The sequence below is a fragment of the Henckelia pumila genome, chromosome 3, assembly GCF_033568475.1.
Source record: "Henckelia pumila isolate YLH828 chromosome 3, ASM3356847v2, whole genome shotgun sequence".
Lineage (NCBI taxonomy): Eukaryota > Viridiplantae > Streptophyta > Magnoliopsida > Lamiales > Gesneriaceae > Henckelia > Henckelia pumila.
Window position 1 is genome coordinate 151867483 of NC_133122.1, and position 72089 is coordinate 151939571.

The 72089-nt window shown below is 32.5% G+C and overlaps 7 protein-coding genes across 10 annotated transcripts; 3 read left to right on the top strand and 4 right to left on the bottom strand.

The window, feature by feature from the left end:
• Positions 1-3552: 3552 nt before the first annotated feature.
• LOC140892307 (protein PLANT CADMIUM RESISTANCE 10) lies at positions 3553-7332 on the top strand. Its single transcript, XM_073301155.1, has 4 exons — positions 3553-3608; positions 4487-4738; positions 5445-5671; positions 6986-7332. The coding sequence occupies exons 2-4, from the start codon at positions 4543-4545 to the stop codon at positions 7145-7147; spliced, it is 585 nt and encodes a 194-aa protein (XP_073157256.1). The 5' UTR covers positions 3553-3608; positions 4487-4542; the 3' UTR covers positions 7148-7332.
• A 1261-nt stretch (positions 7333-8593) lies between these two features.
• Positions 8594-10406, top strand: LOC140893388 (heavy metal-associated isoprenylated plant protein 45). 4 transcript variants are annotated; one of them, XM_073302450.1, is made up of 4 exons: positions 8594-8651; positions 9197-9272; positions 9854-10203; positions 10287-10406. In XM_073302450.1, exons 1-3 carry the CDS (start codon positions 8601-8603, stop codon positions 10171-10173), a joined length of 447 nt encoding a protein of 148 aa, XP_073158551.1. In that variant the 5' UTR covers positions 8594-8600; the 3' UTR covers positions 10174-10203; positions 10287-10406. The 4 variants fall into 4 exon arrangements, 3 of the variants coding, with proteins under 3 accessions (XP_073158551.1, XP_073158552.1, XP_073158553.1); XM_073302452.1 differs by having other exon boundaries at positions 8609-8651; positions 9197-9303; XM_073302451.1 differs by lacking the exon at positions 10287-10406 and having other exon boundaries at positions 9854-10230.
• A 2672-nt stretch (positions 10407-13078) lies between these two features.
• LOC140893351 (WUSCHEL-related homeobox 11-like) lies at positions 13079-15059 on the bottom strand. Its single transcript, XM_073302408.1, has 3 exons — positions 14452-15059; positions 13878-14053; positions 13079-13179 (listed from the first exon to the last, which is right to left on the bottom strand). The coding sequence occupies exons 1-3, from the start codon at positions 14978-14980 to the stop codon at positions 13162-13164; spliced, it is 723 nt and encodes a 240-aa protein (XP_073158509.1). The 5' UTR covers positions 14981-15059; the 3' UTR covers positions 13079-13161.
• A 7512-nt stretch (positions 15060-22571) lies between these two features.
• On the top strand, positions 22572-24565 carry LOC140889749 (serine/threonine-protein phosphatase 7 long form homolog). Its single transcript, XM_073297475.1, has 4 exons — positions 22572-23206; positions 23276-23388; positions 23469-23556; positions 23645-24565. The coding sequence occupies exons 1-4, from the start codon at positions 22631-22633 to the stop codon at positions 24563-24565; spliced, it is 1698 nt and encodes a 565-aa protein (XP_073153576.1). The 5' UTR covers positions 22572-22630.
• A 209-nt stretch (positions 24566-24774) lies between these two features.
• LOC140892267 (uncharacterized) lies at positions 24775-27608 on the bottom strand. The gene is made up of 2 exons (XM_073301106.1): positions 24949-27608; positions 24775-24869 (listed from the first exon to the last, which is right to left on the bottom strand). Exons 1-2 carry the CDS (start codon positions 27537-27539, stop codon positions 24857-24859), a joined length of 2604 nt encoding a protein of 867 aa, XP_073157207.1. The 5' UTR covers positions 27540-27608; the 3' UTR covers positions 24775-24856.
• Positions 27609-38620: 11012 nt separating this feature from the next.
• LOC140889750 (uncharacterized) lies at positions 38621-39340 on the bottom strand. The gene is made up of 2 exons (XM_073297476.1): positions 38975-39340; positions 38621-38857 (listed from the first exon to the last, which is right to left on the bottom strand). The coding sequence occupies exons 1-2, from the start codon at positions 39338-39340 to the stop codon at positions 38621-38623; spliced, it is 603 nt and encodes a 200-aa protein (XP_073153577.1).
• A 5843-nt stretch (positions 39341-45183) lies between these two features.
• Positions 45184-45657, bottom strand: LOC140893637 (stigma-specific STIG1-like protein 1). Its single transcript, XM_073302724.1, has one exon. The coding sequence runs from the start codon at positions 45655-45657 to the stop codon at positions 45184-45186; it is 474 nt and encodes a 157-aa protein (XP_073158825.1).
• Between the last annotated feature and the right edge of the window lie 26432 nt (positions 45658-72089).

Consider the following 72089-nt stretch of genomic DNA (forward strand, 5'->3'; position numbering starts at 1 on the left):
AGAGTTCTTTTATGGTGCCCAACACTATATGTCCACCTCATGCCCACCATGTACAATAGATGAGTTGACCGGTACAATAGATGAGTTGACTTGTACATGGTGGGCATGAAGTGGGCATATAGTGTTGGACATCATAAAAAAAAATATATATATATATATACATAAATTGACTTACAGAATGGAAACAAAATACCTAATTAAAATTACCATGAAATTCAAAATAGACAAACAATAAAATATTTATAAAACCAAAATACCTAGAATTGTCGAAACTAAAAAAAAATACTTACAAATGCTACTAAAAGTTGGGATTTTTCAATTTTTATCTAGAATTTACTATTTGTAAACTTTTTATTCTAATTTAAGATTTGGGATTTTAGAATAATTAAAGAAGAAGAATGTTTAATTATTCTGTTTATTTTATATAAAAAATTTACAAATGTAACATTTTTTATAGAAAAATTGAGGGGCAGTTGTCTTCAACCTAAACCCCACCCCCAACTAATCGTACTCCAATTTTTCATAGTTTTAATTAATTTTCTATAAGAATGTTGATTTTATTTCAAGATGTATGATTACTATATTAGTATTTTGAGGTAAAAAATAATAACTTAAATAACAATTTCATTTTTCTAAGAAAATAATCTATCATAATCATATCTAAAAAGTGTTAGATATATCTATACTTCTATATCATCATCATGTTATAAAGTTTGAGACATCGAGAATAACTAGCTTTCGTGTTAAAAATATCATTTTCTCAAATTACGTACAAATGTTCCGTTTGGACAAGTGTTTGTAAAACGTTTTTATAAAAAAATATTGTTTAATTTTTTTTTATAAAATATTTAAAAGTTGTTTTAAAAATAAATATGTGTTTGAGCAACTATTTTATAAAAAAACCTTTTAATATTTCAAAAGTAATGTGTTTATCTTTTTACCTTACATAGATTCATTCTAAAAATATTTAAATACATATCTCAAGTGTTCTTTAAAAATTATATTTCGTTAACACTTTTTAAAAAATATTTTTCAAAAACATTTTACAAAAATCTTATGTAAACGCATACGTTAAGTTTTTTTTTCAATTTATAAAATACTAAAAACGTTTTTAAAATATGTCCAAATAGAAGCAAAATATTCTATTTTTGTTTCATGAAAAAAATGACATTAAACCTATTTTTAGTAAATTTATGATCTTATATTTATCTATCATATCCTAACAAAATCTTTCTAATTTTGATCTATCTTTTGAAGTTAAAGAATAATATAATTACATAAAAAATTAATATAAAAAATATTTTAAAAATTTTAATTTTTAACATAATCTCTAGAATCTAGAAAAAATTTATTTAACATAAAAAAATTATAATATGTGTACACGCACGCGTAGACAGTGAAGAGACATTATCAATTTATTGATTGTGTCGATGTTACCCCATTGCTCAATGGGATATTCAACGACCCAAATTTAATGCAAGCGAGATGTTCACATGAACATCTCACTTGCATAAAATGTGAACATCTCGCTTGCATAAAAAAACGAGTCGTTGGATCTGACATGTACTCACATACCAACGGAAATGTCGATGCCACCCATGTGGATAGTACCCATGGGTGGCGTGTCATTTTTTGATTGGTCAAATTTGTGGGCCCCATATATGGGCCCCACATCAGTGGCCAATCAAAAGATGACACGCCACCCATGGGCATCGACATCTCCCATACGAACATCGACATTACCCAATTTAACATATATGTTTGAAATTATTAAGGGGTGTATTGGTTGCAGAGATTTACTGACTTTTTTTAAATGACAGACTTTTGTGGAGTTGATAGATTTCTGCAGACTTTTATAGAATTTCACAGACTTTTAATGACTTTCACAGAATCTTGCAGATTTGTTTTTCATGACTTTTATTGACATTTGTAAACTTTTTTCATGACTTTTATTAACATTTGTAAATTTTTTTGTAGAACCATATGTGTTTTGTAATTCATGATTTTGATTTATTTATTGAAATTATTAATCGAGTATCAATAATTTATATTTATCTTTCTTTAAAATAATTCTATTTCTTTAAAATATTTTTATCTATCATATAAATAATTTTTACTTATCAATTTGGTTTACAAAAATCAATAAGTAGTATTAAACTTATTGCAATTAAAAAATTAATATGAATCTATAAAATTTTAAAATATTTAGTTTTATATAGTATTCTTATTTATATAATATATATATACACACACACATTCATGTTAATAAATTTTTAAAACACGTCAATATATCAAGTCAATATATATAAATCATATACATATACATATTATTATTTTTATTATTATATATGTATATACATATTTTCAAATTTTATAAATTTTGAGTTATAATAAAAATTAAGCTACAAACTAAAAAAATATAAAAAATAATTAAAACATAAAATTTTATATAATTAATTATAAAAAATAATTGTTGTTATTTTCAATTTATGATTAATAAAATATTATAAGTTTTTTGTCGTGTAGTATAATAAGTTTTTATTTAAAAATTTAATCAATATGATTTTAATTCTCGTGAGATTTTGGTAATTAAAATTCAAAAAATTATGAATGATAAAATTTTTATTTTATTTTATTTTATTTTATTTTAAAGGGGTGTATTGGTTCTTAGAAATAGAAAAAATATGTTAATATTTATGTGGCTAGTGTATAAACTATTTTAAAAGAAATGAAAAAAAGTGTGAAAATGTTCATCCAAATCTTTAGGTTCAACCAAAGACAATTATGGACATTTTATTGTTGTACCTTTGGCTTTAATTATTGTACTTAATAGAATTCCATGGAGTTTTTAAAAGTTCATTGACATTTTGAATACCTCTAAACTTTTGTAGAATTTTTAAAAGTCAAGTTTGAATACCACATAACTTTTTAAAATTCTACAAATGTTCATCTTGAATACCACTAAACTTTTATAGAGTATATAAAAGTCTAGATTGAATACCTCTAGACTTTTACAGTGTGTTTGGATGTCTAAAAAATGGAATTTGGAATTGGATTTGGATTTGGAATTGGATTTGGATTTTAAAATCCATGGAATTGAAATTCCATTTTGTGTTTGGCAAAAAGTTAAAATATATTTTGGAATTTGATATTATAAATTTTGGATAAATGATATTTTATAAAAAATTATAAAAAAAACTTAAAATATATAAGTAAAGTATATGAATTTATTATTAAAAATAATTTTATTGCTTTATAAACTCAAATCCCGTGAAATCCCGTGAAATCTGACCAATTTTGTCAAGATTTCACATAACTAATTGAAATCCCATCAAATCCCATCAAATACCAATCCCGTTTTGAAATCCCAAGTTGCCAAACAGTGATACGGTATTTCCAATTCTAAATCCCACCAAATCTCGTCCAATTCCCGTAATCAAAACAGAGTATTAAACTTCAGAAAAGTCATTAAAAATATAGGACGAATACACGCCCTAAATAAAACGCTGCGATTTTGTTTTATAAATGAACACTTTTTGCTCTGCCTTAATGTAATTTACTCCCCAAATTGGAAAGCCTGCACTTGTTTATGCGGTTCTCTATCTCAGGTCGGTGCCCGTTCTCGATTCCATTGATTTTCTTTGATGATTGAAAAAAACTGGATTGAGATTCAATCCTCAATTGTTTCATGTAACATATTTTTCTACTTTTTTCTGAGTCATTTTAGGTCAAAGTTTGATATTTTGTTTTTTGGGTAATTAGGGAAACTATATCTGTTTCTTAAATCTTTAACTCCGACAATGTCGTTCCTTTATTTGTATTTGTTTGTCGTGAAGTAGTACTATGATTATAACCCGAAATTGACGCCGCTGTTTTAAATGCTAAATATTGTGAGAAACATCGTATGGCAAGGTGAGCTTTTCCTGACAATGATCTGTCATGTGTTTTGAGAATCTGATGCAACACTCTTTCTGTAAGAATATGCACAGAAACACGGTGTGTATTTCTCAACATGCAATTGCGAATTACGGGCTTGGGCAGCATTTAAAAGCTTGTTAAAATTTAGACATGATTTGAAACCATTCAAGAGTACTTGCAAGTGACTGATTCGTCCAAAACAATGTTTAGAGCTTACCGGTGAAGATTATCGTCGAATTCTCGCTCCTTTTTTGAGTTATGTGCATGCATTATTTCATTGCTCTTTCGAACTCGCTCTGATTCGAACCTTGAATCATCCACAGTGCATTGTGATTTAACTGGATGATTGAGCCAGTCATTTTCTTTAATGCCTGCAATGTCTTAACTGTTTTATTTTATAGGGGATTTTTTGGTCCCATGCAAAGGACAACTCTATATATTGATGCACACATACACGTTCAATTTTTTTGCAATTCTGGCATGATGAATGGAGGTAGTTTGGATGGCATAGGAAGTCTCAGTTGTTCTATGTGGAAATTTTGGTGAGTTCTTGTTATGCTTGCTGCAGATTACAGTTTAAGCTGTTCAACCAACTAAAGCTGTGAAGTTTGCATCCGAGAATCAATGGTGAGCCAAAACAATTATGTACCCCCACCTTATATTCCTCTGAGTCAGTCAGATGCAGAAGCAGAAGTAGAAGCAGAAGTAGAAACAGAAGTAGTAACCCATGTGAATGCAGCGCCTGCTCAACAGCACATACATAATGTGCCTGAAGTGTGGTCATCTGGAATCTGTGCTTGTTTTGATGATATGCAGAGCTGTACGCTACTTTCTGCCTTGTGATCTTGATTTATAAGAAGCAAAAAAAGGGAATGCAAGGTGCCTTGTTGAGTAGCACAAGAAATATGTGATGAGCATCCCTATTATTTTTTATTCTATCCTGCTAAAAGGCATGTCTCATAAATTACATGTTAATGCATATCTGAGCAGTATTTTAATGCTGTTTGTTTTTACTTATCTCAAATAAAAATGTTGAATGCTGACCAATACGAGTGAGATTGGAATCACTTTTTTTGAATATAGTCTATTGTGGAAGTCCTTTTGGAGGTTATGATAATTGTTTAATTGTCCACTAAATGGTAAATAATTTCAATCAAACTTTTATTTATTTGTGCGACCTATTTTGTTTTCAAAAGTTGAGAGATCTGTTTCTAGAGAAAGTAAATTGAGCTACACGAATGTTTTCACACTTGAAAAATCCTTGTTTATTGTGACAGAGATTACTCAAGGTCAAACCTGACATCAATAAGAATTGCCTTTTAGTAAGACCGCAATACGTTTCACCATCAACAAAAGGGAACTCATGAACTGAATTATAATTGGACTTGAATTGTGTTGGATCACGACAGGATTATCTTTCCAAAATAGTTTATGGTGTTCTGGTGTTTTCCTGGAGCTAATATGACTCTGTATATCTCACCCTGATTTATATTATTTCCTAACTAACTCCAGCCTTTACTTCTCAGGTTGTGTTGGCTTATTTTGCCCCTGCTATCTTTTTGCCAAAAATGCTGAGTTTTTGGGGTCTGGAACTCTAATGGGATCTTGTGCAACTCATTTTATTTTGTGGTCTCTTGTTAATTCCTTTTGCTGTGTGTTGACTGATGGCATTATATGGGGGTTACCTGGATGCTTTGTCGCATGCTATGCGTGTGGCTACCGAAGGGCATTAAGGTCAAAGTACAACTTGCAGGTATATGTTTGCATTCATGCTTTCATGTTGACATTTTCATCGTTCATGAAATCCAGAGAATGAAAACAAGAAAATTTACATTTTTACGACGTATGCATATCTCCTTTATGAATTGTGGCCAACTTTTCTACCATGGATGTTCAAAGATGGTTGACTTGGTCTTGTGCTTTTGGTTGTTTAATGTGGTTCTGATAGTTGAAGGGTTGGCCATAGTGACTTTGACAATCCGTGTTCATAATTCAAAGAGTTGCACTAGTTCCAAGAAAGACTTGGCTACTGAACTCATATTCGGTTCAATGACTTTGAATATGGTCAATGTGGTCTGGTCAGTGATCCATATGTGGTCTGGTCACTGATCCATCAATTGCCTTTGCTTTGGTGACTGAATAGTTAGAATTTTGTCTTTTGTAGACTGTGCACCTGCTGGATTTATGTGGGTGTTATGCAATGAATAGGGTTTGAACACTCCAAAAGGTTAATGCATTAGTTGGGATGTCATCCCCTGGGACTCATTCAACTAGACTTGGCTATTGATGTCCTCGAAAGTAGATGCTTGTTTGAGTAGGAAATATCAGCATTGTCTACACCTGGGATTTTGAACGTTGATCTCATAGTTTCTGTTTTGCTCTTATCTTTTCTAATAAAAGTGTCCATTCTCTCGTCCAACATGCAACATGCAACTAAAACTGTGTGGCATAGATCGCGGAAAGGAAATTTATCTGGTGATTTTATTCACTTCGCAACCAGTTTTTAGAGGGAAATGGTTTTGATTAATCAAATTTGATATCAGTAGGGAGTGCTTGTATTTTTCATGAGCAATGAGCATTTTTTTCTTAATACATGAACGGTGTCGGCATGCCTTCTTTATCCTCGTCTTTTTATACTGGATTGTGCTTTTGTTCTGATTGTGTCTTTCTTCCATTGTATCTGACATTATCTCATTCCTAGGCTTGGAAAATATGCTTGTCGATAAGCTTAAGATGTTCATTATTAACTTCTCATGTGTCCAAACTCCAGGAAGGAGATAATATACATTGATAAAGCATATTATATATATAGCTTTAGTTGCTAATGTATGAAATATTGTCTTTAGAATTCTTGCTTTCTAGAATTACTGTCCATTGACAATAATGAGCGGTCAAGTTGTCCAGCTAAATTAATGTGTTATTTAAGTGGAAGGGTTTGCTGATGGTTATTCTCAACATTGTGTTAATAACACTGCCAAAGTAGCTTATCATCTGGTGAAATTATGGTAATCTTTCAGTCTGCAGATCAACTCACCTTTCCCTTGATTTCTTGAATTCTTTGATATAGGAAGCGCCATGCGGAGATTTCTTCACTCATTTCTTCTGCCATTTATGTGCCACATGTCAAGAATATAGAGAAATTCTGGAAAGGTCTGCAGCACCCCCGAGTCTGATGGTTGAAGTTACAGCACCTACCTTGCAGACAATGGAATCATTTCCATCGAAATAAGCTCCCATTATTCGCCTAGTATTGCTTCTATCCGACGAGGAGTTGTAGAATTAGTCAATTATATGCGTATATCATTACCTTTTTCCCCCTTGTCCCTTTTCTTTTTTTTCACTGCCATAAATCTGCAGCCTTTGTTCTTATATTTTCAGCGTGAAGGCATCTCATCACTTCCTTTTTCTTTTCTACCTCGAGTGGTTAGTTCGGCTAGTACCCGTAATCATCATATGATGTTGCTGACATGCATGACAGTCCTGTCCATGCTTACTCTGGAGTGTAAATATCAGTGGGTAAGAAATTTTTTCTCCTGGAGCAGAGCATAGATTCGCCCCATGTTGACATAACATGTTTCGAAACATGATATTTAATTTGAACTATCATCAGTTAGGAAGGTTTGAGTTGCATTGGTATCATCGACTCTAACTTTAGGTACGTTGGGGTAGAATATTGGCTTTATGGCGGGTGTGTTTGGTTGGATGACATTCACAGCATCATGGACCCTGTTTTTTTATCTTTTACTTTGATTTAGAGTATAAATTCTTTTATACCGATGTTGCTATCAATCTCGTATTAGGCCAACTTGAACGAGACACTTGATTTTCATGCTAGTAACAAAGAATGTGTTCGGAATAAAAGCAGATTCGTAAACAAGATGGAGATTTTTTTGGTTCTTAATAAACACCATGAAAAATTTGAGGGTACAAAGAAAATCTTATCTTGGTTTTATTTTCGATTTTTTTTTTCCTGGGAAAGGGTTTCAAAAACCATGTACTGTCTGATTTTGGTAATTGAATGACACTTTTTTAACTGTATATGATATAAATGTGATATCAAAATCTGGTGGAGATGCTGGGTCTCCATCATGTAGGGGAAGACAAGAATGGTGAAAGAATCAGCACCAGTTCCAAATTTCTCGAAACGCAATATCAAAAGAAATAACAATCAGCTAAGCATCTATTACCACCATGACACAAGTTTGGTATACTCCGGACAGATCGAGAAAGATGTATGATTCTCGTCGGACCGGACGATTACCAAAACAATTTGAACATAACTGGATTTTTGGTTTTGTTTATATTAATTAATCACTGGTGCATCTGTGATCATGTTAATAAAATGATATCAGATTTCAAATTCAAACCTCTAATTTATAGACTTGAGAAAGGATTTGAGAACCCGTCTATATATTATTTTGTTATAGCTTAGCTTCATGCGGGGGTCGAGCAAATTAAATGGATTTCAGGTAAAATTCCATCCGCTAATTTTAAGACAAACATGTTTAAAGAGAGAGTAGATAAAGATGGGAAAAAAAAATATATCAAGAGATGTATAAATTCCATCAACTTGCAATAATATTCTCTCGATTTGTGGTATAGTACTTCTTGTTGATATCATGAACATGTTTATCAACTATATATTGCAACCTTAATTTACGTACAAATTATAAACTGTGACAATGTTCGGTGGTTGTTTCAAGCTGCAAGCTCCTATATCTAATGCTATTTCTGTAAGTGATCCCTGCTAACTTTGTTATCACCAAACACCTACAGCCACACACACACACACGCACACACACTATATATGGATCTGATGGCCACGAGTATGACCTATGTTAGTACGTTGAGCTGGCGTCCATCTACTGGATGTACGGTTTTCTCACGTTCAATAAGTGGATGTTAGCTCAACGATGCTCGTATAGATGTTACTGTGGGTGTCATATGATATATTTTTATATTATATGTATCTATCTATATATATATATATATATATATATATTTATATTTATATTCAATTTTACTAATTATTGTATTCACTTAAAGAAAATTAGCTATAGAACTCAAAAAAATTAGAGAGCTGGAAAACTACAATAATATTTACATATATATATATATATTTATATTTATATTCAATTTTACTAATTATTGTATTCACTTAAAGAAAATTAGCTATAGAACTCAAAAAAATTAGAGAGCTGGAAAACTACAATAATATTTACATATATATATATATATATGAATAATTATTTGTAAGTATAACTCTTTGAATGTATAGATTGTGGAGCTTTTGGTTCATATGGATTGCGAAGGTTGCGAGAAAAGGATACGAAGAGCTATCTCTAAATTGGATGGCAAGGGTTTTGCCTCTACATCACCGTTCGGGTTTAAACCCAATTTTTGTCAAAAATTATTTATTAATTCCTTCTCATTTAATATATATATATATTTATTTTTAAATTTCCATGATTTCCTGTTAATTTTATATAAACAATAATATATATAATCATCTTCAGGTTCATGCTTACACGTATATATTAATCAATGTATACAAATATATATATAATTAAAATTTTTATAATTATAATATCATCGGAAGAACTCACATGGTAAAAAAAATCTCGAATATTCGAATTGCTTTCTTTCTTTTCTTTTTTTTTTTCGTCAGAATTTGTAAACCCTAATGATGCTTCGGCAAACTAACCGTAGAAATAGTAGCACATATCTCATTGAGACGGCGTATCATATATCTTATATGTGACACATATAATCTCGGTTTCATACTTATAATAAAAAATAATATTTTTAACATAAAAAGTAATATTTTTCATGAGTCGTTTGGTAAAAAAAATTCGTTTCACAAAATTGTTCCCTCGGACCGTCTTATGAAAATTTCTGTTAATCGTGAAAACAATATATATATTATATAATGCAGGTGTCGATAGCTTAGAGATAGACATGGACATGCAAAAAGTAACAGTGACGGGATACGTTGACAAGAGAAGAGTCCTAAAACTTGTTAGAAGAACCGGAAGAAAGGCCGAGTTTTGGCCATTTCCTTATGATTCTGAGTATTATCCTTATGCTGCTCAATATCTTGATGAGTCCAATTTCGTCTCCTCTTACAATTACTACACCCATGGACACAACGAGAGTGTGCACGGCTACTTCCCCGATCTCCCGTACCAAACGATCGATGACATGATCACGTATAGTTTCAATGAAGAAAATGTTCATGCATGCACGATCATGTAGGGGAGATTAATGTCCACATTAATTGCTTATGTAAGTTATGTTTTCTGCTTGTCTTCATCTAACTTGTCAAAGTTGAATCATAGTCTGATAACTTCCTTTTCGTTGGTTTTCAGTCCTATTACGCCAACTGCTGATGTTGCACCAAAAACTTGCTGACGTACGTGTTTAACACCACGCAAACACTTTGACGAAATAATAATAAAAACCAACAAAAAACAAAGTTACATGACTAAAACTCAACTTTGGCAAATTAAAAGAATAAAACAGAAAACATGACAATTTACAAGACTAAAATTATTGTTCCCTAGGTTATCTGGTGTGTATGTGAGTTGTAGCATGACTTGAGATCCTCTCTTATAAATAAAAATCTACTTTAGGAATACATTTCGTTTAGAATGAAAGTTGTAAACAAGGACGACGACCAAGGTAATAGCTAGCTAGCTGGTTTCCTATCATGATATTGTGCATGCACAATCGTCTACAATACAACATTAATTTCAATATTGTACTCTATAGGTTGTATATATTTAGCTTAAGATATTTAAAGATAAGTAATAATGATATCATATATACCGTCAAAAAAACTAATGATATCATATATACCCCAAACTCAAAATATGGAGAATAAGAAAAACAAGGCCGTTCATCAGTATTATAATAATTATTATTATTTACATGATCATCATATTCAAAATGTTACATGCATTTATTGATCTCCAGATTCTCATATATTAACATTATCATAATTACAAATAAAATACTATCTAAAAATCATTGCCACCAATGAAAACATCGATCATTGTCACTGATTAGTATACGTCATAAACTTTGTATTCCAACTTCAAGTATATTATAGGGACTTGCATGCATGTATAGGTAAAAGATATATTCCATAATGAGCTCATAGTTTTCGAATAATTAAAATTGCGCACGCAGTAGGGACCCATTAAACTATTTTCAAATTGTTATAATTAGCTAATTTATTCATGAATGTCTCGGATTCTGTATACAAAATCAATCATAATCATGTGAACCTGCCTTTGTTCTTGCAAACATGATTACAAGTTAGCAATAAATTTATGTTTATGACAATCTGAAGGGCAAATCACCCCACGACAATAAATACATATATCAAATCTGCATAAATATATAATGACAGGAAAAGGATCCAAGAATCGCCACGCGCGTGCCTATGGCTCAGTGGTTATAATGTGGTATGTATCAAGTGTCCAAAAAGGGGTCCAAGAACCATAACAGAGAATTAAGTAAGGAAATAAGAGGGAGAAGAAAATTGTCAAAATGATCATCTAAGTTGACCTATTTTGAATTTTAGTTTTATTTTTTAAAAAAAAAATTTTAATTTGTGCTTTGATCTATTAAGTAGTAAAAAATTTGGATGTTAGTTGGTTCTTTTTTTATTTTATTTATACTTTTGATCATATTAATTTTCGTAGAGTGTTGATCGAAGCGACTAATGGATTTGGTAAATTCTCTCCCACCTAGCCTCAGCTATAACATTATTGAAATGCATATATAACGTAAGAAATGAGTAGCATCAATCAATATCAATAATTGTGCACATATTAAAGTTTGGATTAAAATACTAATGAATGACCCCCATTGAGTTGGCAAAAGAAAAACCCATTTATTTTTCTTTTTTTCTAAAAAAAAAACTTGGGTTCTGCTGAAAAGCTTATGATCGAATAAACTTCATGGTTTCTTCGGGGAAAATGGGTAGTTGTGGACGTGATCATAATTGAATCATGCATAAAAATTATTAAAATGCTTTGGTGAAATTATACTTTTGGGTTCCGTGTAATTCGTACTTTTTCTATTTTTATCACGTACTCGATCGGTCAAGTTACAATCTTAATCCACCAACTTGATTTTTTTTTCTTCTAATTTTAGTTTTTTTTTTTCTAAATTGAATGTTGATTTGATGCTGTGTCTAGAGCTAATTAACATTTTCCATTGTCATTTCATCATTTTTCGATGTTACGTTAGAACAAAGTGAAAATGACTAAAAGTGAGAGCAGAAGTGAAAATTAGTGGATTAAAAATATGGATTCATTGACAACGTTTATATTATGAGATTATATTGATAAAAAATAGATAAATCAATATTAAATATGGAAAATAGGCAGAATATTTGGAATTAGTATAATATATATATATATATATATATATATATGTATGTAGGACTGCATATTAAGCTGAGCGCGTTATTGATGTTTTTTTTTTTTTTTTAAAGAAAAGAGTTGACCCCGAAGGGGACCCCATTCCACATGAGTCAGAGGCCCATTGACTCATGCGGAGGATAAATTGAGGGATGTGCACGAGCGGCAGGAACCTGAAGGAGGGAGCACATGATCCAATCCCCAGAGCATACCCCCACAATATTTCAGCAGGAAATATGCTCCACACGAGGATCAAACCCGCAACGCTGGAGAATTTCTTCCCACGTCACCTCAGGCCTTACCAACTCGCCTATGCCCTTGTGGGCGTTATTGATGTCTCTCATTGGTGTCGTGACGCATGCATTACCTAAGAATTAGTAGAATAGATAATTTCTAGCTTTGATGTACAGTAGTGCATCAATTTTTAATAAAGTATTATTATTATTTCCTAAATATTGCAACATATTAAAGTAGTAAACGAGTAAAGGGATACATAAAATACAACACATGCAACTTCTATTGAATATATATATATATATATATATATATATATATATATATATATAGTTTTGCTATGGTGAACAACCACCGTGAGCACTTCTGTGAACATCTACCCACGTGGCATTAACCTATTGGATGCCACATCAGCGGTACTCACAGAAGTGCTCACGGTGGGTGCTCACCATAACAAAACTATATATATATATATATATATAATGCATGGTAACAACAAATTAAAAATTCTCTCCACCCTTATTTCCAAGAAAAAGAAAACTAGGAACCCCCAGAAGCAGGTTTCTTGCACTTGAGATCAAGAATTTCTTGGAACCTGAAAATAAATCGAAAGTTAATTAATCCAGATTATTAAAGTATTGTAGTACATGTGGTCACAGAGCTGCCAAGTATAAAATCCACCACATTCTTGGGGAGATTCTATATATGTTATTCTTATATTTGGTGATATTATATGTACACGAAAAATTACACGTTGAGTTATACGTTGCACTTGAAATTATATAATTATTCTTAATGTATTTTGAAAAGAGTTTTTTTTAAATTATAAAGTCAAGAGATAATTGTGTAATTTCATATTTAATGTGTAACCCAATGTATGTAACTCAATGTGTATATGTACCATTTTCCTATAAGATTTCACCGATGTATATGCATGAGATTTTCAGATAATTATCTCATTTGAAAACAAAAAATATTTATGATCCTCATATATATATATATGTTTTTTGATTTTATTGAGTGAGATAATCACCCCTCAAAGTTCAATAAAAGCTAGCATGCAATTTGGAGATAGATTGATCATAGATACCATTTCCCATTTTATATATGTTTATGTTTGGTGCGTGTGAATATCACATGAATTAATACTAGCGAACACAATTTTCGAGGCAAAATTATTTTAATTTAAAAAAAAAATTAATAAATCATGAATATAATTCACCGAAAGAAAACATATTAAAAAAAAAAAAATTGCACGAATTGTGTATATTAATGAATGAATGGATATATTACCAGAAAATAGCTTTCACCATGCTGCAAGCTGTGCACCAGAAATCCATAGTCATTGACTTGCAATGGCATCCCTGACGAATGAAATAACACAAAATCTCCCCCAAACATCGCCTTAATGTCAAAAGCCCCCCTGCTCACATTTGTTGCCACCCCGTTTATAAATACCGTAATCACTCCTGAAATGTAATTAATTCGGAATATATTTAATTCAACAAAAAAAAAAACCCCGCCCCAAAAAAATCTAGAAAATCATATAAATGTATAATATATGTAAATTTATTGAACTAAAAAAAATACTCAAACAAGTCATTTATATATATATTTCAAATTGCATTTGCAATTCCGGCGTGCATATAATTGAAAGAAAGCTAGCTAGGGTTTTCATGGGATGAAAAGTTTTGATCTTCATCTTAATAATAATAATGACATGCATGAGATTTAATTTAATGTATAATTTGATCACAATTTCACTGCGAGCTAGATCGATGGTTGTGACAAGAATTTTGAAAAAGAAACATATATTTAATTTATAGGGTTTGGGACATAATTAAGAAATATATAAATATAAATGTACCTGCAGAATAATATTGGTATTGCAGATTTGAAGGATGGGAGGAGGTTTGGTCCAGTAGTGGTTGAAGTTGAAGGGCAGAAGAATAGGAGAAAAAATCATGAAAATTAATAATATTAGATGAGGAAGGGGCCTCGTCATGCACCAAGCTGCTGCAAGAGCTTGTCATATTGTCGACACAAAGATTAGAATTTGGTGCCACGGCGGCGGCTCTGTTGGGCTCTCCTTGGGCGAGGCTTGCCAGCTGGATTTGGCGGTGCCTACGGCGCAAGCGGGAGCGGCGATTCTGGAACCAGTAGAAGACATTGGCGTCGCCTACGGAGCCGAACTTCTCCAGCATCTTCCGGATCCTCACCGTCTCGTTCTTGGGTGGATTCACCATCCCGCTGTTGAATATGGATTCCAGGATCAAGATTTGTTCCGGCTTCGGCGTCCACCGCGACCGAACCGGCTCCTCATGTCTCTCATCCACGCCGACACTCGGAGGACGTGCGGCGGCAGTGCCTTGGGCTTGCGCTTGACTATAGTACATGATGGCATATATATATATATATATATTTAGTTAAAAGTACTTAAGAGGGTGGAAATGCAAGAAAACGACGACTGCTTGGGATCGGAGTAATATTCCATATTCAAGGGTTTAATTCTTGGCTAGCTAGAGTAGTATTTAAAGAGTAGATCGAGTAGGTGGGGCTATCAATATATTAATTCCTATACCATGTCGTATAATATTAATTGGAATAAATATTGGGACGACAAATATAAGAGTACTGGATGAATTAATATTCTATTTAATTTTATTTTATATATTTTTTAAACTTAGGGTCGCGTTTGTTATAATTTTGTCTTAAATTTGGGATTTTGCTATGTGTCGAATGGACTACAAAACATGAAACGTGAATTAATTAATCATTTTTTGAATAATGAGTTTAACATGCTGATCTCACTATATATATATATATATATATATATATATATATATATATATATATATATATATATTAATTAAGTCTCATTTGTGTTGGCTACTTGGCTTGTGTCTAGTAAATCCAAAACACGTAAACATAATGGTATTACTTATTAGAGTACATAAGTACATAATAGGTCGATGTAGCGGAAATTATTTTTTGGGTTAGGTAAGTCTGCGATTTTGTAATTTTATTTTATTTTATTTTTTATGTTGTTAAATTTCAGTTTTAATCAACTTTTTTTTTTGCAATTTTATATTTTAAAAGTGACGTTGACGTGATATTGATGTGTGTAAAGTCATATCATCACAATATGACAAAATTAGAACACAAAAAAATATTGTTATCCCGAAAATGTATTAATGGCTCGGATATTGTTTTCAACGCTTTAGCAACACAGCTAAAAGGAATATTGGCCTAAGTTGAAGAATTTAGAATTCAAGCCACGTGCAGAGATATAAGTTCCAAAGCTTAGAATGCTATCTTTAATTTAGTTTTTTCATAATTTTGATTGTTTTTTTTTGTATGACGTTCATGTTAATGTGTTTAATAACATATTAATGCTCACTTTGAGACAACGACATGTTCTTTGCCAAACAGATTACTTATTTAACAAAAATTCAAGACTTCAATCCAATTTTGACGACTTGAGAGGATTTTTATTGCGTCGTGTTCTTCTTATGCTGCCATTTTGGTAACCTCATGTGTTAGGAGCCGAAAACGTTGAACTCTGGTAATAATTTTCAAAAAATAAAAACAAAAAAGTGTTATTTGGTCATGTTAAAAATTATTTTGACATGCATAAATTCAACATAATCCACCCTTGAATTCTGGTCCTTGTTCGAGAAAATAAAAATATGAGTCGATATGGTATATTAAATCTGAAGGCCTCTTAATAATAATACTATTTATTCCCGTCAAAAAAAATAATAATACTATTTATAAAATTTTTTATTGGTAGGCCAACTTTACGAGCAAACTATAGCTTGAACTTCAGAAAAATGATTTCCACCAGATATCATAGTCAACCAACATTAATTAAATATTTATGAAAAAATACAAAAAATTTTGTGAGATTGTTTGGTTAATTTTATGAGATAGATGTCTTATTCAATTTGATTTATATATTACTTATATGGATCAAATTGATATGTCTAACGAATAAATATCCATAATACGGTATCACGAAAGAATTACCTTGTAAAAATATGTTACATAATCCTATAATATTTAAAGATACATGTACTAATATAAATTATAAATCATAATTATCAGTTAACACGTACTGAAGGATACATTATTCTACGTTCTGTAGCCATTATTATATGGTCCAACTTTTTTTTCCTGAGGGACATATATGGTCTAACTGAGTGACATGTTTTTTTTTTCTTGTAATATATAATGCAAAACTAGATTAATTAAAGTCATGCATAAAAAATAATTTTGAGTTCACCTTCCATGTAGAGGAAAAATAGCAAAATCAATTTCTGTAAATTAACTTTATTTGTTTTTAGTTATTTAAAATCTTTCCATCGGAATTCTGCTATGACACCAAATAGATGCAATAGCCAATATATATCCAACATACAACAGTATTGAAATTGAAAATAAATAAATAAATAAATAACTTTATTACACTAAAAATTGAAACATGACTGAATATATTAAACTATTATCAAAATGTACAGTATAACAATTTTCTCATCCATTATCTTATACTAAATTAAATATTAAAGTTAAGTCTAATACAACGAATTTTAGACTTTAGATTTCACAACTGAATTTTAACATTTATATTAAATTATCAGAAATAATTGCGGTAAAACACATCCAAACCATAATAGAGAATTTGTTTTACATGAAATCTTCCACAACCACTCCTTAATTCTTTACAGGATCTTTCGCACTTCTAATCCTCATATAAAATATTTTTAACTCTCTCTTAATCGAGAAGAAAGATAACGATTCATCTTTATCTAATTTATAGATTCAGTTCGAAGACTATAACCTTCAACATGTCTCTTCAGCGTGGCCTTAATTTCAAAGCCTTCATTCCTTTAATTAGAATCTCATCATTTTAATTAAGGGTTTTTACACGTTAAATTCTATACTTCATATAAATATCGAGTCGATTTTATAAATCATTTATTTGACTCAGTTAAATTAGATATTATATAATACAATTGATGTTTAAATAAGTACGCCCATTTTAAAATCCCAAAAATATCCTTATTTATTTTTTGTTAGCACGAAAAAATTTAAATACATGTAAAAAAAATTAATTACAAATAAAAATAAATTTGATTTTAAAATTTAATTTTTAATAAAAAAGAATTTATGAATAATCGACGGTACAATCACATCGTGTCGAAGGACAATGATATATAATTATTATATATCAAAGATCGTCTTCCACCCACCTAGCTAATGTCAAAGAAAGGAGAAGTGGGCTACGTTTTCTGGGACGAAGTGCATGCAATTATTTGAGTGTGCATTTATTTCTTCTGACGTAACTTACGGTTTCACACTTCTGTATTTATTTTTATTTTTATATATTAAACGAACGGCCACCAAATTTTGATTAATTTATGCAACCATTAATTAACGTACAATAAATAAACCAGTCACAAGTAAATTTTCTGTTCGACGGTTTCTTAAATTTATATATACGATTTAAAAAATTTATTTTTGGCATAAGGATAACTCTCCTATGAAATCATTTCACGGATATTTGTTTGTGAAATAAATTGACTCGATTCATATATAAAATGGAAAGTATATTCATATATTTGACATAAAAGTATTACTTTTTTATTTGTCGTGTTGAATTAATAGGATATCGATAACAAAATTAACATGTGAGATAGTTTCACAATAGCTTTTGTGTTAGTGTAAAAAGTGATATTTTCATAATCGATTTAAATAAAATTAAAATATATATATCACAAAATTAATTCATATGACCTTCTCATAAGTTTTTGTGAACCAATTATCGTGGCTTATATAAGAAACATGACATTAATTAATAGAATTGAATTTTATAGTTTTATATTGGCAAGTGGAACAATAATTCATGCTCAAATGGATTATTTTCTTAAATAAATATTTTTTATTAAATAATTATCCATCTTTTCAATGCCATTAATATTAGCATTAATGTTTTTTGTTGCTATTATTAATACAAAAATTTTAATTATTAATCTAAAATAATAATATTTTTCTTGTCAGAATTGTCTGTCCTTGTTTGCTTATGCTTCATTTATAAGGCATATATAATTACAAACATTTACACATGCGTTTGCCCAAATAATAAATTAAATAATTAAACTTATGTGGACATATATGTTAATTACATCAACATGCATATTGTTGCCATTAATTAGTCGTTTTGTTTTCCTATCGAGAAATTATTGTAGCATGAGCATGAGTTGTTGGTTTGAAAAGTACCCACGAATTGTAGGATATAGTTTAATTATTTATTATTTTGAAAATTTATAATTAGTTCGATTACCACATAATATTAAATTTATTTATCTTTTTACCAAAATGTGTTAGCTTGTAAGTCTAGGTCAAACTATAACCAAACTTCGTCTTTGGACACACGGGCAGAATATTTTGACGAAGGGATCGATATTTCATTTATGCTGTAAAAAGTTGCCTACATAAAGTTGTACAAGTTTGAAATGGCAAACCCAATAGTTCGTTTAAAAAAAATTATCTAGTTATGAAATTTGATATTTTAAGTTAGATATTATGATTTATCAAATCTCATGATATATTGAATTTTATAATATAATAAAAAATTGAAAAATATAATTAATGTAAATATTGTTATACGATATATTGATCATATTTTTAACATGATCTTTTATTATTTGTACTATACTATAGTATAATGTATTAGCAATGTTGAAAGTTTGATAAACCAACAATACACATCTTTTCAAATTACGAAAATATTTCATTTATTTAATAAAAAATGTCAGAAAACTTATTTCAGTAATTTGTATCTCATGTATAACTAACTTATCTTAACAAAGTATTTCTTCATAAATTTTTAAGCAATCATATTACTTATAACATAAAAAAATATTGTGAAACTAATTTTTAAATTTTAATTTTACTATAATCCCTAGATTTTCACACACATATATTATTTTGATATTTCTGAACGCCTTATCTTGTTAGAATTAATCTCATGGTGGTCGACTGGTTGCAAGGGGTTTATGTGAACAATGTGAAAACATTTAACGCAGTACGTTTATCAAACACCCGAAAAATATGTGAAAAGACGTGAGCTACATGATTGATATGACATTCCCCAAGATATTCATGTGAACCTCCAACAGATGTCTAATTCAACAAACGTCTATAATAATAATATATATATATATATAAGTTTATACAAATTATAGAAACTAGATGTCTTCTTACAAGCACACAAAATCGATTGAATATATATAAATCGATTTTGCGTGCTTGTAAGAAGAAATCTAGTTTCTATGCTTTGTATAAACGTTTAGTTCTAACACGTGATGGAAAATGTTATATCTACAATGAGAAAAACATATTATATTACCTAATATTGTATTTGAAATTACATAAAATTATCCTTGTATTTTATTTGTAAAAACTTTTAAAAAATACATTTATAATAGTTTCTTAATTTTAAATATAACACGTAACCCAATATACAAACTCTTTGTATATATATAGCATAACCTCAACTGTCTTCTTCTTGAATCTTTGATCATCAAAGTGATTTTAGCTTTTTGTCGCATGCGCCGATATCTTATATATTATATAGGAAACAAAAGTGAATATGTGCGTGCACAATACATACCCTCCAGGTCCCACGAGTTTAATATCCAGATGATAATGGATTTTAAATTATTTTTTTTATAAAATTAATAGCAAACAAAGAATATTTACGGAATTGAAGTAAAAATGACAAAATAAATACAAGTTCAACTAAACAATGGAGTGAGATAGTGAATGGATAAGGGTTGACTTGACTGTAATTCGCATGCCTGATAAAAATAATATAAATTTTATATCATCTTCAATCAATTATACGTCTACAGACTGACATATTTGTTTGAGTTACCTATTTAACTTAATTTGAGAGAGTGATATTCCAAATGAGATAAGAGTTAGGTCGATAAAATTAAATTATGAAATTATCTTTGCATCGAGAGTGATATTCCAAATGAGATAAGAGTTAGGTCGATAAAATTAAATTATGAAATTATCTTTGCATCGACATATATATCTATCAGCCCTATTGATGATTAATTACAAGGTATGAGGTGTTTTTTAATGGGTAGAATTGGTGGAGTAGGTTAGCTTTTGGATAATGATCTCAGACAAATTTGTCGCACATGATTTACTTAGTGAGTTTAGTTAGCTAATGTGGTTTACAAGTTACTACATTAGCCCGAAATCTTATCCAATATAATTGAAGAGCAGTGTTATCTTAAAAAAAAATACTTTAAGAGTGTCAAAATCGCTATTCGTCGTTGTTAAGATGCAGAGAACGATCGACGCATGATATTTAGATTATTATTATATGATTAAAAAGATATTTTTGTAATATGCAAATGCGTCAACTATTTTTTAAAAAAAATTATGGAAGAGACCTTCGATCACCAATAGGGGTGGTTTGGTGGGGTTTTTTTATTTTTAGTGTAAATTAAATAATAAATTTCAAAAATAATGTAAAATTAAAAAAATTTTACAAATACCGTAAAACTCCAAATCTGACAGCGGATATTCAGTACACGTTGGCACCATCCGCCAACATTTGGAGCGGATGCTGCGTCGTGGCGTGGGGTTGTGCCACGCACGCAGCATCCGCTGCCACTTGTAGCGGACGCTGCCACATTGGCAGCATCCGCTACAAGTGGCAGCGGATGCTGCGTGCGTGGCACAACCCCACGCCACGCAGCATCCGCTCCATTATCATGCTCAATTATTCATTTGTTTCTGCAGAAATCATCGGCTTTTCTCTCCTTATTCTCTCCTTCAATTTTTTGTTTCTTTAACATTAGATTTCTCCAGAATCGTTCCTCCAATTACAAATCCGAAAGTAGTTTCGGAATCCTTACAACGAGAGGTTTTTTTTTACACCAATTTTTTGAGTTTTTTTCGCCGTATTGAAAACATCGTCCGACCACAGGCGGAGCATTTTCACATCTTTTATCACCGCCTATCGTTGTTCAAACTAGCAAGAAGATATTTTGGTTGGTTGGAGCTCTATTTCAAAATTAAGGTAAATTCGAGATTATGATTTTTTAATTTGGGTGTTTTGGTTTAATTGAGTTACTATAATTGAAATATGTTTAATTGTTGGTCGCAGGTACTAAAAAAACCATTTGAAGGTATGAATTATTTTTCAGAATTTTTTTAAGCATTATTTTGATTTTTTGAGTTTATTTTAATAATCTGTTTTAGTATATATTTCAAATTTCTTATTTTTTTAATTAAATATATTATATTAATATAATAAAAATTAAATGTATTAATAATAAAAATAGTTATGTTACGTTAAGTGTTGTTATTATTATTATTTTAATCTTATAATATATAAATATAGAATTATATATATATATATTAAAATACTAAAAATTATATATATAAACTTTATTATTGTGGTTGTTATTATATTAGATATATATGCATGTGGTGATATTATTGTATTATTGATATACTATATAATATTACGTATGTATGTATGTATATATATATATATATATATATATAATATATATATATAATATATGTACGTATATATGTATATAATATATGTACGTATATATATATATATATATATTATTTATATATATATATATATAATTTATTGTTATCGTTATTATATTAAAAATGTGCAATATATAGACATATATTGTTATATGCATATATTAAAATTTATTATATTTTATTTTATTTTATTTTTATGTTTTGTAAACCATGTAATTTTATAATATGTGTTTATTGGTTTGCATTATATAATTGTTAGTATATTTGTCAGGATGACAACAAATCGAGGACCAATAGATTCCAGTGTGCTATATTTACAAGCCACACATATGTCGTCAGAAGTTTCCACAATAACAATTGATGACATAGTTCGAGTCAAACGATCCGATAATTTGATTTGGCAGTTATTTAATGAGCATGGTCTGCACAGTCGTGTGATTGCATATTTAAATAATATGGGGTTTTATGGTGTTTTGTTGTGTGGATCTCGGCAATATGATAATCATTTAATTACTGCTTTGGTTGAACGATGGCGACGTGAAACACATACCTTTCATTTTAGATGTGGTGAAGCAACCATCACTTTACAGGATATTTCCATTATTTGGGGTCTACCTATTGATGGTGAGCCTGTAATTGGTATAGATGTTTCACGCAAAGTTGAAGAGTGGCAGCATATATGTTTGGATTTATTGGGATTTACGCCACTGACGTCGCATTTCAAAGGTGGTCACTTATCGATGACCGCTTTATATGAGCATTGCATGGCTGCACATATCGATGATAATAGTCCAGAAATAGATGTCGTAAAATATACCCGTTGTGTAGCATTAATGATTATTGGAGGAATCATGGTTCCAGATTATCAAGGAGGATCTGTTAAATTGATTTTTTTGCAACTACTTCGGGATATTGAACGCATCAGATCTTATAGTTGGGGAAGTGCAGTTCTAGCATTCCTATATCGTGAGTTATGCAATGCAACACGGATAAGAAAAGCTATAATATCCGGGCCTCTATTTATCCTACAGGTATAAATTTTTAAGTGCATCTAATATCACATTATAATAATTTATAATTTAATTTATTACTGATGGCAGGTATGGGCATGGAGCAGGATTACATTTGTTAATCCTGATATAAATGGATTATCTCTGACTGTGCCTCAAAATGAATTCGAGGAAGATATTCCATATGCTCCTTATGGTGCACGGTAATATTTGAAAAATATTAGCTTTTTTATAAATTACAAATTCATTTTGTAATAATTTTAATAATCTTTTTTTATTGTAGGTGGTCAAATGTGTTTAGTTACACTCATTCACCAACGCACGCTGTTAGAATTATAAGGGATTGCTTCGATCGTATGACTAATGCCGAGGTGTGTTATTGGATTATTGAAATTTTTCAGCAATTATATTAATTTCTATTTATTAATTAAAAATGATTTTATTATTATTATTATGCAGTTTAATTGGATAGTTTACAACAAGAAAGATGTTGATGTTAAAGCGATCATTAGTACATACGATAATAGAATCTGGAGATGTGTTTGTCCTCTGATTTGTTTTGATATTGTGGAGATGCATCGTCCTAATCGGGTCTTGAGGCAGTTCAAAATGCGACAATCTATTCCTAGGCCTGCACTTGACAACGATAACCTACACAATGTTAATAGAACAGGTCATCGCAACACTGATTGGAGAGAGTATCATAAAGATGCAATTATTCTTTGGAATGGAAAATTGAGTAATGTTGCCCGAGGAGAACGTTACAGAAGATCTAGCGAAGTCGATGATGATTACTTTCCATGGTATGATCGCATTACTGTACGATTTATATCGCCTGCAGTAACTGGGCTTGGTTTTAGGCCATATCAACCGAATTTAGATATTGGCAGACACAGTAATATTCCACAAAATTTTAGTGTGTCATCCTCTGATTCGCAGCAGTCATCATCAGGGTTTGTTCCTCCTCGTCCATCTGGTGAGTTCTACAACGCGGGTCCATCTGGTGGGTTCTACAACGCGGGTCCATCTGGTGGGTTCGACAACGCAGGGCCATCTAGTGGGTTGTACAATACCGGACCATTCGGTGGATTTTACGGTGCAGGACCATCTGGTTCATATGTTGATGCCGGTTATCATACTCCATTTTGTGAAAATATCCAAAGTTTTACAGATCTGCTTAATACTGGTCAACGCAATATTCTGGCTCCTGAAAGAAACGTTCCATCACCTGTAATATTCCCTAGTTATTCAGATGAGCAACAAGAGAGGAGTGAAGAAATTGTTGATGCTCCTGTTGTGCGTAGAGGACAACGTAGACGTAGACCACCTGCTTGTGGTACCGGTGGTCATTTGTATAACTGCAATTGTCATGAACAATAATAATATTTTTTTTGTGTTATAGTAATTGATAATTAGTTATGCATGTGATTTTTTTTCCTTTCCGTATGATTTTTTTTTATTACACCACAATTATTTTAAATACTTTATTAAGTTGATTAAAAAAAATATGAAGAAAAATGCTATTAGTGTAATAGATCAATGCATTTAACCAATATCAAATACATATCTTATTCAATGCATACATTATATGACACAATTATAAAAACGCATATGCTACCAACAAACATTTATTTGTTATACATTTTTCGTCAAGCAATCAATTGTCCACGTTCATCTGATACTCCTGAAAAAAAAACATATACAAATTAAAATATATTACAATACATATTTTTAGGAACAAATTAAATTTTCAAAGTTTATACCTGTTAGTTCTTCGTTGTTGTCTCTCTCTCGCTATCGGCATGTCCATCTCGTTTCTTAGTCGAGTCGTTGTATCCCTACCTGCTCTTCTTCTTTCACGTCTAACTGGGTTGTGTTGCAACTCAAAGGTAGGACGATCCCAATATCTTTCATCTGCAAGAGGTTCAAATCTTCCTTCATACGTTGCGAGGTACTCCGATATATTGTACCATGACTGCACAAGTGTCGTGGGATCTAACGAGTGCCATTTAGCGGTGCAAATAGCATGAGAACACGGGATGCCGAAAATTGTCCATTTACCACATGAACAATCTGTTGTTGATATTCTCACCACTTGCATGTGTTGGCCGCGACTTGGCCTTCCTCCGGTTGCAACCTGAGCAGTTTGTGATCGTACATCATATTTAACAACACGATGTTCACTAGATTTCTTTGCCCATTCCTCATACTTTCGCCGTGCATAATCCGACCACAATTGATTTTCTTGAACCATACGTTGACCTTTTGTCACACGTTCAATGAAGTATTGGACACATCTCAGAAGGGTCAAGTGTACTATTGCAGATATAGGCAGTCTACGAGCTCCCTTTAACACACTGTTTAAGCACTCGGACATGTTGGTCGTCATCACTCCACGACGCCAACCTCCGTCATGGGCCATACTCCATTTTTCCTTTGATATTCCATCCAAATATCTGTGTGCCAAAATATTTTTGTTCTTAATTGCCTCCATTGTTGCATCAAATTTACAAATTTGATGTTGACTACCTGCTTCCCAGCACAAATCTTTCAAATGCACATCTTTGAACCTGGAATTAAAATTTGAGCACACGTGCCGCAAACAAAAACGATGCACACCTTGTGGAGGTTTGAAATAGGGTAGATCTTCAACGGCTCGCACGATTCCCTTGTGCCTATCAGATATTAGACACACACCATTTTCGCCACATACAACATGTCGTCCAACATTTTCCAAAAACCACTTCCAGGAATCAGACGTTTCTTCATCGACAATTGCAAAAGCCAATGGTAGAACTTGATTGTTAGCATCGAGAGTGACAGCGATCAACATTTTGTGTTTGTACTTTGTGTACAAATGTGTACCATCGACACTAATGATTTTTCGACAGTGTTGAAATCCATTAGTACACGGCTTGAATGCCCAAAAACAATAGTTCAATGTTTTTATTTCTTCATTGTTTCTGAGATGCTTCCAGTCGACAATTGTTCCAATATTGTATTTGCAAAGAGCACGCATATATTTTGGCAGTAATTGAACAGAGCTCTCCCAAGTTCCATAAACAATTTCCACTGCACGTTTCAGACTCCGCCACGCCTTCGTATACGAGATTTGATATCCATATTTATCTTTCACACTCTCTATTATATATTTAATCTCGTACGAAGGATCACATCGTACAATTCCCAATAGTGTATGTGCAACCATATCACTATTCAAGTTGTGATGATCTATGCCGACGTTGGTTGATATACATGTATGAGGCCCACCATATCTGGTTATTTTCCAATAACCTGTTTTCTCCTTGAAAGATGCGCGAAGACCCCAACGACATCTGACGGTGGAAGAATCATTTTTGCATTGAATTTTCCACAAAATGCGTGTGCTCTCAACAACAAGATATTCACGCCTAGAAACTCTGACCGAATAATCCTTCACAGATGCAATCAGATCTTTTTTATCCTTGAAAACCATGTTTACACATAGTTCTCCTCTCTCCTCATTATAGTATCTTGTCCGCATGTCATGAGGTACGCCAATAGAATCAGGAATCTCTTCTCCAAAATATGTATTAAAAAAAGATGGCATATCAGAAGTGGTAGAAAAGAAAGGAACATCTTGCCTCTGTAATTTCTGACGAGGTGGTGGACGAGATGATGTTCCCTCATCAGTATTTGCATGGATATTCACATGTACATCATCATTCACATCTTCAACATCGTCATCATCTTCTTCCTCAGACTCCCCGTATGACATCTCTGGCTCTGTATCGCTTATCTGGACATCTTCGTTTTCACTCCTAGGATCATCAACACGTGGCACAAAGTTTTGAATTTCTGAATTCCAATTTGCTTCACCATAATTTTGTTCCCAAATACGTGTACTTTCCGGCCAACTTGCAGGATCAGGTTCTGATGTGCCGGCGATATATTGATCCCACGATCCACTTTCAGGATAAAGATACATGTTGTCCATTCCTTCGGTGACGTGTAAAATATCCGATTCTTGGTCGACATGACCAACGTGATGGTCAATTTGGTTTGCTTCCACGTACAAATGCAATATACGTATATTGGGAGATTGCATCATAAACTCTAAAGCGTTGTCATCGACAAGATTGACTTGAATTTCATGCCAAGATGAATTTTCCATAAAAGAATATTTCGTTGACAATTTGAGGGTAAAAGTAGTTGGATCAATCCTCAATATTTGATGCACAGCTTCAACCAACTCGGACAAAGTAATGGTACGTAGAACTCGCATCGGTCTAGTATAAGGAATACTATACACAATCGATCCACTATCCACAATAATATGACCACCAAAATATAAAAATATATCAATGTTTTCCATTCTCGATATATTTTTTTGAAATAAAAATGAAAAACGGATAAAAGGAAAGAGAAAATTTTAAAGAGTTTAATATTTGTATGAGTGATATCCGAATAACATTTGTGAACATATATATAGTAATACAATTACGCGTAGAATTATTCTTTACGCGTTAAATTAATTCTTTACGCGTTATAATTAATATTTAAAAATTTATTACGCGTTGAATACGCGTTATATAATATATTTAAAAATTTATTACGCGTTAAATACGCGTTTTATTTAATTAACGGGCCAACTACGCAGTAGCGTCTGAGTTGGCAGTAGCGTCCTCCGCCACGGGGCGCGGACGCTGCTGCCAACTAGGCAGCGTCCGCGCCCTGTGGCGGAGGACGCTGCCAACTAGGCAGCATCCTCTGCCACGAGGCGCGGACGCTGCCAAATAGGCAGCGTCCGCGCCCCGTGGCGGAGGACGATGCTTACGTGGGAATGAAAGTCCGCTGTCAGATTTGGAGTTTTACAGTATTTGTAAATTTTTTTTAATTTTACATTATTTTTGAAATTTATTATTTAATTTACACTAAAAATAAAAAAAACCCGTGGTTTGGTACGGTATACCGCGATATTCAATGAATACCGCGTACCGTATCGAAAATTGTGATACTCGTACCGAAAATATCGGTATATCAAAAATCCATATCGATACCGTACCAAATTTCGATATACCGAAATTCTGTACGGTATCAGTATGATACCGTGTATATTGATTTTTTTAAACTATTTTTTTTAAAAAAAAATATCGGTATACGCTGTATCATACCGATACCGTGTATACCGACTTTTTTTGGATATATCGAAATATCGAAAATTTGAAAATCCTATACTAATGCCAATACTTATACCGTACCAAAATTTTTGTTATACCAAAATTTTCGATATATACAATTTTTTTTTAATACTATATAAACGATATGACGACATTTCGATATTTTTCCCATAATCACAGTACCAAGGCATCAGCTACAGCATCCACATGGTGTGTATAGCACACAAACCAAAAGGGTCCATCATCATCTATTGTGTGCGCTAAAGAGAGAACCAAAATGTCAGGTATGTCTCCCCGTTTTTCTAATTATTATTATTATTATTATTATTATTATCTTAAAATAATTTTACTGTATAAAATACATTAATTAACCTCTTAAAATAATTAATTTGATCATTTTACAAAATATCTCTCCTTTCATATTCAATAAATTTATTGTTCATCACTTTACACTTATTATAAGTTTATAACTATATATATATATATAACATATGTACGCATATAAATTTTCGCGTACGTAAATGACTAGTATATTATTAAATTTGTGCACATCATAAAAATTAATTTTGGTATGTCAACATTGTATTGTATCGGTTCTACGATAAGTTAGATCCTATCTATACAGGCACTGCTTTGACATAGATCTAACGGTATACATTTACCAATAAATGTGGGGTTAATTATTTTTTAGTGGACTTCACATATATTAATAAATGAGATCACTTAGATCTATGAAGGGGCTGCTTATAAGACCTCTCCCATGAGAAGGGGGCCTTAAATTATTTTTTTCTTTAATTCTTATTTTTTATTTTTTTTGTTTCCCATTTAAAACTCTAGATGGACTTCTCGATGATTTTGTTGAAAATTTAAAATTATGATCAATTTTTCGTAATTCTGCTATTCCTCCTTTTTTTGGATAATTTTTTAAAAAAAACCTTATTTCTTCTTGAAAGAGCTATAATTCTTCATTAAATGGCTCCAAGCAGATAATAGACTCTGTCGGATAATCTTAATGCGAAGTATAGAAATCGGAAAATTGTCTTAAAAAATGGACTTGGCGGTGTAGGATTTTCAAGTCTGCCTAAAACCTGTGATTCCTGGTGAATAGAAGCGCCTCTCTAATCAAGCTGATATTTTTCCTCAAATATGCAAACATTTAGAACATAAATCAGGTATATTTCAGAGAATGTTTTGTGCTAATTAAAGACAACAATATAGAAGTCATTACAAAGCCAGTATCTCGTGCACTCACCGATTGTACCATTTTGGGAAATTTTTCGGGGACGTGGCACAAGATGCCATTATCGGCAACGGGCAGTACTGTATTATTCAAAACTTCTTGCAATTGTGAGAAATAGTCCTCCTACACAAATTGATTAAGTTTGATAGACTAGGAGTTTCGATCGGTATAAGTTAGAGTGTATGTCCAAGCCGAAGTGGGTAGTTGCAAATTTTTTATAATCACCAAAATTTTCAAGTGAAAATCATTCTGGTAACAAATGAAGGGGAGACGTATAAAAGTATTACACTTTAATCAAAATTCCATAAACAAATTGTTGTGTCAAGCTTTTTACATTTTCAATACTTTGCCGATTCTTGTGTTGGTATCTATTTGGTTCAAGTTCAACGGTGATTACATGTTTATTTAATTATTTTCACGCATAAATTTTAGGAAAATAAGTTTTTTGGTCCATTAACTTGTTCATGTTTTGGTTTTGGTCCATTAACTTTTCCGATGTGGGTTTTGAAACACTAAATTTGCATTTTCAGTGTTTTTTGGTCCAACTGCATACGTGTCAATTTCTGATTTGTTCAAAATGATGACGTGGACCAATCAAAAGCTGACACGTATGCAGTTGGACAAAAAAAATACTGAAAATGCAAAGTTAGTGTACTAAACCCACATCAAAAAAGTTAATGGACCAAAACTCAAAAGGGTTAAAATTACTGGACTAAAAAACTTATTTTCCCTAAATTTTACTTTGCTAACTTGCATCACTGTCGAGTTGAGATAATTTGATTGTGTATGACTTGTTTACCCAAGCCAATCAACCAAAATTTTATCCGGTGTTCATTCACTCCCTCTCAACACTTAGTCGATCCTAACATTTAAATTATTTGGCTTTTGGAATTAATATTCAACTTTCTAAAATCTTGTAATTGTTATATTGTCTATTGAACAAAATGGTAGCTAAATTGATTACGATAATTTTTCATTCACTCCCTCTCAACACTTCTAACATTTAAATTATTTGGCTTTTGGAATTAATATTCAACTTTCTAAAATCTTGTAATTGTTATATTGTCTATTGAACAAAATGGTAGCTAAATTGATTACGATAATTTAGTTGACAATTTGCGTAATAAAAAGCGTGAGGAGTATGGAAATTTTGTTATTAAATTTTTTTTATATATATCATTTCTAATAATTTAATAAATTTACGTAGCATGTTGATGTATTAAATAGATATCATATAGATGATACTCATGTTAATTTATAAATTATCTGCTCATATGTAATATTTTTTTATCTAATAAAATTTTTTATGCAAAAACAGCGTTCACTAAAATTTAGCTTACAACTTTCTATTTTCTAGAAACGGTCATGTATCAATGTAACATCAAAGTTTGTTTATAATTTTATCTTTCATAATATTTGTTTATAAAATTTTTCTGGTGTAAGTGTATTAATAATTTTTTGTACATCTCTCAATCTTTAATTTTTCGATTTTCTCCACTCTATCTCAAAGTTCGAAAGGCCAATGAAATCGTATTTAATATATAAATATAATATCTTAATAAAATAATATATATTTTATACAAAAATTATCAAAAACAATTTTTTTTTTAATATTTATACATGCATTGTGTGCCACGAAACGCCAGTATTATTAAAATTTCAAGTAATAATATATATCATATTTTAAATTATGTAAATTAATTTTCCAAGTGTGAGAACACTACGACAATGAACTTTTATTTTATTTTATTTATTTATTTTAGGGATGAAATATTATTATTTTTTTTAGAGTAGGATGAAATATTTATATGTGTCCACTAATCAGGCCCGGACATGTGGTATGAATTTTGAAACAAGTGCTTCGGCCCCAAAATTTTGGGGCATCAAAATTTTAAAAAATTATTAGTATAGTATATAATTAATTCATGACTTTATCCCATGAATAATAATTAATGGACAATAGCCTATGATGAAGACTTGAATTCCCACTGTTCATTTATGTTTTTATCTCTAGTAAACATTCAACAATAATCGATAATCAATCTGAAATATCTATCTAGTAAGTTCCCGCTAAAAACCAAATTCCCACTATTCTATGATAATCAAGCTCGCTATCACTTAATCTCTATTTAACGATTCGTTTCAGGATATTTTTCAACACTTGACTGCATAATTTTTGTGATCCATCGAAAGTTGTATTTATCGAAAGAGGAATTTTCAAGTTGAAGTTGTGTGAAACTCATTTCCGATATATTAATTATGTTATATGAAAGATAAATGACATGGCTATGCATCAATCAAGAAAAAGAATGTTTGAGAACAATTATTATGCAAAATCAATCAATATTTTCGCTTTCAAAACTGAGAGACGATCAATAATATTCAAGTGAATACGTATTGGTTCAAAACATGAATTTCACATTTTTTTTTTTTGGATGGTCTCGACTTTATTAGTATTTGTTTATACATATTTTTATCCAACTTTAATTTTATTTGTATAAGGCATGTTATTTATACTATCATATTTATCGATGAAAAAATATATGAGTATTAAGCTTTAAGGCCACCAATTTTTTTATGTTCGTCTCAGGCCTCAAAAAACTCAAGTAACTTTAAGGCCACCAATTTTTTTATGCTCGTCTCAGGCCTCAAAAAAACTCAAGTCCGACACTACCACTCATTTTGTCAGTTTATTAGTTATTGCAGCTTTTTTTTTTATCTTTTATTTTATTTTTAGCATGCCACATTAATCGGTAGGGTTTTGCTATTAATAGGCATTTGTCAGTGTGTGTACACGAGCTGTGAGGTGGGATCTCCGGCAAAATTTGTACGCACCTAGAAAACTATTTATGGGCTTTTCTTATGTTATTACACGGGGAAGTTCTTTCTGTAAGATATTTGTATGAATATCTGAACTCAAAATAAAATGGTATTGATAAAAGTCAAAAAATTTTGTATACAAGATGTTCATATTATAATGGAAGTTCTTTTGATGTATTTATATAAGATGATTACATGAATATCTGAATTCAAAACAAATAAAAATATTGATAAAGCTCAAAATTTTTTTAATAGAATATTATATTTGCGTGAACATCTTATGCAAAAATCAACAAACATTGCATCAAGAGTAGAACTCCCTGTGTATAGAAGGAGTCCTATTCTATAATTTATTTTTCTATATAAAATAATTCATCACTTCAAGTTATATATATATATATATATATAGAGTTTCTTTCATATGCCCACCTATCATGTCCACCAATGATGTGTCACTATTTTATTGAATGTGATAAAGATGTGATAAATTGTAGGTTCAATAAAATAGTGCCACATCATTGGTGGGCATGGTAGGTGGACATGTGAAAGAAACTATATATATATATATATATATGAATATGCGACGGTTTTAATAAAACCGTCGCATTTTATGACGGTTTTTAGTAAAACCATCGCATTTTGCAACGGTTTTAAACAAAACCGTCGCACATATAGAGTTTCTTTTAAGTGTCCACCTACCATGCCCACCAATGATGAGGCACTATTTTATTGGACCTACAATTTATCACATCTTTATCACATCCAATATATATATAGAGTTTCTTTCAAGTGCCCACCTACCATGCCCACCAATAATTTGACACTATTCTATTGGATGTGAATAGAATAGTGCCACATCATTGATGGGCATAGTGGTGGGCATGGTAGGTGGGCACTTGAAAAAAACTCTATATATATATATGTATGTATATATATAATGATTTTCTCACTCCTCCCCACACTCTCTCTCGACCGAGTCTTCTTCTTCCTTCTCTTTCTTTTCTTTCCTTCACCATTTTTGTTTCTTAAATTGGTTATAACTCCTCCATCGGTGGCTAGATTTTGAAAATAATCGTAGATTCGGAAAGCCCACGATGTAAGATTTCTTATGATACTTATTTTCCTAATTTTTGAGCACGTTCCGTTGAACCCTCTTTCCCCAACTGCTGTCGTTCGCTGCCCTTGCCGTGGCCGACCGCCGCCCAGAGTAGGAGGAAGGTGGTTTTGGTTGTTCAGAGTTTTATTTCGAAGCTTTGAGGTATAAAGTCAATACTAGGGTTTCGAAGTTGGGGATTTTGGCTCTTTTGAATTCCTGTAATTGAAATATGTTAAATTGTTGGTTGTAGGTACAATATTTGAACCGATTCAAGGTATTGGTTATTTTTCAAAAATTATTTATGCATTAATTTAAAATTTCAAATTTATTAAATTTATGATTTTCGAACTTTTGGGTATATGTTTTCGAACTTTTGGGTATATGTTTGTGTATATGTATGTACACGGCATATGTGTGTATATGTACACGGCCTATGTGTTGAATATATATATATTTGAAAAATTTTATAATTTGCGACAGTTTTCAAAAAACCGTCGCAAATTATAGATCCGGTTAAGTTCTAAAAAATGTGTAAGTTGTGCGGTTAACGTTAGTTCTGTCGCAATATGCGACGGTTTTTTTTAAAACTGTCACAATGTTGCGATGGTATTTTCGTCGAGAATATCGTTGCAGATTGCTACGGTTTTTAAAAACCGTTGCAAATGCATTCCGACAAACCATTTTCAAATGCTTTTTAGAACCGTTACAAAAATTGATTTGCGACGATTTTTGCAACGTGTCCATTTTTTTGTAGTGTACTCAAGTATCCTTATTCCAAGTAACAACTTAATTATTAACCACATTGAAAAAAATGAAATAATACCATGCTAAATCAAGTGTTCTTTAGAACCAAAACTCAAGCTAAGCTGATATAAATGTGATTTCAAAATTCCATCAACTTGTAGTCATATAGCACCTTGAACCTCTATCTCTCTCTACAGCTGATTTACCACATTCAGATGATCCATATTTTTTTGGGTCTGGTGGGATTGTTGTCACTACTTTTTCGGGATGTCTTTTGGATGTGTTATGCCAGTGATATAGCTGTTTTGGCAGATTTAGCCCAAAGAGTTAGCTACATTACATTAATCTGAGGATTTCACAAGGTTTAGGATGAAACGATTTTGTTCATCTAGTAGCACAATTCAGAATTCAGCAAGAAATTATTATTATCCGTGACAAGATAATCGGCATTATTGTTTTTAGCATTATCTCAAGTCATGAGATAAATGTCATTATTCGACTCAGAATATTAGTACTAGAGATTGTACTAATCGAATTTTGAGTCAACAGAATAAGCATTGATATTTTCAAGATGAGAACCTGTAGAGTTCAGAAATCAAGAATTGTGGACAAACACGTTGTCACATTTGTTAGTGATATGACAGGGTATTAATCATTTTCGCTATTAGTAGTAGAATCTTTTTGATATACAAGGACTTGTGTACTTGGTTCTGGTGGTAAGGTATGAATCACATTGTGTATCAGTATGTTTCATAGTATTTGGTGTGTCAACATATTAAGGCAGAACATCTACGACCTGGAGGACTGCTTTACAGTTTACCTATTCCTGAGTGGAAATGAGAGTTTATCACAATGGACTTTGTGAACCATTTGCCGGTATCCTCGAGGAATTGTGATGCTATCTGGGTTGTAGTGGATCGACTCACCAAGGTAATACATTTTTTTCCATATAACCGAGATTTCACTTTTGATTGTAGTAATTGATTGCACATCCAGTAGATTGTGTATTTTCTTGGCATGTTAGTAAGTATTGTCAAAAATCGAGATCCTAGGTTTACTTCCAGATTCTGGGGAGTTTTCAGTGAGATAAGGGTACTACTCTTGGCTTGAGTACTGCTTATCATCCACAGACTGATGGTCAGTCGGAGCGCACTATCCATACTCTTGAGGATATGCTGAGAGCTTGTTCTATGAATTTTGTTCCAACTTGGCAAGATCAGTTTCATTTGATTGAGTTCACGTACAACAACAGTTACCATCGCAATATTGGTATGGCTCCATTTGAGGGGTTGTACGGGCGACGATGTCGTACTCCACTATTCTGGGAAGAAGTGGGGGAGAGATAGGTAGAGGGACTAGATTTAGTCCAACAAGCTATTGATATTGTTGGACAAATAAAGAAACAGATTAAGACTGCACAAGATCGATAGGCTAGTTATGCTAATATTAAGTGAAGACCTTTGCAGTTCGAGGTAGGCGAGAAGATATTCTTGCGAGTTTCACCAACCCGCAGGATTCTGAGATTTGGTCTCAAGGGTAAATTATCTCCTAGGTTCATTGTACTATTCGAAATTTTTGGAAAGTGTAGGAGATTTGGCGTACGGACTGGCTTTACCATCATATTTGTCTAATTTCCATGATGTGTTCCATGTATCGCTGTTATGACGGTATGTGGCGGATGAGTCTCATATCTTGCAGCCGTCTGAGGTTCATTTGGATACATATCTGACATATGTGGAGAGATCATTTCTATTCTGGATCAGAAGGTTAAGATGTTGCGCACCAAAGCTATTCTTCGTGTTCTAGTTCAGTGGCAGCGCCGAGACACTGAAGAAGTCACTTGGGAACTTGAGAGTCATATGCATGCAGACTACCCAGAGTTGTTTTGATTGTTTTGTATCTCAGTTGTATGTTGTAAAATATTCAATTTGAATAAAGGATATTATTCAATATTTTGTTTTGCATACTTAAGATGTAATTTCGAGGACGAAATATTTTAAGTAGGGGAAAATGTAGTAGCCCGGTCCTATTTTTACAAGATTAATTGACTGAATATGATTAAGGAAGGGATTAAATTTGATTTAATTAAAGAAATTGGAAATTTTAACTCGAGTGAGATCGGACCGTCCAAACTCAGAACGGAGCATCCGAACCCATCACCAGTTGTCCAATGAGGTGTCAACTTTGGATCGACACGTGGAGACGATCGGAGCATCCGATCTGGGATGGGAGCGTCCGATGTGCTGGCGGGACAGATGTTCACAAGATCGTGACACGTGGCGAGACATGCAGATCAGAGCGTCCGATCTGATGTCTATGAATAGGGGCCGTGAGGAGCTCAGTTTGAAACATTCCAAACCTCTCCTCTCCCGTAATGGCTCTATTTTAAGGGTTTCAGGATCTTTTATAAAGAGTTGGAGTAGTTAGTAGTTTTTTTATAAATAACAGAGAGTTTCCATAGTAGTTGCCAATCAGCAAAGCTTAGGCAAGGTGTCTAGAGGTCGTAGCGAGGCTGTGCCCAAGCTCTGGGGCATTCGACATCAGCGGGCTGACGACAGACAAAGATATAGCTCTAGCTCCTTATAGAAGATAGGGTGTATGCTATAGCTTAGTTAAGGCTTTTAGAGCATGTTAGTTGATGCATGGTTATTATGAATTGTAGTGCTGCATGGTAGGTTTGGAACCTAGATGGGTGCTTTTAGGAACTGCCTTAGTAAGGTACGTAAGTACTGACTGAGATTGCCAGCGGGTTTTCATGCTTATGTGTTGCATATTATTTGACATGTCGCGTGTTACAGTTTTATGATATTATACTACATGTGCATCTCATATTGAGCTTGAATCTCCTTTGAGATAAGCCAGTGTTATTGGGTACTCATCCCATGTTAGGACGTTTCGACACTGAGAGTCATTATGACCGACGGGTCTGTCGAACTCTAGTGATCTAGGGACATTTGGTCCATGTCCTGGTAGGAGTGAGTGGTTGGGTCCAGTGGCTTGAGTCCCAACGGCTACAGCTCATATCCTGGGCGCCATTTTGAGTGGATTTTGATTCGTTTACCCATATATGATACCCGATCATTATATTACATGCATCATATACGTATGTTTTCCCGTACTAACATATTGAGCTTTAGTGCTCACGTCCACTTATTTTATGTTGTCTGGACACCCCATTCGACGGGGCAGTTGCATACATTTCTCCTAGAGATCTGGAGATTGGGTGGTGACCAAGACAGGATTGTAGGGCCAACCACTAGGATTTACCTTTCTGGTATTAAGCTATTTCTTTTTAATTTCCTCATTTAATCTGATCTATATTAATTATTTTTTAATTGCATGCCTAAGTTTCTGATTAGTAGGTGATCACGGTACGGGTCACTACAGGAATTGTTGGCTTATGCACTAAGAATCGATATACACAACTATTGTATGCATAGCCAGTAAATATGCAGTCAACCGTTTTAGGCCTAATTTTTATTATTTTTGGCTTTGGTGCTTCTAATTTAGCCAAACACCCCCATACTTTAAGGTAACCCATTCCACATTTCATATGGAGTACCATCTTTTCCTTTGTGTGGTATCTTGTTTAGAATATGATTTGCAAAAAAGTATCGTTTCTCCCCACATATTTTGATATAAGCCAGAATTTAGTAACAAAGCGTACATCATTTCTTTTAAATTATGATTTTTGCGTTCAGCAACACCATTGGATTGAGGTGAGTATGGGGCTGTAGTTTGATGAATTATGCCAGACGTTGAACAAAATTCTTCAAATGGAGCAACATATTCTCCACATCGATCACTTCGAATCATCTTGATCTTTGAATTTTGTTGATTTTCAATCTCATTCTTATATTTCTTGAAAACTTCGATTGCTTCATCTTTGCTTTTCAATCAATATACATAACTGAATCTTGTGCAGTCATCAATGAATGTTATAAATTACTTGTTTCCTCCTCGAGTTTGCATATATTTTAAATTGCATACATCAGTGTGTATTAACTCAAGTGGTGTAGTACTTCTAGTCACGGAATGGAATGGTGCTTTAATCATTTTTGCTTCAACACAAATCTCACACTTATGTTGTGAATTTCTTTTAAATGCCGGTATTACATTTAAATTTGCAAGTATTTTCAAGGTGTTGAAGTTAAAGTGTCCTAATCTTTCTTGCAAAATATTAGAACTTTCAATCAAGTAAGCAGAATTGATAACTTTATTCTTCGCATCTTGACGGATAACATTCATTACATTTAATTTAAACAGACCACTGTCTTGGTATTTTTTTCCTACGAAGATGACATATTTTGTTAACACAAACTTGTCTGATTCAAAAACCATTTTAAATCGTGCCTTGCTCAGAAGAGAACCAAAAACTAAGTTCTGACGAATGTCTGCATATGCAGTACATTTTTTAGCGTTGTCCCTTTTCCTGAGGTCATTTTCAGCACCACATTCCCCACTCCAATGACTTTTGATGTAGCAAAGTTTCCCATAAACAATTTTCTATCACCAAAAATGGTGTAGGTGGAAAATATATCTCTTGCTGCACAAATGTGGCTCGTAGAACCAGTATCGATCCACCATTCTCTTGGATCATCCACCAAGTTGGTCTAAAAAATAACAGTTCTTAGATCAATATCTAAAGGTACATACCTCTCCTCTACAATATTTTCTTGCCTTGGTTTCTTATTTATGTTTTCTTTCTTGGGAAGATGACAATCTCTTGCCATATCGTTCGGTTTGCCATAGTTGTAGTAATTACCTTGGAACTTCTTTGCTTTTCCCTTTTTCTTTCCATCATATCGGCGATTTCTTTTGTTATTGGATTCTGCCAGATTTGCTTTGGCTTCGGTTTCTATCACCTTTTTGTATGACTTGGCCTCGATGTTTCTGTTATCTTCCTCAATTTGGAGTCTTAGAATGAGGTCTTCAAGTTTCAACTCCTTGCGTTTGTGCTTGAGATATTTCTTGAAGTCCTTCCACTGCGGTGGCAACTTCTCAATGATTGATGCGACTTGGAATGGTTCATTTACTTCCATCCCTTCGGCCAGTAAATCATGCAGAATGATCTGTATTTCCTGCACTTGACTCATTACTGTTTTGAGTCAACCATTTTGATTTCCAGAAACGTAACTTACCAACCAAAGACTTTTTGATGCCAACGTCTTCTATTTTGTATTTTTTTTCTAAGGAATCCCATAATTTCTTGTCTGTCCTGACAGAAAAATAGACACTATAAAGTGTGTCATCAAAGCCATTCAAGATGTAGTTTTGACACAGGAAATCATTGTGGTTCCATGCATCAACCGCAGTCATTCTTTGGGTGTCAGAATCGCCTTTAATGACGACGGGGGATCCTCCTTGAGAAATCTGGATAGACTCTCTGTAGTAAGATAGAAATACATCTTCTGTTGCCAACATTTGAAGTCGGCACAAGAAAACTTGGATGACTTTTCTCCATGAGCGGGGGTAGTAGCGAGCGGAGTGAATGAAATAGTAGACATGTTCAGAATCAGAAAACAGATTTCTTCTTGCGTTTGTTAGACAAAGTATTCCGAATTCTGAACAAAAACAGCAACAATGATCAAGTTGAGGCAAGAGAATCTCTCTGTCCGCAAGACAAAATTGCCCGTTATTAGTGCTAAGCTTTGGCGGCAATCGTCTCTAAGGTACAACGAGTACGAACGAGATATATCAGCAAAAAAAATATCTCAAACTTCAGCGAACAAAATATGGCAGAATATTTTAAGTGAGAAAACACAAGAAATCAGAAAATTCGATGCTTCAATCTGTAGACATGGGGATGTATTTATAGACAGCTGATAGTTGCGACCAAGAGACACACCGCATCAAGTTGAGAAGATGTGACTCATCGAGACGAACAGACGCAACTCATTGGTCGACAGAGCAGTTGACATAAACCAGTCGAGAGGGCAGTCGACTTTCATCGGTCGAGATGAGTGGTCGGTCGATATGGGCAGTCGATCGAGTCCAATCGATCGAGGTGAAAGAGCAGTCGAGAAGCATACCCATCGTTCGTGGAGATAAACTCAAACTAAATAGTCAAGAAGCACACACAGGTTGAGGTGGGCAGTCGAGATACAAAATTTAATAAATAATACTAAATATTATTTTAATTAAATTTGTCCAAAAAGGATATACGGTCATAGGACCCCACCCCACCCCACCACGCCGAGTTAGGCGGGCGCGCGTGTGTATTTGTTCATCGGCTAATGTCTTGCCTCTTTACAAAACTTCTGGTGCCCTAAGGGCCAAATCCCATAATCTAAAGTTGGACTAGTTAAGGAAAACAACACATTGAAATTTTTCCAATGTGGGACAAACTCTTTTCCCATTTATTAATTATTTCTCATTTATGTCATTCACAATTTCCAACAAAATAGTGAAAAGAATATTGAATTTTCCGGATATCCAAATTATGGAACAGGTGATCGCTGGATTAAATAGCCAATGGTACTTATGAAATAGATTTTCCTTATCAATATTTTATCAAGTGAGTTTGTCGCATATAGTTTGTTCAGTGCAATTTATCTGACTAAAAGTTTTTGCAAACTATCGTATGAGAACAAAATTTAATTACTTAGTACATATTGAAAATAGAGACGGCGGATTCCATCGTCATTAGAAAAATTGAATTTCTTATATTTTGTTTCCAGTTTATTCCCTTCACCAAATTATGTTAAATATTGTTTCACAAATGGTAAATATGATGCACTGGTTTCATTAAAATTATTTACAGATACATAGCTTTTCAGCTGGAATTGGTATTCCTTGTTTTTGTTATAGATTGTAATTTGAATATCATTCTATTTTTATAAAATATAATTCACCTAAGAATTAAGTCAGAGTATTAGAAACTTCAATTAATTAAAAATTATATTTTAAAATATTAGATTAATCCTTGCATAATTTACAAATTAAATATATACACTTTAGTTAAAGTAACATATTATTTATTTGAATGGTAAACTTAATTATGAATAACTTGATCAGCCTTTTGGATTTGAAAATTTTAAAGTGTGATTTAATCTTTCAAACAAAATTATTCTATTAAATTGGAGAAAACCCAAACGTAATACAATTTTTCTATGTACTCTACTTGATAATTACTCCAAATTAGTACAAATATGTATGTCAAAACATTATGTACAAAAAAACGTCATCAATTATAGTAAGAGATTCGAAATATTCTAATTATTTATTATCCAAAAATACTGTTCATAAAACAATCTACAAGCAAAAATAGTGGAATACATGGGAAAATTTGAAAAATGGTCTCTCTCTCTCTCTTTATATATATATATATAATAATAATAATAATAATAATAATAATAATAATAATAATAAAATGACATTTAGTTAACAAATAACACAATGCAACCAGGGGCGGACCCAGAAAATTTTTTCAGGGGACGCAATTAAGAGCGGAGCCACGTGTTGCTCCATCGGGTGGTAGTTTAAGTGACCACTTTGTTTTCTCTATTTTTTATACATTAAATTTAGTTCATTTTGTCAATATATGTATTAACAATTTTTTAAATAAAAAGATACAAGCTAAACACATTAAAAAAATTGAGATATTAAAAAAATACAATTCAGGCAAAAATAAAAATATAAGTATGTTCAACGATGAAATTCATAAAAAAAAAAATCACCAATGCATAATTTGGGAAAAATCCCGGTTCAGTTCTAAATGTTTGAACACATTTCCGGTTCAGTCCTAAATGTTTGAACGTTACCGGTTTGGTCCCAAATGTTTTCCAAAAATGTCCGGTTCAGTCCTAAATGTTTTTATGTTTCCGGTTTGGTCCCAAGTGTTTTAAAAAGTTTACAGTTCAGTCCTAAATGTTTTACGTTCCAGTTTTCGTCCTAAATATTTTTCAAAATTTTTCAGTTTGGTCATTCCATCTACAAACAAAGCGTGATAAAAAAACTTACAAAAAAAAAACAAGTTAAATAAAATAGAAGGTAATAATAATAATAATAATAATAATAATAACAATTTTTTTCAAATGAACATATAATATAAATTATGCAAAATAAAATTATAGAATAAAAAAATAATTGAACGGTGCAATCTTATAGTTAAAAACATTATCAATCACAAACAAATAAAAAAATATTTTAGAAAATAACTAGTATTACTTATTTCACAAAATATTTGAAATTTTCAATAAATTTTTCAAGAGAAGAATACTTATGGTTAACAATTGAGAAAATATAATGAATTATTTGACCACTGTTAAATTAGTGATATGAAATTAAGTTTTATTTAATAGTAAATTTTTCTCAAATACTAATTATTTAAATTATAAAAAGAGTTTTAAAAAGATATATATCTTTTTTCAACCTCCAATTTTTTTTTTAAATGTGCAAGTATCATGAATGAGAATATAACAAAATTAATAGAAATGTGAAATAACATAATTAAATTTTAATTCCTCAAGTTTCGTTTATTTTATTTAAGTTTTTATTTTGTAGCATCATGAATTTAATATTTTCATTTTGAACATTGTGTAAAATTGATTTAAATTTGGATAAAAATTCTAATAAATTTGTGTTTTATTTACAACTTGTTTAATGTTAAATATATAATAAATAATATAAAACTCAATCATAAATGATATAACACTACGCGGTGTTAGTTTTAACACACGAGTAGATGGAAGGATCAAACCGGGAAATTTTGAGAAATATTTGGCACAAAATCGGCAAAGTAAAAATATTTAGGACTGAACCGGGAACTTTTAGGAAACATTTAAGACCAAACCGGGAACGTATAAACATTTAGGACTAAACCAGAAACTTTTAGGAAATATTTAGGACTAAACCGGGAACGTCCAAACATTTAGGACTGAACCAAAAATGTGTCCAAACATTTAGGAGTGAACCGGGATTTTGCCCGCATAATTTATATCATTAAATGACAAACAAAAAATTTAAAATAATGTCATCAATACGTAATAATTTATTATATTATTTGATAAGTTCCTAAATAATTTTATTTTTCAATATATAAAACAAATATAAATTAAAATTGATATGTATTATATTATATTTTATTAAATAAATAATACAATTATATAATAAAAAAAATTTATGAAAATTTAAGGAGGGTTGTGCCCCCCTGGACCCTATACGGGTCCGCCCGTGAATGCAACCAACCTGCTGCATTAAACGTTTCTAGCAAATAGAGATAATTTTTCTCAAATTATAAATATTATGGGATAAATTAAGTTATAAATTTAAATAACTCCAAATTAAAATAAGTGCACGTATCATATTACACAGTTTCACGATTTAATATCATTGTGACAGGTCGACGCAGTCCATAATTAAAGTGAAAAGTAATACTTTTAACATAAATACAATCGAATAAAAGATATGTCTTACAAAACTCACAGTCAGTACATCAACTTTAATCTACCTAGACACATGGAGATCTTTGATTGGTCAACACAACACATGAGGCCCTTTCCTATGATGGCAAGGCATGTGATTTTCTCCTGGAAGCAATGTAATATTTTTCTTATTTAATTACGAAATGTATAAAAATAATTAATTGTCAAAGATTTGTCGCCAACTTTACTTGCAAATCAATTTGAAGCTATTTCATTTACAACTTGCACGCGTATTAAACAAATAATCTAAGGGAACTAACTACATTTTGATGAATTTAAATCCAATTCATATCTACTTACGAATATTAAATTAATGTTATTTATATGCAGTACATAATTAGTTTGATTTTTTTGTTCTATAATAAAGAATAACATTATGCTGTTGTAAAATTTATATTTAATATATCTGGCGTTATATATATAATATAATAAATATTTCACTGTATTATACTAAAGAAAATGCATGTGTTAGACTTGTTTTATGGGATGAAATTCAGCTCAAGATGAAGAAAATAATAATTTCAGGGGAAAAAGAGGGGAAAACATACACTTATACTAGCTACGAATAAAATTATATACCCTCGAAATTTATCTAAAAAAAAATAACAATTATTTAGAAAAATCACAGACAAGGAGTGGAATATTTTTAATTCGTTCAAAAAAATAAAGCATCAGTTCTCACGAGTAGGTATTTTAATGTTTGAAAATATACTAGTTTTGGATTTCAATATAAATACACAACAATTAAATAATTATTTTTCGGAAATGATAAATTAAAATATATCAAACTTAACACTGCAAGACTTTCTACAATCACGCATTAATTTGTGAAAATTATGTTCTACAGGGGAAGAGTACTATGAAAATTTTCATACCATTGGCAATTCTCTCACATCATAGTGTATCTAAAGTTGAACATTTATTCTCACATCAATGGTCCTAAATTGATCCTCATGTGTTGCGTCTGCTGACAAAATATGGACTCCATATGTATTGATAAATATACACCCCTTGGATGAAGACTCGTGACCATTGACGATAGATTCAGTCATCAGTGTGTAAAAAATAAATTATAAGGCCCAAATATCAGCAAGCATGAGCTTCATGATACAAAGTTTACGCAATTAGCCGAGCAAATTGAAGTAACACATCTTTAAATTCTTATAAGATGACCATTAAAATACTGCAACAATCACAAGTTCATGTTCTAGCCGCAATCGGTCGTGATAATATCTTTTTTTATTAGAACCACATTTCTTGAATGATATATTAAAAGTAAACAAGTACAACTTCTTGGTACACATTCTGATCAGTCATTAATTTCTCATCTTCATTATTTTGCTGTGAAAAGTTTGTATTAATCCTCGAAGATTTAGATTTACAACAACTACGTATGCGTATAAATATTTATATGGAAACCAAGAAATTTATCGAATGTGGTATATGATTTATAAAAACAAATAAGAAAGGCCAAGAAAGACCTTGATTTTGCGTGAAGACTATCCCGTCAACAACTACGCGTAATCGCAGATTCCGAATATGCAGTATCCAGGAGTCATCTTGCATCTGTAATGGCAAAAACCGCAGTGTCTCTTATCAAACGCGAGATTCACACATTCCCCTCTACAGCACTCGTCGGTAAAGTCGCATTTCTTCTTGCACGCTCCGCAGTTGTTTTTGTCATACCACAGATCAATGCACTTGTTATTGCAACAAGTGGTGTTCCTTCCATTTCCAGAAATGATATGATGACACTTCTCATGATCTTTCTTGCAGTGAACAGTGGCGGCCCTTGGATTAGGTAACCGGCCCTTGTGCTCGAGAAAACGGCTCATCTTGTCCGTGGAAACCGGTTCCCTTTCGAGGGAATTATCTAGTTTCGAGGGGTCATGATGTTGTGAAATGTTGGAGTTTCTTGTGGTGGTGAGAATTAGGGTCACAGCCATGGTTATGGCTGTGAAACTTAAGATTATTTTGATCACCTTCATTGGTTTTTGAAGGTTCAAAATAGGATTAATGGAGGTCTAATGGTGATTTTTGGGTTTGATTTGCATTGGGGAGAAAATGAAGAATTTGAGTAAAGAGTTAATGGGATGCAATATTATAGTGTGAAGGGAAAATAGTTGACGCGGGAATTGTGGTATAGAAGCTAAAAAGGCTCTTCGGGGTTGCATTTAATAATTTGGTGCATGGAGTGTGTTCTAAGGAGATTGAGTAAAAGCTAATGCATGTGTTGTTTTTAATCAAGTACTATATAGATATTTAATTACCACCAATTTTTATTTTGAAACTAATCATGTGAATATAATGAAATGGTTTTTGCCCAAGGTTTGCCGCCCATTTCACATGCATCTAAGGTTCTATAAGTTTCGGAAGAGACCGATGGATTTAATTAGGTAGTGTTTGGAAGATCTTTTAAAAAACATTTGTCAGTTTTTTTTTTTTTACAAAATTTTAAAATTTTGTGAAAGAAAAGCTGAGAAATGATTTCTATAAGGTCTCTCAAATACTACCTAAGTCTTAAATCTGACAGGCATTAAGATTTTAAGTTTGGGTTGAAGTCTCTAATTTCAAACTCAATTATAATCTACAAAACCTTTCCCAACGCAGAAAAGAAAAATCAAAATTTCCGAAAATCGTTAGAGACAGTTAAATAGTTACTTGACATATTTTTAGGGGCCTAATTACATAAACTCCTATTTATTATACTATTGGAAATTTTGACAACATAATTCTAATCTAATGTTATATATCAAAGCCTACGTATTAATTCTTTCTCTAAATGCATGTCGGCTGAAAGAGAGTCTGCTTATTCTTCCTCTTCACTCAACATAAAGCATTTAATTATTAAAAAATTTATGATAAAATTTAGAAAGTTACGTTGTAAACAAAATTAATGGCAATCAAAACACTACTTAAAAATTAGTAGGTTAGGAGGGAAGTTATCAAAAGTTGAGGGAAGTTTTTTTTTTTGGATATATTTTTTTTGGTCCATTAACTTGTTTTGATCCATTAACTTTTTCGATGTGGGTTTTAGTACGTTAACTTTTCATTTTCTATGATTTTTGGTCCAACTGCATACGTGTCATCTTCTGATTGGCTCACGTCATAAATAACAAAAAATAAAAAGTTAGCGTATCAAAACCCACATCGAAAACGTTAATGAACCAAAACCAAAATATGGATAAGTTAATTGACCAAAAAAAGTATATCCCATTTTTTTTTTAAAAAAAGTTGAAAACTGCAATATTAATGTAATCTCTTTTATTATTATTTTTCATCCTAGGGTTAGTTTGGGAATATCACTGCACTTGCTTTTTCTTTTCTTTTTTCTTTTTGAATCGAGGGAGAGGATTGTTATAATTGGGTCTCGAACTCGAGACCTTGTCTCACATTTGGAATATTGGTGTCAGATGAGCTACACGTCATCGACATCACTACACTTGCTTGATGGGCAATTAATTTACAATGATATTAATTATTAACTGAAATTCCGACAAATAACATACAACCGTCGAAAATTTATAAAATATGACATTAATATTTTATTTTGAAATCTATAATAATTTTTTTAACCAACAAATAATTATACCATGTTATTTGCCTACACACATACAAATATGGGTATAGTACTATAGACACAATATACAGTATCATATATCGACATGATCTAACGATTCTACTGTACACATCACTGCGGGATCCATTACAATTGCAAATATAAATATATTCATATATGGCTCGTGTGTCAACGAGAAAGCGCCTGAAAATAGTGTTTTCGAAATCGGACCAAATCGGACCGGTTAGTTCGTGTTAGGAATCAATCCGGAATAGTTTTGATATTTGAAAATTACCAGACAAACAAGAACACAATCCCAAACGAACAGATAAAACCAACGCACATAAATTAAACTCAACACTAACGCGACAGCAAATAAACGACACACCTGTTTACGTGGTTCGACAAGGAAGTTTTACGTCCATGGGAGAGCAACACAACCACTTTATTAATCACCAACAGAACAAATCCAAGCTCAATAACCAGAGCTTATTACAGAGATAGACCAGAAAACTATTAATGCTAGATACAGACACGATTCAAGCTTTTGATCCTTGAATCTTTCCGTCACAATATACGCTCAAGTTTTCTCCTCCGAAATCTCTCTCTTTTTCTCTCAATATATTTTGAAGAATTTGATTTTCTGTTATTATTCGTTGCGGCCAGCTTCCATCTACTTATATAGAGAATTAAACCGACTTTCATCTTGGGCTTTAGGTCAACACTAACTTACGACCCAATTATAAAGTCAACATGGTCCAACCCGATAAGCCTTCATTCATCAGTCTGATATGCTTTCGTACTTCGATCTGCCTTCAAGCTTACAGCTTCTCGGACACTTCATCTGACTTCTAACCAAGTCCCAGTACTCGAGCAATCGATCTGCATGAACTCATCCGAAGACTCATCTGAGCATCACTTCGATCTGATCCCAGTATTCGATCTGGACAATGAATTCATCTGATCACTGAACGCATCTGATCTGCACTATTTGGTATGATCTATTCTCTATTTCTATTCAATCTGATAGAATCATACTTCAACAATCTCCACCTTGATTCTTTCAGGTTGAATGCTGCTATCCTTCCTAGCTTTCTTGGCTAATTTCCAATCACCGCATTGACTAAGTCCAAACATTTCTTGAACTTAGCATACGACAATGACTTTATCATAACATCTGCAGGGTTTTCTTCTGATGCTATCTTCACGATGATTACATCTCCTTTTTCAATTATATCTCTGACAAAATGCATCTTCACATCTATGTGTTTCGATCGTTCATGATAGACTTGGTGTTTCGTCAAGTGTATTGCACTTTGATTGTCACAGTGTACGACAACTTGATCTTGTTTCACAACAAGCTCCGCTATCATCCCTTTTAACCAAAATCCTTTCTTCATGGCCTCAGTAACAGCTATGAATTCTGCCTCAGTGGTAGAAAGGGCAACCACCGACTGTAAATTTGACTTCCAGGTGATCGTTGTGCCATAAAAAGTGAACACATAACCATTCAATGAATTTCTCGTGTCTAAGTTCCCAGCAAAATCTGAATCCACATATCCAACTACCGGATCAATCCCATCTTGCTGTTTTTCAAACTTTAACCCCAACCCAATTGTGTTTATGAGATATCGGAGAATCCATTTCAGAGCTTCCCAATGATATGTACCCGGATTAGCCATAAATCTTGACACAACACTGATTGTTTATGTCAGATCAGGCCTACTACACACCATTCCATATATGAGACTCCCCACTCCACTAGCATATGAAATACCAGCCATCTTCATCTTGTCTTTCTCACTTTCAGGTGACTGATTCGCAGATAGATTCAAATGCTGTCCCAGAGGGGTCAAGATAGATTTTGCTTGATTCATGTTATACCTTAGAACAACTTTATTCAAGTAATTCTTGTGATTTAGATGAATCTCCTACCTTTTCCTATTTCTCACTATGTCCATGCCCAGTATTCTCTTCGCTTCTCCCAAATCTTTCATCTCAAACTCTGAGTTGAGCTGATGTTTCAAGGATGATATTTCTTTCCTACTTTTACTTTCAATGAATATATCATCAACGTAAATCAGTAGATACAAGATAACCTGCCCTTCATCCTTCTTCAGATAGACACATCTGTTATATTGGCTTCTCACAAAACCAATACCAATCATGAACTCATCAAACCTCTTGTTCCACTGCCTCGGACTCTGCTTCGTCCCATACAATGATTTCCTCAATAATCAAACCTTGTTCTGTGTTTTCAGATGTATGAAGCCCTTAGGTTGTTCCATATATATAGTTTCTTCCAGGTCACCATGTAGAAACGCAGTTTTCACATCCATCTGCTCAAGCTCCAAGTCGAGCTGGTTCACAAGTACTAACATAATCCGGATGGAACAATGTTTGACCACTGAAGAATAGACTTCATTAAAATCTATTACTTCTTCCTGACCAAAACCCTTTGCAACCAAGCTGGCTTTATACTTGATATTATCTGTACCAGGAGTTCCTTCGTTCGGTTTATAGATCCACTTGTATCCCAATGTCTTCTGATGTTTCGGTCTGTCTACTAGCGTCCTGGTTTGATTCTTCTCAAGTGAGTTCATCTCTTCATTCATAGATTCTATCCACTTGTTTTTATGTTTACTCGCCATAGCTTCATCATATGTATTCGACTCTGAATACTCCACTTCTTCAGCTACTGTAAGTGCATACAAAGCCAAGTCAGCTTCACCAAACCTCTTGGGAGCTCTGATCTCCCTTCTGGTTCTGTTCCTTGCAAGATTATAGGTACTCAAGTCCTATTTTGGATCACTCGCTGTCACATTATCATCTTGCATCTCTTCTGAATCTTTATCTGGCACATAAGACTCCACCTCAATCGGTAGTTTATCATTCACACTGATCTGACTGTCATTTCCATCTGTATTCATTTTATATCCCAGTTTGAATTCATCAAACTTTGCATCCCTGGTGTTGAAGTACTTTGGACCTCTTGACTCCAGGTTCCAAATCTTATAACCCTTCACACCATCCGGATACCCAATGAATATACATCTTACTGCCCTTGCTTGCAACTTGTCATGTTTCAGATGAGCATATGCAACACATCCGAATACCCTCAAGTTTGAATAGTCTGCAGGTGTTCCACTCCACTTTTCCATTGGTTTTTTGAAACCAATTTCACTGGATGGACACCTATTGACCAAATAGCACGCAGTAGATAATACTTCTCCCCAGAAAGACTTAGATAGAGAAGCATTGATCAACATACATCTAACCATTTCCAGAAGAATTCTGTTCATTCTCTCTGCTAGGCCATTTTGTTGTGGTGTTCCTACCACTGTTCTGTGTCTGGTAATGCCTTTCTCCTTACATAGCTTCACAAACTTATCTGATAAGTATTTCATCCCATTATCTGTTCTCAGGTGTTTAACTCTTCTATCACTCTTGTTCTCAACTGCCATCAGCCATTCTCTGAACTTGTCATAAGCTTCATTCTTAGTATTGAAGATGAATATACATACTCTCATTGAGTAATCATCTATCAAAGACATGAAGTATCTGCCTCCACCATGAGTTTCTGTCCGAGAAGGACCCCATAGATCTGAATGAATGTAGGCCAATGGTTGCTCAGTTGTGTGACTTCCTTGACCAAACGATACTCTTTTTGATTTCCCAAGAGCACAACTATCACACAACTCCAGTGATTCGATTTTATCTCCACCTAGCAGACCCTGTTTAGACAGCTCATGTAATCTCTTCTTACTTACATGTCCAAGCCTAAGATGTCATAGCTTGGTTCTGTCTTGCTGCTCCTGAATACTTTCTTTGCTTTACTTCCAATAATCGTTTCACCTTGTAGTACATATAGGAGGTTCCTTTTGACAGCATTCATAACAACCAGAGATCCTTTTGACACTGAGATACTTCCTGCTCCTGATTTGAATGAATATCCCTGAGCATCAAGTGTTCCCAATGATATCAAGTTTCTCTTCAACTCGGGCACATACCTCACCTTAGTGAGTACTCGGTCAATCCCATCATGCATCCTTATTCTGATGTTTCCAGAGCCCTTTATCCTGCATGATTGATTATTCTCCAACAGTACCATGCCCTGATCTGATTCCTCCAACTTTTCAAACCAAGATCTTATAGGACACATGTGAAAGGAGCATCCTGAATCCAATATACATTCGTGGTTTTGATCATCTTTAGAAATCACCAATACTTCGGCTGAGTCATATCCATATGAAACTATGGCCAGAGTACCATCTTTCTTGGGTTTTTCTTGTTGCTTTCCTTTTCTTTCTGGACAATCTCTTCTTAGATGCCCAACCTTTTGACATGCATAACACTTCATATTACCCAATTTCTGTTCTGGTATCTTTCTTGACTCTTCGATCTGGATTTTGGCCTGTATTTCCCATTTGGTGTCCTGCTATCACTTCTGTCCCTCGCCCTAAGACCTTCTCCATGTGATTCAGTGTTTGTGTTTGACTTTCTCTGAAATTTCTTGGATTGAATAGCAGACATAACTTCTTCCAAGGTTATTGTTTGTTCTCTTCCATAGAGCAAAACATCTCTGAAGCTTTCATATGCTTTTGGAAGAGCATTTAGAAGTATCAAAGCCCGATCTTCATCCTCAAGCTTTACTTCGATATTCTCCAAGTCATTTAATATCTTGCTGAATTCTTCGATCTGTTATTCAAGGTTCTTCTCATCCTTGATCACAAACAAGTACAACCTCTGTTTTATGTACAGACGGTTAGCCAGGGATTTCGTCATGTATAAATTCTCGAGTTTAAGCCACACCGCCGCTGCAGATTCTTCTCTGGCCACCTCCCGAAGTACATCCTTGTTCTTGATATCATCAGACATCTCCTCCTTCTTCTTAAGAGCTTCCACCAATACTTGTTGTATTAGGATTGCCCGCATCTTAATTCTCCAGAGCGAGAAATCGTTCTTGCTCGTAAACTTCATTGATCCCACCATCTTTTCTTAGTTTCCCACGGATGGCGCCAATTGTTAGAAATCAATCCAGAAGAGTTTTGATATTTGAGAATTACCAAACAAACAAGAACACAATCCCAAACAAACAGATAAAACCAACACACACAGATCAAACTCAACACTCACGCGAAAGCAAATAAACGACACACGTGTTTACGTGGTTCGGCAATAAATTTGCCTACGTCCACGGGAGAGCAACACAACCACTTTATTAATCACCAATAGAACAAATCCAAGCTCAATAATCAGAGCTTATTACAGAGATAGACCAGAAAACTATTAATGCTAGACATATACGATTCAAGCTTTTGATCCTTGAATCTTCCCGTCACAATCTACGCTCAAGTTTTCTTCTCCGAAATCTCTCTTTTCTTCTCTCAATATATTCTGAAGAATTTGATTTTCTGTTATTATTCGTTGCGACCAGCTTCCAATTGCTTATATAGAGAATTAAACCGACTTTCATCTTGGGCTTTAGGTCAACACTAACTTACGGCCCAATTATAAAGTCAACATGATCGAATCCGATATGCCTTCATTCATCAGTTTGATCTGCTCTCGTACTTCGATCTGCCTTCAAGCTTACACCTTCTCGGACACTTCATCTGACTTCTAACCAAGTCCCAGTACTCGAGCAATCGATCTGCATGGACTCATTTGAAGACTCATCTGACCATCACTTCGATCTGATCCCAATATTCGATCTGGACCATGAATTCATCTGATCAATGAACTCATCTGATTTGCACTATTTGATCTGATCTCTTCTCTATTCCTATTCAATCTGTTCCAGAGCACTCCTAAAAACCATTTGAACAGTTGAACCGCTCAGAACCAGTCATGAACCGATCAAACTGGTCGAACCGATAAAAACCGATCAAAAATCGGCTCCAAGAACCGGCCAAGAACATGTTCAACCGATATTTTGAATTATTTTTTTGAAAAATTAGTTTTTTTTAATATTAAAACCTTAATTTAATATTTTATTATATATATACATAATTATTTGGAATTTTTACATTGTTAAAAATATTATTTTAGTATTTTTTTAATTAATTAATTTTTTTTAAAAATATACACAACTATAATTAATATTTTGAATATATTTATATCGTTATTTAATTTTCAAACTACGATATATATAAATATATATTTTTTGTTTATTTATATACATATTTTAGGTTTTTAAAATTTAAAATATATTATTAATTATATTATGTTATATTAACGGTTTTCCTATCCGACCGTCCGATTAAAATGGTCCGATCGATTGGACTATTTTTTTATGATAGACCGGTTCGATAATCGATCCGATTATAAAAACATGACCTGAAAGCATGTTGATGAAATTGATGATCCTTTAATCAAAGGGCAAAATAATAATTTGCTTACTTGCTTTTGATGCCTATTCATTGTCAAACTACACCACCCCGAGAAATCTAGCCATGCTATTCGTTTACGCAAAGGAGGGGGAAAAAAATAAAAGAAAAAATATAAATCTTTTCCAATTAATTAGTAACTAATTAAGCAAAGAGAAACCTCCTGAAACCACATCTCACAATTAGTAACTCTTCCCTTTGACACGCTTGCATGTCCGTTAATCAAAAGATAGATCTAACGATCATGTTTTTTTGTGAGATGTGTACTTCAAGGAAAAAAAAAAAAAAGAAACTGGGCCATTGATTCTGATACACATGCCAACATCGACAAAATCCTGAACATGACAATGAGATTCTATCATTTGGATAGTACCCCTATCATGGATAATATTACATTGGTAACAATATTAATGCATAAAAACATGGATCATTCAATGGTTACGGTAATATATAATTTTAAGGTAGCTTGAACTTATTACTCATTAGTCAAAACAATGCCTCAAATGGCTACATATGATATTTTGAGCGCCTATTTTTTAGCGTTTTATGAGTACAAACATGATTAAGGGTGGTTCGGTACGGTATACCGCGGTATTTAATGAATACCGCACACCATACCGAAAATTTCGATACCGATATCGTACCAAAAATTTTGGTATACCGAAATTTTGGTATGATATAAATCCATACCGTTCTTACCGAAAAATTTCGGTATACCAAAAATCGATACGGCATGATACCGTGTATACCGAAATTTTCTTTCAAAAAATAGTTTTAAAAAATATTTAAAAAGTCGGTATACCGATACCGTGCATACCAATACCATGTATACCGAATTTTTTAATATTTTTTCGGTATACCAATACCGAAAATTTAGGTTCGGTATGATACCGAACCGAAATTTTTGGTATACCGAAATTTTCGCTATATACGATTTTTTTCGATACGGTATATGTGGTATGACGGCATTTCGGTATTTTTTTCCCAGCCATAAACATGATATAAATATTTTATTGAATGCATTAAATATTTTTACGATATGAGCATCTTGTATTAACCCGACCATGAGATGCACCCGGCAGTTTAGAGGTACCCATAATATATAACCTAATAGGTGTTGTGAAAATTTCTCGCAAGCGTACGAGTGTCAAGTTTTAATATAGTGAATAATTCAGATATCGATCCCACAGGGAGTAAAATGAAAATATTTAGTACTTGTAATTAAAATAGTCTAAACTTTATCTAGAAAATCAATAATCAAGAATTTTGCAAATAAAATAAATAATCAAGAGATTTAAAAGCACGCACACAACTTTCAGATTAAAAATCAATCAGAGAAAAATGGTCTAGAAGTATAGATTTCACCTGGTTTCAACAACAATCAATCCTAATTAAATAATCTTCATGAATTTCAAAGAATTAATAGCCAAGAACACTTACGTGTATTATTCCCTCTCCCGAGTGCCGAATAAAATATATCAACTACAATTCAATTCCAATATCCCTATTAAGAATCTACTTGCAGTGATCAATTCAAAACAATGTTCTCTTTAAAAGCTCTGTTAAAGTTATAAGCTCTCCCGAGTCAGATAAACAATTAACAGTGTATTTTCCAATGGTCATATTCAAAATCTCCTATCTCGAGTGCCAGATTTCAAATAAATATTACAAATCAATAATGATCAGATAATTGAAAAGACAATCAATTCTAGAAAAAACAATTAATCTAAAAGAAATCCATTTCAATAAAATCAAAAATTCATGAAAGTGTCTACACCAGGTTCCATCCGACCTCTAGACTATAAAAATTAGTTCATACTAAAATTCTGAAAACAATAAATAATAAATTCAAACATGTTCAGAATAAAATAAAATATAAAATAAACAAATCCGTCGTCGATGCCGTGTCCGGTCGATCAAACTCCGTCTTCGTTCTTCAATTAAGCTCCAGAAATTCCTTCAAAACCTCTCGATCAATCTCTAATTTTCTCTTGTAATTGTTGCGGCGGCTCCTCTCTCGCTCTGACAAAGAATTCCCTTTTATATCGCTCAAGAAAAAGCCCACTCAAAAGCCCAATAATTAATTGACCGATATAATAAAATCTTTCCAAATAACGATCACGCGGGCGCTCAAGTAAAGGCGCGGGCGCGCCTTGATCTCGACTCCAATTCTCAGAGAAATAGAAACAGCGCGATAGCGCTTCTTTAGGCTAAAATTAAGCGCTGATATTTTTTGGCCCATTAACAAAGCCCACTAACCTTCCTTCTCTTATCTGATCTGTACGTTCCTTTTCTTTCTTCTTTTCTTCTTATTTTCTTCCATTTTCCAAATAAATTCAATAATTCTTCTTTTCTCCACAAAATTCCATAATTCACTGTAAACACAAATACAACAAAATACCCACATAAATCTGCTCGAAACAAATATTTAATAATTAAAATCATAACTAAATTAAGTGTATAAAATACACTTATCAAATACCCCCAAACTTAGATTTTTGCTAGTCCCGAGCAAAACTATTAAATTCCAACAACTCATTCTATCAAACACCAACAAAAATAGTCAAGAAATATTATGGAACAATGACATCAGCAATGATTTCAAAAAATTTTCAAATCCAATCTCATCACACCCAACTAACACTTGAAAGTTTTAGCCAATCACAAAATAATAACCGCATAAACTCACAATCTCCGCAACTCAAGTTCAAAACACCATTCTCCAAATTCAATTCAAACATTCATAGATCATGAGGACTTTTCAAGGATAGCATAGGATCAAATATAGGATATTAATAAAAAACACTCACAAATAGGTAAATGCAAAGAATAATAATGTGTGCGTGTTTAGATCAAAATTCATAATCATTAAAAGCATCAATCAACAGTCCATAGGCTAAATTCTCGCAACTCTTCTCCACTAGTATATTAGGCAACTGAGACTCAGTCAATAGGACTTAATTAGCTTATAATGTAAGGCCTGGCTCATGGCTATAAATGAAGGATAAGAATTCAAAATAAGTAGTAATTCATATTATCAAACTCAATTACGACTCCTTTTTCATTCACAATTTCACATTCTTTCAATTCACTTCATTTCTCAACTTTTTCACAACTCTTCTTTTCAGAACTTTTTCAACTCTCTACCACATTTTCCAATTTTTTTTTTCTACTACCTTTTTTTTTCATCTTTTCAATTCATCCACCACACCAATCCTTTTTTCACAAATAAAGCTAGGAGCATACAATATTTTAGCATTCAAATTACTCCCTTAAAGGTAGGAAATAGTGTTTAGGTTATTCAGGTAGTCAATGTAGGACCTTGAAATAATGACGAATGGGGTTTAATCACACGTTTACACGCATGCCATTCGATTTTCAATAAAGCTCAAACAAGGTACTAGGGATAAAATAGTAATACGTAGCTTGAAAGGCTCAAACGAATTCAGAAAAATCGCCTAAATCATTCCTAATCTCAGTTTTGCCCTTATTTCGCCTCGAAGAGTGTTCGAACTAGTTCTAGACAAGTCTCAATCCACAATTAAATCATTCAAATCTTAATCAGTGCAGAAAAAATAATCATCAGCAGTTAACGATGATTTTCACAAAAAATTCAGATTTTCTCGTACCTCAATGTACTAATATATAAGTGTAGCTCAAATGGGCAACTAAGGATAAATTCAATGAAAATTAGGCCCAAAAATTCAAAACAATGCCTCAATCATATCTATGTCTGTATGTCTCAAAAATCAGATTCAAGCATTAATCACAGAGTATATAGAAAATTGTTCATCTAATTGGTTCCATATTTTCAAAAATATTTGTCAGATAGGTGGACAATCATGAATTTCAGTTATAGCACAAAACAAAAATTTTTCAGCCATGCATCCATTTCTTTCTTGACTCCTTTTCAACTCAACTCAACCAAAAACAACTAAACTCAACCAAAAATTTTATCGATGAAATTCAAAACTCAACTTTCAACCAAACAATCAAACAACTAAATCAAACTAAATCAAACATTGATTCATCCCCCCAAACTTAATGTAATCATTGTTCCTAATGATTAAAAACAATAAAAAGAACAAGGGACTCATACCTTCGACACCGAGCATCAGGACTCGATGTTATCAAAATTTCTAGTAAAATAATTCGTAACCATTGGAAAGATAGTGGAGATATACGACTGAGCATCCAATTCAACCTGAAAAGAAGACATGCACACGATTAAAATACAAATGTAAAGCCCAAAGCAATATAAGGCACTTCAAGAATAAGAAAAAAAAATGATCGCGCGTAGCCAGATTAGTCAACATTTATATGTTTCGATGCGATGCACAATTTCTCTTATTTATGCGCAAGTGGAGATGGTTAGCTAAGATGAAGCATGATTGCTGCATGGAGGAGACGCTGGAGCTGCACGATTGATGATCTCGTTTGAACATGGAAAGAGCAGCTGATGAGGGCATGTTTGCGCATGAGATTGCTGCTGAAGGATAAGGCGCATATTGCAGCAGTTGTTGCCGCAAGGAATAAGACATAGCTTGAAGCAATCGCGCATAAAAGAAATGCACTTATGGATTGTTTGCGCAAGGTGGAGGCTGGGAATTGCGCGTTAGCGCATGGGGTAGTGCAGCTGGGGAATTGTTTGCGCAAGGAAACACTAGGAGGATGGCTGCGCGATTGCACATGGAGTAGCGCCAATGAGAGTTTGTTCGCGTAATATGGGTATGCACTGATAAGATGGTATGCGCATGGAGGTAACTTAGATGGATTGTGCGTTTGCACTGAAGGGAGCGCAGATGGAGAGGCCAGGAGCGCGATTGCGCTATGGTTTGGCACTGACGGGAATCATTGGCGCAGGGTGGTGGGCTAAGGAGCAGCGCATGTGAGGGTTAGAGGGTTGCGCGTTAGAGCTTAAACAAGCACAAATTAGGAGTTGTATGCGCAAGGAAGTAGGCGCGATTGCGCTATATGGAGCGCAGATGAGGATTCGTTTGCGCAGACTTGAGACTGTATTGAGCGCGATTGCGCAAGTTTAAGCACAGATGGCATCTTGTTCGCGCAAGTGTTGCATTAGTGATCCGAAGTGTATGCGCGGGCGCGCAAGAGGAGTGGCGCGGGCGCGGCTTTAGTTCGCAACTCAACCCTAAATTTCTCCTAGACAAAGAGCGGGCGCTCGATTGATGGAGCGGGCGCCCCCTATGCTCGAATTTGAGATTTCTGGAACCTGAAAATTTTGAAAATTAAGAAAAATTAAGCTCAAAAATTTAAAATAAAAAAAAACTAAAATAATTAAATAACAAAAATTAAATAAACTAAAAATAAAATAAAATGCTTGGGTTGCCTCCCAAGTAGCGCTTGGTTTAAAGTCGTCAGCCCGACTTTAACGTTGTTAGATCTTTCCTTTCTCTTTTACTCGCCAATCATCAATCAAAATTGGCGCTTTGAGATCGTCGCATAAACTGCAATTAAAATTAAGAAGAAATTAATTAGCAACTTAAAATTAAAATAAAAAACTCTAAATTAAATCCTAGACTAATTGGTAACAAAACTAAAAATTAATCAAATTTACTCCCCGGCAACGGCGCCAAAAACTTGTTGTGAAAATTCCTCGCAAGCGTACGAGTGTCAAGTTTTAATATAGTGAATAATTCAGATATCGATCCCACAGGGAGTAAAATGAAAATATTTAGTACTTGTAATTAAAATAGTCTAAACTTTATCTAGAAAATCAATAATCAAGAATTTTGCAAATAAAATAAATAATCAAGAGATTTAAAAGCACGCACACAACTTTCAGATTAAAAATCAATCAGAAAAAAATGGTCTAGAAGTATAGATTTCACCTGGTTTCAACAACAATCAATCCTAATTAAATAATCTTCATGAATTTCAAAGAATTAATAGCCAAGAACACTTACGTGTATTATTCCCTCTCCCGAGTGCCGAATAAAATATATCAACTACAATTCAATTCCAATATCCCTATTAAGAATCTACTTGCAGTGATCAATTCAAAACAATGTTCTCTTTAAAAGCTCTGTTAAAGTTATAAGCTCTCCCGAGTCAGATAAACAATTAACAGTGTATTTTCCAATGGTCATATTCAAAATCTCCTCTCCCGAGTGCCAGATTTCAAATAAATATTACAAATCAATTATTGATCAGATAATTGAAAAGACAATCAATTCTAGAAAAAACAATTAATCTAAAAGAAATCCAATTCAATAAAATCAAAAGTTCATGAAAGTGTCTACACCAGGTTCCATCCGACCTCTAGACTATAAAAATTAGTTCATACTAAAATTCTGAAAATAATAAATAATAAATTCAAACATGTTCAGAATAAAATAAAATATAAAATAAACAAATCCGTCGTCGACGCCGTGTCCGGTCGATCAAACTTCGTCTTCGTTCTTCAATTAAGCTCCAGAAATTCCTTCAAAACCTCTCGATCAATCTCTGATTTTCTCTTGTAATTGTTGCGGCGGCTCCTCTCTCGCTCTGACAAAGAATTCCCTTTTATATCGCTCAAGAAAAAGCCCACTCAAAAGCCCAATAATTAATTGACCGATATAATAAAATCTTTCCAAATAACGATCACGCGGGCGCTCAAGTAAAGGCGCGGGCGCGCCTTGATCTCGACTCCAATTCTCAGAGAAATAGAAACAGCGCGATAGCGCTTCTTTAGGCTAAAATTAAGCGCTGATGTTTCTTGGCCCATTAACAAAGCCCACTAACCTTCCTTCTCTTATCTGATCTGTACGTTCCTTTTCTTTCTTCTTTTCTTCTTATTTTCTTTCATTTTCCAAATAAATTCAATAATTCTTCTTTTCTCCACAAAATTCCATAATTCACTGTAAACACAAATACAACAAAATACCCACATAAATCTGCTCGAAACAAATATTTAATAATTAAAATCATAACTAAATTAAGTGTATAAAATACACTTATCAATAGGCTAATATGAAATAATGTAAATACCCCCTCAATTTCCTTGCAACCTCCGTTTTCACCATCGTAAAAATGTTCTCATGGACAACATCTAACAAGGAAAAGTTTGCTTTTGACCATTAAAATTTTCATCAGCACTAGTGACGATCGATCCAAGATTTTCTTGTTTGAGGGACTAATTTTTATATGAAAAGATTATGAATAAAAATCATGGGATACATCTTATGAATATGATTATAATACTTTATTATATATCTTAATTCATTTATATATCTTTTGGCTTATTCGTGTTTTAAAAAAAAGTTTGAATGTCAATCATCTTAGTAATGACACAAAATTTTAATATATCAATGTCTTAAATATGGTAATATAAATATTTTATAAATCTAACCATGAATTTTTTTGGTAATTAAATTATATTTAATAAAAATAATTCATGAAAAATGAAAGTGTTAATGAATAAATTATTTCTTATGTTTAAAATAACTTGAATAATTAATTAAGTTATATTATTTTATATAAAGTATAATGTTCTGAATTGATAATATATTATATATAATTATAGATTTACTTTATATTATAATTCTATTTTCTACCCAATTATCATAGAATGTCCAATTAATTGAATGTTCATAAAATATAAAATGATCCATGTATATAAAAATTTAAAAGCCCAAATAACTTGAAATTAAGCTTATATGTGGTCAAATTTTAACTATTGGATCATCAACAAACGTATCAATTTTCATAAAAATATAAAAGTTTTACGTGATCTAATGATATTAAAATAAAAAAAAACATTCTCGGCATCACATATTTTCGGCATCACATAAACTAACCTATATATATATATATACTACATGGCCCATGTAGTCCGTCTCTAATTTTCATCTTGGGGCCACTAATACTCGAGTGAATTGACATAAATCTTTTATCGTTGGTAAACGGAAAAAAAATTAATAAATCGTCCCCTTGGGAATTTTGTATGTATGTGAAAAATAAAAAAAAATCTAGAGGTGTAGAAATTAGCGCCAAGATTAAAATGAAAAATATGGAGGAATCAATTTGAAAAATAACTCTCATCAAATTAATTTTTAGATTTTTGACCTTCTCCATTTATTTTTTTGAACACTAACCTTTATTTAAAAATTAATGGTTCTATATACCAGTATTATCCTTTTTTAATTAAAAACCTAATTAACCCAATCCTCGCTTTTTCATCCCTTCGTGTTATGATTGCCGATTACTTGGCGCCATCCCCTTTCTCTTTCACTACTGGCTTTTACGATTCTCAAAAAAAAATCTTCAATTTATTTGATGTATTTCTTAATCTCCTCATTTTGAATATCCTCGTTTTTTTTTCACAAATTTTTTTCCGTATATCAAATTCCATTGGTGGTTTCAAGTTCTTCTTAAAAACTACAGCAAATTTAGTAGGTGAGCCTTTGTACATCATTTATTTTTTATACTAAAAACATTCATTCATGAGATTAAACTGGAAAAAATTATATGTGTTGTCTCTATAGTTAGTTTGTTGTATGGTTATAAAACTTAAATTTAGGGTCCCGAGCCTTTGAAATTTTTGTACGATATGCATATAACAAATAAAAAAATTAGATCGAATTTTTTCTCTTTTTTTCTAACTAATGAAATTAATTTATGTGTTGCACTATTTGAATTGGTGAACTGCAACGAAAAGCATTTAGAGAGTGTTTGCAATAAATTGTGCTTTTGTAGAAGTGATTAATTTATAGATTATAAAAAAATTAAGAAAAATCAAAAGTTGGTAGTGTTTGGAAATAAATGTGAAAATCTAAAAATCAAAGTTGGGTAGTGTTTGATAAATAAGTGATTAGATTGATTTTAGTGCAAATTGCTCAAAAATCCCCAATGCAAACATGTTTTGCTCTGCACTCCCTAGCCACTTTTTTGTACCACATTTTTTATTAATTTGTACCACATCTTGTATGGTTTTGTACCACATCTTGTATTGTTTTGTACCACATTTTATGACTAGGGACCCCAAAGCAAAACATGTTTGCATTTGGAGATTTTTGAGCAAATTGCCCTTGATTTTAACAACGACCTTCTTATTAGAATCACTTTTGGAGAATCATAATTACCACATGACTAGCTTTTGAATTTTAATTAAGTTAAACATAAGCTAACACATAATCTAGGTTTAAGAAATACACAAAAATGAATTTTTTTAAGACAAAAGCTAACTGAAACGACCCTAACTCTCTAAATAATAAATAAATAAATATGCGGAAATTTTTTTTTTTTTTATATTACTTACTAAATAATAATATGTACATACATGCCCATACATATATGCACAGAATAAATAGATTTAAAAATAAATAAACTAAGTAAAAATGAAACCTTTAATAAATTAAACATCTGAGTCAAACATTTAATAAAATACTGCCATAAGCAAAAATAAATAAGATTTGCATGCACTAAAAATATTTAAATAAAATATCCCATACTGTCAACCACTGAAAATAAATAAACAAATGTAAAACATGTTAAAATATTCAAAACATGCATAATGACTCAGACGACTATCACGGTCACGGGGTCACTGCATGTCCGCTCATATGTCCTTGCCGCCGGTGGGTACCACATCCTCTTCAACGTACTCACCTGCACCATACCAGTGTAGTGAGCCTAGAGGCCCAACATGCTAACATAACAAGGGTTTAAAATAATTTAAATCACTTTAATACTAATACATACATATACATGAATGAGCATGCTTAAAAATATCATGACATAACATAACTTAAATTAACTTAAATATCATAATCATACATAATACATAAACATTGTTGAGCAAATTATTTTCTAACATCGCATGGTTGTATCCATAGTGTAACCTTAAATCATACATTAAATACTGATCAGCGTGGAAACCAACGTACGTGGCGGTGACGAATCACCTCTTAAATTAGTAGTAAACTGCCCTTCAATAGTTCACATATGGGGACGAATCCCCCTCAAATTGTCACACTACTTCAACTTCCAACATAAAAATTATTTTTCTTTTGCTCAACCTTAAACATTAAATCATGCATAAAAATTATTTCATGAATGCATGTACTTAAATAAAATGTGTGTCCTTCATATATATTTAATTTAATTTTTATACTAACATATAAATACTAAAATAACATTCATGCATAAAATAATTAAATATATATTTAGGACACATGCAATTTCTCATGGTTTGTACTGAACTGCTGGCCCTAACACTCAAGCCCATTTTCTTAAATTCTGGCCCAATGGGCCCAAAAGCCCAAAGACTGGCTCAATAATTTCCATGGGCTCTAAAGCCCATAAAAATTAGTAGACTAACTTAAATAAATTATTCAAGCCCATTAATAAACTTAAATGTAGCCTATTAATTTAATTAATCTAATTAGCCCAATAAAACACTTAAATTTAATAATTAACTTAAAATTAAAAATACCCGAGCCCAATTAACTTAACCCGGACCCGGACCCAACTAACTTAACCCATGACCCACGGACTTGACCCGGACCACTAACCCGACCCGGAACCCACATGAAACCCTAGGACTCGTCGCCCTATCCCCGTCTCGGCTGCGGCCGTGAGCAGCAGCCACTCCGTGGCTGCTGCCGGCCTGCTCCGACCGCCCCTGGCCGGAGCGCCGTCGCCCAGATGTAGCCCACATCTGGGCGGACCTAACCTGCACCAGCCCCCAGCCCCATGCAGCCTGGACCCCCATCACCGAACCTCCTTCTCCAAATCCCTAAACCTGCGCACTCCTGGAACCCGATCGACCTAGCTTGCTTCTTGGGCTCTTTTGGCTCGAACCACTCGAGCCACTCGAGTCCAGACCACCCTCTCTCGACCTATGGACCCCCGACCAGCAGCTGGGCGCACCATGGATGAAGAAACGTGAGTATAGATGGAAGAAATACATGAACATGGTGCAAACAACAAAGCCAAACCATTTTCTGAAAAATAAAGAAAAGTTTCGATGCATACACTTCACCTACATAATACATACTGATATGGTGTTTAAAAAAGAAAGGAAAATCATGCCTTGCACCATAGGTTGAAGAGAAGTAGGCGCGTGGAACGATTCCGGGACAACGGGGCGATGACAACTTGCTTTGGACCTTCAAAAACGTGGCTATGGAGTCTTCCTTGGCTGTTGGATCGACGAAGAAGATGATGGAGATGGGGGTGAGGCGGCTGAGTTAGTGGAGGCGTGTGTGTGCGGGGTTGGGTAGGTTAGATTAGTCTAGGTTTAAGTTTTTAATTAAAATAGGTTTTAGGATAATTAAAAATATTATTAAGGATATTAAATATATAACTTAAAAACTCTAAATAAGAAGTAAAATCTGATAACTAAATTAAAATCCCGAAATATTAAATTAAGGGAATTTTGAAAATACTAAAAAGTCATTATTTTGGCTTATTTTGAATAAAAACGGACTCCTAAAATTATTTAAAATTAAATACTAAAAATATTGAGGTAATTTAACTCAAAATAATATTTTTGGGCTCTTAAAAGGCTCATAAAATAAATTGGATAGAAAGTTGTCATCTCGTCCGTCCACGGTCCCGTCAACGCGATAAAATAAATTAAATACCAATAATTCATAAAAATCACTAATTATGGGTTAAATGCTTAAAAATAAATTAAATCATGCACAAATAATTCACATAATTATTTAACCCATTATCTAAAATTTTAAATAAATAAATTTCCTAATTATGCATGCAAATTTACGTATTTAAAATACCGGGTGTTACACTAACAATCACTTTTTTTTTAATGATTGCAAACACTCCCTTAGAAAGGTAGATCGATTATGGGTTTGTTTATTTGTGTTTTTCTATCTGCTAAACTTTCTTAATTTGTTTTTCATTTAGAAGGGCATGAAAGTAAAACTAAATGAATTAAAAGGATGAATGTTATTTTTCAAAATGTTAGTCAAACGAAGGCTAATTGTTTAAATATTTCAGGAATTGAACTATTAATTAGGCGTTGAGTTACTATTTATTGAAGTCAAATATATAATAGATAATACATTATCGAATTAAGGGTGATATTCTAAGTCAAACCCTTTTAATTTGTTCATAATCAGCCAAAATTAAGATGAATGAAACCTTATTATTAATGGTCAATTAATAAAAGGCCAAAAACTCCAGATTCCATGTATCTGAAAAGTGGTCATACGTATCACCTGAGCACCGTGAACCTTTGCGTATCATATCAGGTGACACCCAGAGAAAATCAAAACTAGGTTCTTGCCAAAACTTAAAATTATTTAATTATTTTCAAATCATAATTCCATACTTTCATAAAAATGGAAATATTCAGAAGATTTTGTTATATATTATTAAATTATTAAAAATTTGTTATTTTGGTCGTTTGACAAAAATTTCAATGGGCATTGAATATTTTCGATGTGAAAAAGTAAATAATTAAATTGATATTATTGTCTCTTGTAATCTGAAGAGACAAAAAAAAAATTAGAATTTTCCACTTTGATTATCAAAATTTTCGAAATATCCTCTCCGAGTGAATATTTTATTTTGTGTTCTGCACTGAGTCATGTTTTGTCATTTATGGTTTTTATGGAAAAGTTAGGCATATAATATCATACTTGTTGAAAATTATATTATTATTATTATTATTATTATTATTATTATTATTATTATGTTGAATATTGAATATTGAATGTTGAATGTTGAATATTGAGTTATAAAATATGGAAAATTAATGTGTGATGATGTAGATGATGATGTATTAATTTTTGGACTAATCTCAAATGTGGATCTATAAATAGGTCTTCATTTGTGATAAAAAACACAATTGAATTGAGAGAGAATAATTTGTGAAGTGTAGAGTTTGATATATTTTGAGTTTTGGAGTTTTTACTTTTTACCATAAATTTTTACTTTTTCACAACACTGTATCAGCACGATCGCTCGAAGATTCTCCATAATTTTCGACGCTCCAAAACACAAGAAGAAGATAAAATATTCAACAAGTAAGAATTTTTATTTACTGTTTATATATTTTTATTGTGTATATATTAATATATAAGTTCATGTTATTATATAAAAGGCTGTCTATGACACCGACCTTATAATAACGTGATATGATATATATATATATATATATATATATATATATATATATATTTACTGTGTATATATAAATATATAATTTCATGTTATTATATAAAAGACTGTCTATGACACCGACCTTATAATAACGTGATATGATATATATATTTTACTCTGTATTTATATACTACTATATTTGTATAATTTCACAATATTATATAAAAGGTTGTCTATGACACCGATCTTATAATAATGTGATATGATATACTATACCTGACTTTATACTAACTATATTTGTATAATTTCACAATATTATATAAAAGGTTGTCTATGACACCGATCTTATAATAATGTGATATGATATACTATATCTGACTATATACTAACTATATTTGTATAATTTTACATTATTATATAAAATGATATCTACGGCACCGACATTATAATAATGTGATATGATATACATAATTATTTAATTATGATTATCATTATATGCATCGCATGATTATCACAAATTTTTATTCAACACATAATTATTTTTTTCTTACCCCCAACGGTCGCAAACGGTCATAAACAGCTAGTTTTTTGCTTATAAATATGATCACTCAAACTCATTTCCATCACACCAAAATTTATTCTTTCTCTCAAAATATTTTCTACTCGGTTTTTCGAAGATGAAGATGATGGCATTTCTAAGGTTATTTTTCATAACGATTATGATCATCATGCTCACGAGTCTTGTATTCACCGGCGATTATCCACCGCACACTTTTAATCTATTTTTAAACATACTTGTACTCATCTTTTATCCATTATTTTGTATTGTCATATTAATGGAAATTAACTAATAAAATGCATTGTTATTTTTCTAATATCACCATGTCAAATTTGGCAAAGATTGAATTCGTTGCGCTCGATATCACTTGAAAGAATTATATGTCATGGACTCTCGATGTAGAGATGCATTTTGAGTCATTGGGTCTAAGTGATACCATCAAAAAAATTAATATATTAACCTCACAAGATAAAGCAAATACAATGATTTTCTTACGCCGACATCTTGATGAAGGGTTGAAATGTGAGTATCTCACAGAAAAAGACCCAATGATTTTATGGAAAGAGTTGAAAGAAAGATTTGAGCATATAAGGGAAGTGATACTTCCGACCGCCCGTGATGAATGGAATACGTTGAGATTCCAAGACTTTAAAAAAGTCAGTGATTATAATTCTGCGATGTATCGAATAGTCTCGCAATTAAAATTATGTGGACTTGAAGTCACAAAGATGGAAATGCTTGAGAAAACATTTTCCACTTTTCACACATCAAATATAACTCTACAACAACAATATAGAGTGTGTGGTTTTACGAGATATTTTGAACTCATTGCATGTCTTTTTGTGGTGGAAAAGAACAACGAATTTTTAATAAAAAATCATCAATCCCGACCCACTGGATCAACGGCATTTCCTGAAGCAAATGTCGTAATGAAAACTGAAAACCAAAATCAAAGGCATAAACAAGATTTTGGTCGTGGGCGAGGTCGAGGACGTGGGCGTGGGCGTAGACGTGGACGAAAAAATGATCGCGGTCGTGGTCGCGGCCATGGATATGAAAATAATCGAGATAGTTATTTCAATAACTCATCTCAAAAGAACGTCACGAACCACCCATAAAAAATGCAGCATGAAAACACGAGTGAAAATGAAAATCACTCAAAAAGATCTGAGAGTGTTTGTTATAGATGTGGCACTCCCGAACATTGGTCACATATTTGTCGAACCCCTGAGCACCTTTGTAAGCTCTATAAAGAATCGATAAAGGGGAAATAAAAAGAGACCAATTTTATTGAAAATAGTGACCATTTAATTGGTTCAACTAGTTTCAATGCTGCAGATTTTATGAATGATTTCGAATACATTGATTAAAAGATTGGTGGGACTAGATTGTAACAAATTTGTATTTTTCATGCATTCTTGTATTATAAAGCATGTTACATTTTGCATTTGTATTGTACTTAATTTTTCTTTATTGCATTTTTGTGAAGTTTGATATGGAAAATGCTATGTGCAAACACGAAAATAATAGCATGGAAATTTTCATACCGGATAGTGGTACAACGCACACTATTATGCGAGATGAAAGATATTTCTTGGAAATAAAACCAACAAAAACGATGGTGAATACAATATCAGGTCCTGTAGACTTGATTTAAGGTTGTGGTAAAGCACAATTTTTGTTACCAAATGGTACAAACTTTCTGATAAATGATGCTTAAAATTCACCACAATCGAAAAGAATTTGTTGAGTTTTAATGACATATATTCTCATGGATATGATACTGAGACGATAACTGATGAAAATCAGAAATATATGTGTCTTACCACATATAAATCAGGAAAGAAATATGTGGTTGAAAAATTATCAATGCTCCCTACTGGATTGCATTATACACATATAAATCCAATCGAATCAAATATGGTGGTTAATAGTTCCTCAATATTAACCAATTGGCATGATCGATTGGGACATCCTGGTTCAATAATGATGCGAAGAATTATTGAAAATACACATGGTCATCCATTGAAAGACCAGAAGATCTTTCAGAATAATAAGTTTCAATGTAAAGCATGTTCTCTTGAAAAACTTATTATAAGACCATCGCCAACTAAAATCCAAAATAAATCACCCATATTTCTTGAACGTATTCAGGGTGATATTTGTGGGCCAATTCATCTACCATGTGGACCATTTTGATATTTTATGGTATTGATCAATGCATCAAACATATGGTCACATGTATGCTTATTGTCAACTCGGAATGTGGCATTTGCAAGGTTAATGACTCAAATAATAAAATTGCGGAATAAATTTCCCGATTATACAATCAAGAAAATAAGACTTGATAATGCTGGAGAATTTACTTCCCAAACTTTCAATGACTATTGTATGTCAATGAGAATTATTGTTGAACATCTTGTTGCTCATGTTCATACACAGAATAGATTAGCTAAATAATTGATTAAAGGTCTACAACTGATTGCTAGACCAATGATTATGAGAACAAAACTCCCTATTTCTATATGGGGACATGAAATTTTACATACTGCGGCATTAATTCGCATCAGACCAAGTGCATATCATAAATTCTTCCCATTGCAGCTTGCATTTGGTAAAGAACCAAATATTTTTCATCCGAGAATTTTTGGATGTATGGAGTATGTGCCTATTGCACCACCTCAACGATCAAAGATGGGTCCTCAAAGAAAAATTGATATTTATATCGGTTATGATAGCTCATCAATCATTCGATATCTTGAGTCTCAGACAGGCGATGTGTTTATAGCACGTTTTGCTGATTGTCATTTTAATGAAGAAATCTTCTCAATGTTAGGGGAAAAAAAGAAACACATCAAAAAAGAAATCACATGGTATGTACCATCATTGTTACATTTGGATCCAAGGACCAAACAATGTGAGAAAGATGTACAACAAATTGTGCACTTGCAAAGAATTGCAAATCAAATGTCAGATAAATTTGCAGACAAAAAAAGGGTAACAAAATCATATATACATGATGTATATGCCCCTGCTCGAATTGAAATTCCAAAGAAACAAATTGAAGACACTCATGATGTCATAAAACTCTTGAAGCGTGGAAGGCCAGTCGGTTCCAAAGATAAAAATCATCGGAAAAGAAAAGGCATAGAGAAACACGATGATCATAAAATAGAAAATGGTGTTCCAAAAGAAACACCTGATGATGAAAATGTTCGGTCAGAACCACAAACTGACGAGAATCGTGAAATCTCTATCAATTATATTAATAATGAAAAAATATGGAACTTAAAAGATATAGAAGATATTGATGAGATATTTTCTTATAATGTGGCATGTGACATCATAAATGAAAATGAGGATCATGAACCAAAATCTTTTGATGAATGTAAAACTCGTCATGATTGGGCCAAATGGAAAGATGTCATCCAGGTTGAATTGGATTCGCTAAATAAACGTAATGTTTTTGGACCTATAGTCCTCACACTTGAAGGTGTAAAACCTGTTGGATACAAATGAGTTTTTATTCGAAAGCGAAATGAGAAAAATGAAATAGTAAGATATAAAGCTAGACTTGTTGCACAAGGTTTTTCTCAAAGACCTGAAATTGATTATGAAGAAACGTATTCTCCTGTTATGGATACAATTACGTTTTGATATTTGATTAGTTTGGCAGTGTCTGAAAATTTGTAAATGTGTCTTATGGATGTTGTTACAGCTTACTTATACGGATCACTTGATAGTGATATATACATAAAAATCCCTGAAGGATTTAAGATGCCTGAAGCACAAAATTCAAAATCCAGAGAATTTTATTCTGTGAAATTGCAAAGATCATTATATGGGTTGAAGCAATCCGGTCGAATGTGGTATAATCGGCTAAGTGAGCACTTGATGAAAAGGGATATGTAAATGATCCAATATACCCTTGTGTTTTCATCAAGAAAACAACATTCAGATGTGTAATTATTGCTGTATATGTTGATGATTTAAACATCATTGGAACGAATAAGGAAATTCAAGAAGTTAAGATGTACTTGAACGAAGAATTCGAAATGAAGGATCTTGAAAAAACCAAGTATTGCCTGAGTTTGCAAATTGAACAAAAAGAATGTGGAATTTTTGTTCACCAGACAAATTATACAAAAAAAGGTCCTTAAACGTTTTAATATGGATAAATCAAATCTATTAACTACTCCAATGGTTGTAATATCATTAAACATAGAGAAGGATCCATTCCGTCCATGTGAAGATGATGAAGTTATTCTTGGTCCAGAAGTACCATATCTAATTGTCATTGGTGCCCTTATGTATCCTACAAATTACACTAGACCTGATATATCTTTTGCTGTAATTTATTGGTAAGATTCAGTTCATATCCAACAAAGAGGCACTGGAACGGAATTAAACATATATTCCGTTATCTACGAAGAACGACAGATTTGAGACTTTTGTACTCAAAAGGCACCAATCAAAGTATCATTGGTTATGCTGATGCTGGATATTTATCTGATCCACATAAGGCACGTTCTCAAACCGGATATGTATTTACTGGTGGAGGCACCTCGATTTCTTGGCGTTCACAGAAGCAAACACTCGTAACAACTTATCACGCTAAAATTATTGCGCTACATGAAGCAATTCGTGAATGTGTTTGGCTAAAATCAATGACACAACATATCCAAAATTCTTGTGGATTATCAGTAGACAAGAAGCTTGTGACGCTGTATGAAGATAATGCTGCATGTATTGCTCAAATGAAAGAAGGATACATCAAAAGTGACAGAACCAAACATATCCCCCCAAAATTCTTTGCCTACACTCAAGAGCTTGAGAAGAATA

What these genes read in the sequence shown, in the direction of transcription:
- LOC140893637 (XM_073302724.1), bottom strand. Translation starts at nt 45,657, where the DNA reads ATGAAGGTGATCAAAATAATCTTAAGTTTCACAGCCATAACCATGGCT.
- LOC140889749 (XM_073297475.1), top strand. Translation starts at nt 22,631, where the DNA reads ATGGGGTTTTATGGTGTTTTGTTGTGTGGATCTCGGCAATATGATAAT. An exon ending in GGCCTCTATTTATCCTACAG is followed by an intron (nt 23,207 to 23,275) that starts GTATAAATTTTT and finishes TACTGATGGCAG; the next exon opens with GTATGGGCATGGAGCAGGAT. An exon ending in TATGCTCCTTATGGTGCACG is followed by an intron (nt 23,389 to 23,468) that starts GTAATATTTGAA and finishes TTTTTATTGTAG; the next exon opens with GTGGTCAAATGTGTTTAGTT.
- LOC140892307 (XM_073301155.1), top strand. Translation starts at nt 4,543, where the DNA reads ATGGTGAGCCAAAACAATTATGTACCCCCACCTTATATTCCTCTGAGT. An exon ending in TTTTGATGATATGCAGAGCT is followed by an intron (nt 4,739 to 5,444) that starts GTACGCTACTTT and finishes TTTACTTCTCAG; the next exon opens with GTTGTGTTGGCTTATTTTGC. An exon ending in GGTCAAAGTACAACTTGCAG is followed by an intron (nt 5,672 to 6,985) that starts GTATATGTTTGC and finishes TCTTTGATATAG; the next exon opens with GAAGCGCCATGCGGAGATTT.
- LOC140893351 (XM_073302408.1), bottom strand. Translation starts at nt 14,980, where the DNA reads ATGTACTATAGTCAAGCGCAAGCCCAAGGCACTGCCGCCGCACGTCCT. An exon ending in ATACCAATATTATTCTGCAG is followed by an intron (nt 14,054 to 14,451) that starts GTACATTTATAT and finishes ATTACATTTCAG; the next exon opens with GAGTGATTACGGTATTTATA.
- LOC140889750 (XM_073297476.1), bottom strand. Translation starts at nt 39,340, where the DNA reads ATGAGTCAAGTGCAGGAAATACAGATCATTCTGCATGATTTACTGGCC. An exon ending in ATGGCAAACCGAACGATATG is followed by an intron (nt 38,858 to 38,974) that starts GCAAGAGATTGT and finishes GTTATTTTTTAG; the next exon opens with ACCAACTTGGTGGATGATCC.
- LOC140892267 (XM_073301106.1), bottom strand. Translation starts at nt 27,539, where the DNA reads ATGGAAAACATTGATATATTTTTATATTTTGGTGGTCATATTATTGTG.
- LOC140893388 (XM_073302450.1), top strand. Translation starts at nt 8,601, where the DNA reads ATGTTCGGTGGTTGTTTCAAGCTGCAAGCTCCTATATCTAATGCTATT. An exon ending in CTATATCTAATGCTATTTCT is followed by an intron (nt 8,652 to 9,196) that starts GTAAGTGATCCC and finishes TTGAATGTATAG; the next exon opens with ATTGTGGAGCTTTTGGTTCA. An exon ending in AGCTATCTCTAAATTGGATG is followed by an intron (nt 9,273 to 9,853) that starts GCAAGGGTTTTG and finishes TATATAATGCAG; the next exon opens with GTGTCGATAGCTTAGAGATA.